Source organism: Strix aluco, chromosome 12 (genome assembly GCF_031877795.1).
Source record: "Strix aluco isolate bStrAlu1 chromosome 12, bStrAlu1.hap1, whole genome shotgun sequence".
NCBI lineage: Eukaryota > Metazoa > Chordata > Aves > Strigiformes > Strigidae > Strix > Strix aluco.
This window is the reverse complement of record NC_133942.1, coordinates 2794288-2864094: the sequence shown is the minus strand read 5'-3', so window position 1 is coordinate 2864094 and position 69807 is coordinate 2794288. Positions and strand designations below refer to the sequence as shown.

Sequence of the window (69807 nt, the reverse complement as noted above, 5' to 3'; positions counted from 1 at the left end):
TGGTAGTTCTTGGGTCTCACTAGAGCGGGGAGGTCCTTCACCCGGGCCCCAGGCAGGCAGCAACTTCCCTGCAAAGCAGGTCCGGTCTGTGTATGGGGCCCTTGACACCCCTCAGAATGGAGTCACCCACTACAATGACCTTTCTGGGGTTCTTTTGAGAACTGGTTTTAACACCTGGTCTAGGGCGACCCGGCCTTGGTGGACCTTCATCTTCCTCCTACTTTGACTCATTTTCTTCATCCTTCTCTGCTTCATTCACAAGTTCCAGGAAGGGTCCCCCCGCAGCACCTTTGCAGTGTATGCTCGTTTCTGCATCACCCCGAGAGGAAGGGAAGCCCTCCCGAGTGTCCTGAGGCCATCGCAAGAGGAAACCACCACCCCCCACAGAGCTCGTGTATAAAGCCACAGTCTCTCTTTATCAACCGGATTAAAACCCTTCCTGTGTGTTCAGTGGTGTGGTGACCGTTGTCTAACAGACATGTCCTGAAGCTGCTGCTTCTAAGCCAATTCAGACAAACATCGACGCTCCACAGTTCTGCTGTACCAGAGCCGGCAAAGGCAAACACCAGAGTTGGTGCCGGCTCCTGAAACCTCGTTGTTTTGGCAGCAGCCGTAGAGAGCCTTGAGAGAGAGAAGGGGTGGATGGCTTGGACAAAAGCCCCTGGACGGGCAGATTTTCCACAGTTTCTGGTCAATCCCTGCAAGGGTGTTGCCCCGAGGTGCCAGGGGGGCAGCAAGAGCCTGGAGGGCACCGATCTCCCCATCAGCCTGGAGGCCCTGCACACCACCAGCAGAGATGGCAGGTCAGCAGGAAGGGGGGTGCTGGGCAGGTGTTTTGTTTCTTAACGACACCTCTTTGAGCACAACCTGCCCAGCGCGGCCTGGCTGAGGTTCTTCAAACCCTGGGTGTGCTGAGCGTGGGCAGTGTCAGAGTGGCCCGGCACCACCCACCCCCGCTGTCTGCTTTGCCCCCCGGTTTGCAGAGTATGTTCAGGTTTCTACTGCCATGGCTGGGCAGCTCCTGGCAGCAGAGGACTCCCTGAGCCACAGCCTGGCTGTGGTGGGCACGTGAGAAAGGGGACAGGGCTGGGAGGTGGGTGGGTGTAATTCTGGGGTGCTCTTTAATTACAGAAGAGCCCGCCTAGACGGCTGTTGAATTGGGGAAGCTCCGTTGGATGCGTTCACTGGCACGTGATGCTTTTTCTGGAGCTTCCTTTAAAACACACAAGTTGTTCTGTATTTGGGCACTGTCATCCCCGCACCTGCAGTCACACAAAACCCACCACAAACATTTGGGGTGACCTGCCAGTCTGCCAAGAGGCTTGACAGAAAGAGCTGTTCCTTGCCCCTGTGGTGATGTCCCAAGCGATGTCAGCACGAAGCACAGGGACCAAGTCGGAAGGGCAGGGAAAGCTCGCTCTGATGCTGATGGCCCCTGCGGAGCTGGAGGAGGTGCCACTCTCCAGGGTCTCCAGCTGGGACCACAGGTCCCTGGCAGCAGCCCTCAGCGTTGGCTGCACTTGGGAACCAGCAGCGTCCCCGGTTCTCTGCCTTTGCAGGGGAGACGCCGCGGCCTCCACGGTTGGGTGTCTGTGAGCCATCGACAGGGCTGGGGATCCCATCCTGGAGCCAAAGGCTTGCTGCAGGGCACTGCTGGCCTGGGGCACCTTGGGTCAGCCCTTCCCTCCAGGCACCTCCCTGCAGCCCAGAGGTTGTCCCCGACGCTCGCTCCGAGTTCAGGGGGACGGGTCGCACAATGTGCGTGCAGGGAGCAGGGGAGGGAAGAGGCATGAAGGGTCCACGCCAGGTCAGACAGCCCAGGCAAGGGGCTTCACCTCCGCTTTGGCTCTCCCTTTCCAAGGCAGGCTCTGCCCTTCCACTCCCGCGCACGCACACGAAGACGCCCCCCCTGAGATCTGGTACCTGTCCAGGCCTCAGCCCCTGCCCCACGTTTCCCCAGAGCTGCCTCGGGCAGACACCAGCCCACGGGGCTCCCAGAGCTGTCTGGGGGGGCAGAGGTCCCAGGAAGCACCAAGGGGGAGAAAGCCAGCCTGCCCCCAGCTCTGCTCTGTCTGGGAAAGCTGAGCCCAGCCCAGCCCATCCCCAGCTCTGCGGGGAGAGCAGCTGGGCGAGGGGCAGGGGGGTGGGGCTGCCTCCAAACCCAGCTCAGCTCCCCTCAGGGGTTGACCCTGCTGTGTTCTGGCTGACAGAAGTGACCGAGGAGCTCCCGGTCCAGCTCTACTGTAGGCTTGGGAGAAATGACAAAGACCTGCTGTATTAAGCCTAAGAACACTTGCTGTATTAAGAAAAAGGGTACAATGGGTGGTCGGGGGCATCCAAAGCAGAAGGGGTAGTTGGGGGCATCCAGAGCAGAAGGAGTGGTCAGAGGCATCCAAAGCTCTCGTGCGTGGAGCAACCGCTACTTCTTGCCACGTTTCTTGTTGCTTTTGATCAGGAGCAGCCCCTGCTTCTTGATGTCTTCCCGGGTGAGGACAAGGTCATGGTCTTCATCCTCAAAAGCAGGGGGGTCTGGAGGAGAGAGCAGAGAGGAGCGGGCTGGGGAGGGTCTGCGGGGCCACCTCCGCTGTGCCCGTGTCCCCAGAGAGAGCTGGCCCCGTTTGGAGGGCTGGTGGCATCCCAGAGAGCCCCGTGCCAGGCCCTTGGGCACAGGCACTGCTGACGGGCTCTTCCAGCCCAGCATCCCAGGGTGACCTGCAGGACCTGGGGATGCCACCGCTGGGGTCCATCCCCAACACTGCTGGGGCTTCCCATGAAGGTCTGGAGCTGCGGGGCGGTGGGTTCACCTCCGCTTTGGTAAAAAAGGGCGGTGAGCTGCCAAAAGCTCCTTGTCTGCTCCAAGAGCATCTAATCAGAGGAGGCCACAGGCAGAGCCAAGCACTAGTTCTTCTTCACAGCCAGCGAAGGGGACTTTGAAGACGAGGGCCCCCTCCTTGCCCCGCAGCATCTCTCCTTGTTTCTGCTGGGGCTCAGCGCTTACCACCCCACCGGTTGCCATCATTCTCCCACATTCCCACCTAAAGCCACCCCCCCTGCTCAAAGCCAAGGTCAGCCCCAAGGTCTGGAGGCAACTCCTGGGTTGGGGTCTGCTGGGAGAGTGGGGGAGACAGGCGAGGACGCTCCCCGTGGGCAGGGGCTGGGACAGTCGCTGGGGGACGTGTCCCCGCTGTGCTCTCCTACTCTCTGTCTCCTCCAAGGAAATCTTCAGGCTCTGGGGAGCCTCCGCCATCGTCTCCTCTAGGAGGTTTCTGACCTTCACAAAAGCCTGTGAAAGACACTCTGGGTTAACTGCTGAAGGGGAGGGGGGTGTTCCAAGCCCAGGGGTGCTCCACCTCCATGTCCCCCAGTGGGGGACACCCCACAGCACCCAGTGCCACTTGGGGCTGAGCTGCTCCACAGCTCTTCCCTGGGGCCACCTCCATCCTCCCAGCTGGGAGAACAGCTTGGGATGGGCCACCTGGGAGAGCCCTGTGTGGGTCCCCAAAGACGACCGCAGGGATGGAGCCCCCATGCACGCACCTCGTCGTCCTCGTCGAGGCTGTGGCTGTTGGCGGGCAGGCTGGCTACGTGCCGCACCAGGTACTGCAGCCTCTGCCTACAGTGCTGGAGTTTCTCCTGCACCCCCCGGGCCTTGGCAGAAGCGTCCTGGAATCAGAGAGAGAACAACCACCTTGGTGGGGAAGAAGAGCCTCTTGGGGTGACAGTGGCCGCACCAAGCGTCACCGCGCTGTGCCGCTGCCCCCCCAAGCACCGGCTGGAGCCGTGTTCACCCCCGCACCGCATGGGTACCTGGCTGGGCACGGTGATGCCACGCAGAAGGACGATGAGGTTGTCGATGGCGTTTTCAAACTGGAGCAGCAGATCCTCGTCCCTCAGCATCTGGGCTCACATCTGCTCCCGCCGAGCCTCCTCCCGCTGCACCTTCCTCCTCAGTTCCTCCTCCAGCTTCCTGCAGCCAAACACATTCACATCCATACATTGCACCCCACATTTGTTGCCAAACTGCTCGTCTCATCCCCCGCACCACCTGCAGAGCAGAGCTGTTGCCTGCAACCCAACCCCACGCTGCTGGTCCCACTCCCCACACCAGGCAAGGAGCAAGGGTCCTCCCGCTGCCACCCACAGTGGGAGCTTTGGGTGCTCTGCCAGGACCAGCGCTGGGGGAGCACTCTGCTCAGAAAACCTCCCAGAGCAGGAGGGGTTGGTGGCTGCAGTGGGACGGAGGAAGGGGTGCCCTGTTGGGACACCCAGGATGCCCATGTCCCTCCTCCAAGGGTGGTGGCCCAGTTGGCACGGCTGTCCCAAGGCCAGCAGCACCTGAGGGTGTTGGGAGGCTGGTGAAACTTCAGCTCAGCGTGCTCCAGCTCCAGCTTCCTCAGCGTCTCCTTCAGCGCCTGCTGCTTCTCCCTGCACTGCTGGAGATACTGCTCCAGGTCCGCCGAGGACTTCTGCTGCTCCAGGAACCCGCCAGCCTTGTCCTGGCTAGGGGAGAGCACGAGGACTCAGCCCATGGCACTCCTGGAGGGTACAGGAGCTGGGCCGTGGCCTCGGGGAGGTTTCTGCACCACGGACTGCTGCAGGTTCATGGCATGGAGAAAAGCAGCTCCATCCCTGCCTGCACAAGAGGGGGTCTGGGGGGACTGCAGGGGCAGAGGAGAGCAGAGAACCCCGCAAGGACACAAAGCAAGCAGAGAGGTCTCGGCTCCCCAGGGCTGGCGCAGCCCTGCGTTTTAACGGAGATGGGTTTTTACGTTACCCAGAGGTGGGAGCACGGCACCGCAGCCTTGGCCTTCTCCATCTTTGTGGCGACCCAGGCCTTGTGCTCTATCTGGGACTTGGTGGCCTCCAGTTGGGGGCCTGGGGTGGGAGGAAAGCGTCAGGGAACGCTGCGTGCAGCTGTGCCCACGTCCCACCCCCCTGCACCCCGCCAGGCACTCACCCGCAAGAAGGTCCTGCAGGTGCAGGTTCGAGAAGTCCACGGCGAGCTCGTGCCCGGCTTGCTGCAAGAACGTTCAGTGTCACCCCTGAGCTGCTGGCACCCTGGGGGAGCTGGCCCGGCAGGCTCCCCACCCACGGGGGGCTCAGCACTGGTGTCTGTCACCTGCCCACAGCCCTGCCTGTGCCGTGTCCCCCCAACTCACCTCTCTCAGATGCCTTTCCCTGCCTTCCTCCACGTGCCCCTCCTGTGCGGCCTGGGAGTGGTGCCTGAACTCTCTGTCTGCCCGCAACTGGGTTTCCACCTTCTCCACATCCTCCTGCAGCATATCAGAGAAGGGAGAAGTGTCTGCCAAAGCCGGAATGGACCTTTGGGAGCCAGCTGAGCTTCTGGGGTGACCAGTGTCAAAAAGGACAACTCCCCCACACCACATAACCAGGCTGGGAAGGAGAGTGGGCCAGGAGGGCTGGAGGATGGAGCGTGCCGAGCACGCTGCCTTCACCGTGGCTGGTGCTTTGGGCAGGCTGTCCCCAGCCCCAGGGCAGTCTGGCCCAAGAGTGAGACCCAGGAGGAGCTCTGGAGGCATCTGGGTGCTGTGGGCAAGCCCAGCTCAGTCTCTGTTGCAAGAAGACTCCCCAGCCAGGGGACGTGGTACCGTCTGTGGTCTCTGGAGTGTGGGAAAGGGCCCCAAGGTGCCCCGGACCATCTCACCTTGGTTGCAGCAGCCGCTCTGAGGGCATCTGCAGCCATGAGCTCCACGTCTTCCAGCTCCCCGTCGTACAGCTCGGCTGTCCCACACAGGAGGTCCAGGTGCAGAGGCAGGCGGGCCAGCTCCTGGGACACAGGGAGTCACAGCACCTCACCCCACTGAGCCCCAGGGGTCCCCTGCACTGTGACAGCGGGTGGAGGGGAGCAGGAAGACCTGGCCAATGCGGGAGGGCATCCCATCAGAGCAGCCCCTTGGACACCTCGTTGCCTTGGCAGGGGGAGCGGGTGGGACGATGGCACAGTGAGGAGGAGCTCACCTTCTTCAGGACATCCCGCACCGCCAGGTACAGGGCGGTCACCTTCTGTCCAGCGTGGACTTTCATGAGCATCTTCTCAATGCCGTTCTCCAGCTGGCGAACTGCCTGGGGCAGAGATGGGAGGGGGGACACCGGGTGACCCCGCGTGCCGAGCCTGGAACCCTCTCAGGGGGTGCAGGGCTGGGATGAAGGCCCCCCACGGGTGCTGCCACCCCAGGAAGGGGCCCTGGGTACCTGCAGCTGCTCCTGGTGCTGCTTGTCCTGCTTCTCGACAGCCTGCAGCCGCTGCAGCCACCTCTGCAGCTCGTCCTGGGCTTGGCTCCGCTGCCTTACCTGGTCCAGCAGCATGTTGCAGGTGTTAACTCGGGCATAGATTTCGGCCTGGAGCTTCTCCTGGGCCACCTGGATGGACATGGGAGCGTTGGCCAGGCTGGAGGCAGGGCTCGCTGGGCATCTTCTCGCAGGACAAGGGTCCTGTCTGGAAAACTGTCCCGGGACGTTGCTCCGGGACATCATCGCTCCCTTGGCAGGACGGGCTCTGGGAGAGCTTTGCTCTGGGGGGCTGGCTGGGCTAAGGCAGAGGTGGGCATCTGCTGAGGGCAGTGCTGGGTTGGGCTTAGGGACTCTGCATAGAGCAGACCCGGGGCTGGGCACCAATAAAATCCATCGATCGGTGCCCCAGATGTGGCTGCTGGCAGAGAGCGGCGGCACCGCCCTGTTCCTGCAAGAGGGCCCCGGGGAAAGGCAGCTCCATGGGGCCAGCGCCCCTTGTCCCCACGGCCTTACACCCAGGTCATAACCTGGGGACAGGCAGGGAAGGTGAGAGACAGCTTCTCTCTCCCAGGGACGCAGCTGGAGCCTGCAGGAACCGGGTCAGCCCTGGGGACACGCAGGCTGGGACGGCCAGGAGCTGTGCTGGGGCCAAGGATCTGCTCAGGGAGCTCCCCACCTGGGGATGGTCACATCCTCTGGCTGCCCGGTGCTGCCTGCTCCTGGAGAGGAGCGGTGGGGAAGCTGGCTCTGCAGGGCCAGCACAGGCAGGGGCACAGCAGACGGGACCTGCCGGTACCTTCTGGACGCCACTCGGGGCACGGACGTCCTGCACCGCCTCACGCAGGCGGGGGAGAACCTCTCTCTTCTGGTGCAGCTCTTCCTCGCAGGACCGCGTGAAAGCCTTCCTCTCTTGCTCTGGAGGACACGTAGGTGCTGTTGGTACCACGCAGGACGATGGGGGGACCGAGAGCCCCCCGCCCGCCCTGGGCCGTCCCCGCAAAGCCCAAGGGGCAGCACCTTGCGAGGCGATGATGGTGCACAGCTCCTGGGCGTGCTGGCTGAGCTTTGCCTTCCGGCCCTGCATGGAGCTGGTGCTCCTGCCTCGGCCCTTCAGCCCCACTGCGCACGTGGCAGCCATCGCAGCTCCTCGGCGCACTGGAGACAGCCCGGGCTGTGACCACGGGTGGAGCCGAGCTCCCCGTGCCCGGTAACTGTCGCCGGGGCACGGAACAGGTGAACTCATAATCAGTTACCCAGCTCTCCAGAGCAGCTGAAGGCAGGGCGGGCAGGGGAGATCCCCACTCTCCTTCCCATCACCATGGCTACGGCAGCTGCAACCCACCCAGCCAGGGGAACCCCCCAAGCCCCACCCAAAAACAGGGAGAGGAGGATTTCAGGGAAAACAGCTGCACACCTGTATCCTAACACAGCAGCAGCGCTCTCCTGGGAGCTGCCAGCTTGTTTCAAATGCCCAGAGGCATCTCCCTAGATACGCACCTTTGGAAATGTCAGCGCATCAGTCAGGAAACGGTGGTGCAGGGAGTCACGCTCCGATTGAAACAGGCAGGAGCAAACCAGCTGCCAGCACTGATGTTTATTTTGATGCGCGCCGTACACTCTTGTGAACTACAAATAGGACAGGAAATGCAAGCGTGTACATGTGTTTGTCCATCAATCAAACCAAGCTCCCTCTGCCGGAGAAAATCCCAAACGTTTGACTTGCAGAAAAAGACTTTAGAAGGAAACTGCCTTCCTAGCACCACGCTCGCAAACCAGCTTAGATTAAGTTTCTGAAACTCAAGATCTTCAACCTGCAGCCACCCTGCTGTGCTCCAGGTGCTGAACACAGAAACCAAGGAAACAACTCCCCACCTGGGTTAGTCTTCCCAGGAAGACCATTTTGCCAAAGACGACGTGCAAGCTCATAGCCAGCAGAAGTCAGTGCTAACTGCAGAGCTGCGTGGGAAAGTGCCTGTTTGCCCCTTCCCCACCTGCCTTCTGCCAGAGTGGGAGCTACACACAAGTCTTCCAAGCACCCAATTAACAGTTTTGGTCTGTAGCCCATTCAGTGACAGACATCAACCAGCTTTTCAGAACTGTTAGATGAGAGGCCACAGGATTCTCATAAGAATATATTATTAAAGTCAAAAGGAAATTGCCTGGTTTCTACCATAATCAATCTTCGTTGGCTGTAAGATAATGTAAACCAGTCCCTTAGGGAAACAGACCGAGACAGATATGCAAGAGTCCTGCAGAACACCCCTCTAGACCCAAAGAGTTTGTGGGAGCGTGATATAATCAATCTGCCAGGTCTCCCCATATTTATATTTTGACCATCGTCCTCCATACCAAAGGGGCTTTAACCGTTTGGTTGCTTGATCGCAGCACGTCTCACATTCATGGATCACCTGTGCAATAACATCCATGGTTAAGTCCAGCCCTCGGTCACGAGCCCATCTGTATGTTGCATCTCTTCCCTGATGGCCTGAGGAGTCATGGGCCCAGCGAGCCATAAATTGTTCACCCTTATGCTGCCAGTCCAGATCTACTTGAGACACCTTGATCTTGGCAGCCTGATCCGCCTGTTGGTTGTTCTGATGTTCTTCAGTGGCCCGACTCTTGGCTACATGAGCATCTACACGACATACTTTCACAGCCAGGTTCTCTACCCCAGCAGCAATATCTCGCCATCATTCAGCAGCCCAGACGGGTTTGCCTCTGCACTGCCAGTGGCTCCGTTTCCACTGCTGTAACCACCCCCACAGCACATTTGCCACCACCCATGAGTCAGTGCAGAGACAGAGCACTGGCCACTTTTCTCGCTCAGCGATAGCCAAGGCCAGCTGGACGGCTTTCACCTCTGCACACTGACTCGGCAGGCACGGGCCAGGCACCAGCACGTTGCAGTGAGCTGTGTCTCTCTGGAATTACCTGGCTGACAGCGTACCTTTTCCAAATAGTTTACTAGTTTTTTGGGATTCTGCACCTGCTCAGGAGTGAAGTTCCAATACACCGGAGGTGCCTACTGTCCTGGGCACTTGCCCATGCTGTCCCATACCCCCAGCCACTCATAATTCTCCAACCTTGGGGTAGATCTCTGGGTGATACTCTTAAATAGTTGCTTAACCCTGAACAAAGCCTGAACCCATGCAGGAGCACACCGGCTCCCAGCAGTAAGACGACAATGTTAGTCTCAGTATTCCGAGGGTATTCAAAATTCCCCAAATTCTCAAACACAGTTGTAAGTAGCCTCAGGGCCGACAACTTCATCATGCCATAAATCAGTGTTACATAGTACAGCAAAACAAAAATCTTAATCCAACTCCCATGGGTGGTGAGCAGCAGCAGGGGGACTATGTACAGCAAATGAGGTGATGAAATTTTGAGGAGACAAGCGACCGACATTATGCCCAGCAATTGATAAGCCAATATAAGGAATGCTTCTAACAAACTGTTATGACACACTGACCAGATCTGGTCCAGGATCTCAACCCTTCGAGCCCCATGCTGGGCGCCAAAAAGGACTCTTGTGGTCTGAACTCAGTCGGCAGCCAAACACCATGCAGCCAGTCACTCACCCTCCCTCCGTCAGGGGAATGGAGGAAGAGAGTGGAGGGACACATGGAAAACTCATAAGTTGAGATAAAAAAAACACCAGTTTAGTGATTGTAACAAAATAAAACAATCATAAGAAAGTACAAATGGGTAATGCACAAGGCGATTGCTCACCACCCACCGACCAATACCCTGCCCGCTCCCGGCCAGCGATCCCGACAGAACGAAGATCCCACCATTGCAAAACTGGAAGCAAGAGAGAACACACCTGCTTTATATCCTGAGCATAACGTCACGGGATATGGAACACTCCAATGGCCAGTCTGGGCCTGGCACTCCGGCTGTACCCCTCCCAGCTCAAGAAAATTAATTCTATCCCAGCTGAAACCAGGATACTGTTGTAGCAGATTAAAGACACTCTGTGAGTGTGGGAGAGAACTGGACATAGGCGAGCAAACGCTTCAGGTGAGCGCAAAGGAGAGATGGGGCAGTCTGGAGTGTTTCTGTCGGGATCAAAGCAGAAGGTCCGGGGTGTGTGAACCCTCCTGGACGAGCCTGAGGGTACAGGAAGGTCCTGAGGGGACATGATGGGGGCCTGGGGGCAGCCCGAGAGGAGCCATGGCCCAATGGCGATCTGGGTCCCTACCCCCCCGCAGCGGAACCCCTGCCCCACCCAGCCTGTGTGACATCACAATGTGAGCCCCCTTTGTGACACCCCTTTGTGACACCCCTCCGTGTCACCCCACGGCACCCTATATAAGCAGTGTCTGACAAGACGGGGAAGGGACAGGGCAGGAGCACAGTGAGGAGACTCCTGAGCACAGCCCACGTCTTTCCCCACTGCCCCCGGTGTTTACCTTAAGCTGAACCCCTCCACTGTCCCTCAACCTCTTCATTTCTGAGGATGGCAGAGAGACCCCCCAGCAGCCCCAGGATGGTTTGGGAGGAGGTGGGTGCTCCCCAGGAGAGCAGCTCTCCGCCGGAGCCCCACGAGGTGTCCATGGTCCAGCCGCTGCAGATCGGTGAGTAGAGGGCTCCCCGGGGCTGGCTCGATGCCGGGACCCCGTTTCCTCGGCATGGTGCCATTTAAAGCTCTTTTCGCTGTCTGGGAGGCTTGTTGGCGAAGATGGCGTGTCCTACTGACTCTTCCTTGTTTTCGTGTAGGTGAGACACTGCTGGAGGAGAATCCAGAGCACCCAGAGCTCCAACAAAGACGGGATTCTGAGAGCACCTGGTTGCTTTCTTCGCTTGACAGCAGCCTCATGACAATGGTAATGAGCTCCCCCCTCACCGGGACCCTTGTCCATGGCATCGGCTTGTGCAAGCGAATGGACCCAGGGATGGTTGAGCTGCTCAGCTGTGCAACACTGTCGGCATGCTCGAAGTGACACATCTTCCCCCCACCATCCCTCCTCCCGTAGGCGCTTGGCGAATACCTCCGGCCTTCTCAGAGGATGGACGTTCTTCTCGTGGCCATCGAGGCCATGACAGCAGACTATGCCCACAACAGGCAGATGGGCAGCAGAATCGTGGACATGGCCGTGAGAGACCCTGCGTCCTGGATGAGCGATGTAAGTGCCCTGTGGCTGGACTGTCCTTCCGTGTCAAGATGTGTCAAGTCTTGTTCTTCCCTCCTGCCCTAACCCGGCTGGCTCGGGCACCCAAAACCATGTAAAGGCAGCAGGCAGGGATGGGAAGGGCAGCACCATCCTCACCTGTGTCCACTCCAGGTGCCAAAAACCCTGAGATGCATCCACAAAAACGTGGAGCATGTCTGCGGAGAGCCGGCCCGGTGCAGCCTGGACTCGCTGCTGCTACTGCTGATCAGGTGGAGCCCCAGGGAGGTGGTCAGGACCCTGCTGGACATCTCTCCAGCGTGTGACAGGTACCGACCCTGACAGCCTTGAGGGCTCCATCCCCATGGGGAGAGTGGCCCAGAGACTCTGGCTGCCAGACCCATGGAAAATTGTGGGATATCTATCCCTGAGGAGCAGGGCTCTCCATCCCACCACGCTTCCCCCTTCAGCCAGAGCTGGCCAAAGCAGAGCCCCTGCCCCATGGGGAAGAGCTGCTCAAGCTCCTCCTGCCTCCCCACGCACCCCGAAATGAGGGGGTGGGCAGGGCCGGGGTCCGGAGGAGTCGAGGCAGCCCGACTGACCGAGTTTGCTCTGGCTCCGCAGCGCTGCCATGGCCATGTGGGAGGTGATGATCTCCGCGCGCTGGGCTTTGCGGAGAGTCTTGTCGGAGCTGCTCAGCGTGCTGCAGGACTGCCGGCTGCGCAAGGTGTTCAGCTCTGCCACGGAGGACTCCTGCATCTACCCCTTGGCTGTGAGTGACCCACACTCAGCCCCAGCGCTCTGCCTTCCTCCTCCTCCTCCTCCTCCTCCTCCCAGACCCCCGTGCCACACGCTCAGGCCCACCCGATGCTGGTTTGGCCCCACCAAGCCTGTCCCAGCACAGGTAGCCCTCTGCCTTCTGCCCTGCCTGCATCCCCCTGCCTGGCTCTGGTCCTGGGACAGAGACGTGGGGACTCTGAGGTGGCTTCAAAGGGAGAGGAGACACTTGCCACAGGCTGTGCTGGGACAGCGGAGGGAGCCCTGCAGCTCTGCTGGTCTCTCACCGCTGTCTCCATTTTAGCTGCTGGTCTGCTCTGAGATTGACAACAAGGAGTTTGCTGACCTGTACAAGGCCCAGAGGTACCTGAGGCGTCCCAGCCAGGTGATGCTCTCGCTGGTGCTCACAGGCCTCGTCACACTCTCCAAAACACCCAAAATGGTGAGCAGGGGGTCGGCAAGGGGAGCCATGGTGGTAGCCGGGGCCTGGGGGATGCGGTGGCTTGGCCCCGGCTGGGAGGATGTGGGGTGACGGCTCCAAGCACCCTCCCTGCTCTGGAGGGGGCTGAGGGGTGCCTGGGGGGGTCTTTCACCACTTCACAAAAAGGCGACCGGTGTGTTTTGTACAGGCCAGGAAAATGCTGGTGCTGCTGCCGGACATCATGGAGACCCTGCCGGCCGCCAACACCAATGTCACAGTGAAGGCTCTGGTGGTCATCACCAATGTGATTTGTCACATGAAGTGGGAAGAGGCCAACCGCATTGCTCTGAGGCTGGTGGAGAAGCTCCTGCCGCTCTTTGATGATGTAAGGCTGCCGTGGTTGCCTGAGCTGAGGTGATGGGTGAAGGACCTTCAGCCCCAGCCCTGCGGGCAGCATTTGGGCAGGGGTGTCCCCTGGCTCGCCTTGCGTGGTCTTGCGGGGCTCTTCCCACTCCTCTTCCGGGGCCTTTCAGGGCTCTGGGGCCGTTGAGCCGCAGTTGCAGGTCTGGCCGACAGCTCCTGCGTTCAGGACCTGACCCCGGAGCATCTCCTCTCCCATCAGCCTCGCTAACGCCCCTGCTCCCTATGGGCAAGGAGAGGCTGGTGCTGAGCTCCCTCTGTCCTCCTCCCTGCCAGGAGTCCAGCCAGGTGCGGGAGCTCTCCATCCGCCTCTTCAAAGACGTGATGAAGACCGTGGTGGGGAGAAACACAAGAAGAATGGTGAAGAAAGTGCAGAGTGTCCTGCTCCCACTGTTCTTCCGTATGAATGACCAGAACGAGAGCGTGGCCAAGGTGCAGTGACCAGCGATTGGTGTCGCGGGGAAGGGCGTGCTGACACTACAGGGGTGGCCTGGGAGTGAGGGCGAGTGGGATTGTGTGTCACCGCAGGGTCCCACTGCACTGGTCCCACTGCCACTGCCCCCCTTCCCCCCGAAGGGTCCCTGCAGCCCCAGCACGAGCAGGGATGGAGAACCTGGCACAGACATTTCCCTGCTCAGCAGCAGCCCGTGGCCACCGAGCACACGAGTCCCCATGGGCTTTGTGTGCTTTGAGCCCCAATCCCTGTCCCCGCCTAGAGCGCGGGATGGCCCCAGGAATGAAGGGGGACCAAATCCCAGGATGACCCCGTCCCCCTAGCTCGGAGCCTGGCCCAAAGCAGGAGGATGCCAGGTCTCCTTCCCTGGGCTCTGGTGCCATCTCCCAGCTTCTGCTTTTCTCCACAGGCTTCCTGGGGCACCTTCTGTGCCTGCACAGACTTCCTGGGGTGGAGGAGGCTCAGCACCCTGGCCGTGACCGGGCAGACACACCTGATGAGAGAGTGCTTGGTGAGGACAAGCCCCAAACGCCCCGGCCGGGCTGGACGAGGGCTGCCCGCCATGCCCCTGGGGAGGGCTGTGCGGCTCTGCATCTCTGCCCTGCTCCAGCCCTGCTGCTCCAGCTGCATCCTCTTCCCTGCCCTCAAGCACGCAGCCCCCAAGGGATCTTCTCCAGGAGACCCCTGCCCATCTGGGCCCTGGCAGTGGGACGCAGGGGTCTCAGCACCCCCAGCTCCCTCTGCCTGTGGCTCTCTCTGGCCCTCAGCCCCACGGGGCTCCTGGCTGGGAGATGGGAATCACTGGGAGGGAGCAGGGGTGCTGGCAGGAGGGACTGGTCCGGACGGCTGTGGAGGGTCCGTACCAGCCCCGTGCCCTTGTGCTCCCTCAGATAACGCACAACAGGAGCAGGGTGGATGAGTATCTGCACCAGAGCCTGCCCTACCTGAAGGACCCTCAGGCCACCGTGCGAGAGGAGGCCGTCAGGTTCATCGGTGAGTCCCCGGGGACCCATTTCTAGCTGCCCGGCCCTAGTCCCCACTGGTGGGCTCTCTGGGGGTCTTGCTGGGTCCCACCGCCTTCGGGTGCTGTCCTTGCCGGAGGACAGCCCTGCCGAGGGGGAGCAGAGCTCTGACATTAGCTCTGTGCCCCAGGTCTTGCTGCGCGGCACATGAGGAACCTCAGCCAGGAGAGGCTGTGGGAGATCTGCAACGGTGAGTAGGGGCAGTGTTGTGCTGGCTGGGGCTGGTGGGGCAGGGGACAGAGCCTGGGCTCCTGGGGGGCTCTGAGGGCAGTGGGGGTTCACGTCTGCTCTGTTTCCTTCTCTTGAAGCCCTCCAGCCCTTGGAGAACGATGCTGAACCCTCCGTCAGCTCCCTGGCAGCTCAGACCATCCTCATCCTGACATCTCTACAGCAGAAGCCAAGGTCACGATGGAGCCTGCGGTCACTGTGTTGCTGGCCCTGCTGAGCCTCGGAGAGATGAAATTCTTCTCAGGAAAATGGCCATATTTGAATACATATTTCCTTTTCATGACAATTTATTGTTATTATTGTTCAGTTATTAAACTGTTCTTACCTCAACCCACCACTTTTCTCACTTTTACCCTTCCAATTCTCTTCCCCCATCCTGCTGGGGGGGGGATGGTGCTTAGTTGCTGACTGGGGTTAAACCACAAGACCAAGGGGCAATTTTGCCTTCTCAAAAAAAAAAAAAAATCACTTTAGGTACCAGCAGTCGCGTTCCCTTACTGGGTACAAGACAGCAATGGAGAATTAATAGAATCAGAGAATCAGAATAATTCCAGTTGGAAAAAATGTTTTAAGGTCGGGCTGTTAACCCAACACTGGTGAGCCCACCACTAAACCACGTCCCTAAGCGCCACATCTACATGTCTTTTAAATACCCCCAGGGCTGGTGACTCCACCACTTCCCTGGGCAGCCTGTTCCAGTGCTTGACAACCTTTACAGTGAAGAAATTTTTCCTGGTTTTAGCTCTGGTGTCCAGAGAACACAATACCAGGGGAGTGAAGGAAGTATCTGACTAGGGACAGAAAGAGGGTGAAAGAGACAGGGGGAAGGACCGACAGCAGAAGGACCCTGCCCTGTCTGGGGTCTCTCCTTCCCCCCACAGCTTCTCCCCCCAGCGCCGTGGGCAGCTCCCTGGGCAGGCTGAGTGCTGACCCTGGCCGGCGGCAGAGTCCCTGCCCCAGCACACAGCCGCTGGGTGCAGGGGCCCTGCTCTGAAGGACAGCCCCGGGCACCCCCGGCTGCACCCCCGGCTGCACCCCCTGCAGCCATCCCTGGGAGAAGGCAGCCGCCATGGCCTGTCCCTCTGACAGCACAGCAGGGAAGCCCTGCTCGGGAGCACGTCCTCCTCCTCTCGACAGGAGGGAGATTCCTGGGGCTGTGCCGGCTTCACCAGATCCCTCCACCACCTGCAGCTGCACTGCCCTGCACCCAGAGACTGACTGGTTCAAGAGCTGCAACAATTTCTCCTCCAGTGAGCTCTCAGTGTTCTCCCACTCCCGTCTGCCTTTCCCCTCTCTCTGCCCAGCTCCTCTGCCCTCGGTGCCTGCAGGCAGTGCCCTCAGCCCTGCTGCCCTTTGCAGAGGAGCTGCTCCCAGGCAGAGCTGGCTCTCTGCCGTGCTGACCACTTGCCCTCAGCTCCCTCTGGCCCAGGAGCCTGGCCCAGCTCCGCAGCAGAGAACCAGCCCAAGGCATTTTAATGACCCCTCGGGTGGGTTTGGTGCCAATTCCGTGAAACTCAGACAGCGATAGGAAGGTGAAGACACCTCCCAAGAAATCAAAGTCAGAGGCAAACTCCAGAGTTTCTTGGAGTGTTAATGGGTCCCGCTAGAGACAGCACTGACAAAGCCTCCCTAGGGGCTGGGCAGAGCAGAAGACTCCTTGAAGAGGTGACAGGTAAACAGAGGCCATTCAAAGGTGGAACAGATTTTGAGTAAACATGGATGTGTTATATTACGCCAAAGGGCCAGGTTGTGACCCCCAGCCCCTGGAAAGGGAGATAATGTCCCTCACACATCCCTCAGGGCTCTTCCTGGGACAGTGTGATGTGGGGATGGGCAATGCCAAGGCCAGGACTATGGTCCTACACCTCCCAGGCTCTCGGGTGGGGAGAAGGAGGCCATGAGAGCCAGTGCTGTAAGGGGAAGGGCTTCATCATAGGCATTTGCGGCAGAGGCAGCAGCCAGAGCCGATGGAAGAAGGATCTGAGCTCTGTTGGGGGCTTTTCAGACTTTCCTCATACCTCCATCATCTCCACCATAGTCCTACAGTGTCCCCCACCTGCACCTTTTTCTCTATAGGCTGTAGACACAGAATCATAGAATTACTGAGGTTGGACAAAGTGCTGCCACCGAGCTCTCTTCTGGACCCTCTCTACCTCCTTTCCTTCCTCGTTGCCTCTTCGCTGGCAGAAAAGTCCCTCAGGTCTCCCCCGTTCCCCTGCCTGGCTCTGAGAGGACAGCTGCTCCCTCCTGGAAGGAGTCAACTTTCATGCTGCATTGAGGCCTCTCGGGAAGGCCCTTAACGCACACACCGTAAGACCACCAGTAGTTTGCCTGAAGAGCAGAGGGTTGTTCAGATCTGTACAGCCACCCCATGGGATTTCCTTCTCGCTTTGGTCACCATCATTCTCTGATTCAGCCTTCTAGCTCGCCGCCAACTTCCACAGAGCTGTTCAGCAGTGACTCTGCAACCAAATCCTTTCCCCTCCCTGCACTAGAAGGGTACTTGCAGGTCTCCAACAGGAGGGAAATCCTTCCGGACAATGGACATTGCCCAGGCCCCTTGTTACCCTCCCATAGAGCACGTGTGATATTTTTTCTCTCAGAGGCGTATGAGGGGACTCCGGCCCTCAGTCACAGGTACTGCCCTGGGTCCCTGAGCTCTGTGGTGTAAATTCCCTACCAGGAGTTTGCAGTCTCTGAGTGAAAGGATTTCTTGGCTTATACTGCAAGGAGGAAGCTTCAGTTGGTACAGCAGCAATCATGGTGGGCAACAGGACCCGGAATTGGGCAACGGGAGTGCCCTGTGGCTACTGTCACAAGACAACCTACAGCAATCTCCATGTCACATCTCCAGAGGTGACACTGAGCGGAACTTGTAAAGAAAAGTAGTTTTGCCACTGGTGTGAACCTTCCCTGGGGAGACTGAGCAGGCTGCGGGCCAGCGAGGCCCGAAGCACATGGCCATGGCGCTGGGCAGCCGGCCAAGGCCAGCCCACAAGGAGGGAGGGCTGGGCAAGGGTCTGCCAGGCCCCGGGGGAAGAAAACCCTTTGGGGCCAGCCCCTAATACTGCCCCTCGAGAAAGGGAGAGGGGGAGGAAGCTGACAAATGAGCGTGGAGTCTCCCAGGGCAGAGATTAACGGCTCACTTTATTGCGCCGGTGGAGGGGGATCAGGGCCAGTGCACGGGGACAGCACACGGCTGGTGCTGTGCTGCCCTCCCCGGGACCGGACCCGGACGGTGCTGCCCGCCCCGGGACAGGCCCCCAGTGCCTCCCTGCACGCTCCAGGACCAAACCCCGGTGCTGCGCTGCCCACCCCGGGACTGGACCCTGACGGCGCTGCCTGTCCCAAGACCCAACCCCCGTGCCACGCTGCCCGCCCCGGGACCGAAACCCGACGGTTCTGCCCGCCCCGGGGGCAGCCTGCCGGGACGGCGCCGGCCAAGGCTCTCGGAGCCGGGCTCAGCGGGCTCAGGGAAGCTTGTTCACCGCTCCCCAGCACAGCCCCCCCGCCCCGCCGTCGCTCGGGCAGCCGGTGCCGGTGCCGCCACACGCCCCGTCCGTGCCCTCGGTGCCGGCTGCGAGTGGAGGTGCCGCGGGGGGGCGGGTACAAGTACAAAGTTCGTTGCAGGCGTGTCTGTGAGTTCGGGGCCGGGGGGAACTGAACTGCTGCTCCCGCTCCGGGCAGCGCTTTCCCGGCGCTGGGGTTGGGTTTTCTTGCCCCGCTGCAGGAGAGAGCGGGGAGGGCAGCGGATGGTTGGAGCAGGGATCGCTGCCCGGCCCTGCCCGCCCCCCCGGGTACGCGGGGCGGGGTGACCCCTTTGTTATCAGCTACAATGAGTCTCTAGGGTGATGCCGTGAGCCTCAAGAGCAAAAATGCTTCTCAAGAACCATGGCAATCAGTTATTGCTGTGAAAGGTGCTCTGGTGCTGTGTGAGGGGAAAAAGCTGTGGGGTGCAGAGGGGTTTTGCTGGCCTGAGCGTTCAGACCTGAGTAGGATAATTAAAAAAACCCCAAACCCATGTGACTTTAAATATGAAGTGTTAATGTGGTTCGAAGGGGGCTATTTTCCATCTGTGTTACACCACTAGAATTACCCTGGATCAGCCTCTTGCCCTCTGTCCTTCCAAAAGCCAGGCAGAGCCCCACACCAGGAGTCCCTCGGTGCCATCAGCCGCGGCTCACCCAAGGCCACGGCCCGTCCTGCAGAGGGACGGCGGTGACGCTGCTGGAACCATCGCAGTGCTGTTCCTGGGGCACTGGCTGGGCTCTGCGCTGGGTGAGGAGCTCAGAGGAGCGGGTGTGCTGGGGCGGTGTTCATTGGGAGCAGGGAAGGGGCAGGGGTGGGGAGCTGCTCGATCCCGTTGGTCCGAGGGAATCCTCTGCAGCGGGGGGCTGGCGCAGGGACAGGGCACGGGGCTGGCAGAGAGCGCACTTGGACTTGGTGCCAGTGCCATGAGCTCCTGTGACGCTCCGGCACCTCGTTTGTGACTGATTGTTGCTGTCTCCTGTCTCAACACCTGGGATAACTGGATGTGGGGGTGCAATTATCACCCTTCCCTGCCCCTCCTGGTCGGGTGCTTGGTGCTGGGTGTGATTCCCCCCACCTCCCCCAGCTGTGCCCCGTCTGTGGAGACAAGGACTGAGAATGTCACCGAGCCTGGCTCCTGCCCTCCCGCCTGCTGGGGATCGGCTCTAACGGCCCCTCATCTCCTCAGGGCCGGGCACACCTGGGCTGGGGTGGGGCCAGATGGGAACAAGAACAGAGCTGCACATTCAAGTTCTTGTGCAGCTGCTGGGCGGCACCAGAAGGGACCTGACAAAAGTCAATGATCTTAGACCCTCTAAACTGCGCCCCCCAGGGAGACCCTTGGAGCTCCCCTGGATCCCAGCGGCCTGTGACCAGCATCTGCCCTGAGCTGGAGTCTCGCAGGGACCAAACCCTGGAGGTGTCGTCTGCTGCCAGAGCTGAGGGCAGGCCGGGGCGAGGTCCCCCTGCTCGGGGCTCAGGGATGGCCCGCGGGGGAATGCCGAGGCCTCGGGAGGATTGGCTCTGCCCTCGAGAGGAGGGAAATGTTCTCTGAGCTCGCTGCTCTGTCACCCGCTCGGTCTCTGCTCACGGGGGGGATGGACCCTCGTTTCCGGGTGTCTGTCCGTTGGTGGATGCGCAGGGATCGATGGGTCAGGGAAGGCACCGGTGAGGGAGGGAGTGTGAATCTGGGCAGTTCAGAGTCTGTGAATCAGTCGCTTTTCTTTCTTTCAGCATTTCTGAATTATTTTATAATGATAAATTGCTGTTAGTGATTAATAAATCCAGATTTCCTGCTAAACCATCACCATGTCAATACTTTCATCCGTGACACCCAGAGCCCCCCAGTATGTCCCAGTGACTCGCCTAGCGCTCCCAAACATATCCCAGTATGTCCCAGTACCCTACAATATGTCCCAGTAACACTCCCAGTGCCCCCAGTATGTCCAGTGCCCCTCAGTATGTCCCAATAACTCTCCTAGCACTCCCCAATTATCCCACTATGCCCCAGTGCCCTGCAATACATCCCAGTAACCCCCCCCCAGTGCGCCCCAGTATGTCCCAGTGCCCCCTAGTACATAGCAGCGACCCTCCAGAGCCCTCCACTATGTGCCAGTGACTCTCCTAGCGCTCCCCAGTATGTCCCACTGCCCTGCAGTAAGTACCAGTAACCATCCCAGTGACCCTCACTGGGTACCAGTGACCTTCCTAGTGCTCCCCAACATATCCCAGTGCCCCCCAGTATGTCCCAATGACCCCTTTAGTGCTCCCTAATATATCCCAGTATGTCCCAGTGAAGTGCTAAGGTTTGGACAATAAGCCCAAGCCAGAGTTGACCTATAGATGAATCCTGTACATTTTATAACTGATAACCATTGTGCTAATAGGTATTATACTAAGTTATAGCAAACCAGCTGTTCTGATGTAAGAGGTGGGAGTACTGAAGCCTGAGCAACAGGCCCTGAGCCGAAACTGCTAACTCCGTGTGTAGTCATTAGTGAAATCTGCATAGAAGATGTAGCTTAAACATCATAAAACACGTCTATGTTGAATGTATCCTTCCTTGTGTGTGTGAGCAAGGTAACAGGGCCACAGAGACAGTTGTCTGGCCCTGTGACCTGGTGTGTGACCTTGCTCATAAATCAACTCGATAAACAGGGAAACTCCCTGAGCTTCTCCCTTGAGCCCTGGCCAGGCTCTGGGGGAACCTGACGTGAGATGGAAACCAGATAGTTCAGCTTAAAACAAAGGTGCCAGCTATTCTGGCTTACTGATTTTTGGGTCCATAAGTCGCTCACAGCGACTCTGGGTGCCTCAGCTACGGGTGGACGCCCCGCGTAGGATTTCCCACTCGCCGGGACAGGCTCAACAAATCCTCACTGCACCTGGGGCTGCCCAGCGCCTGCGGGTCTGGATGGTGGGACAGGTGTGAGTGGGGATGGATCTTCCTTAATCACGGTTCTCTCTCTCAGGTAGCAATGATGTGATGCGTTACCCTGTATTTTCCTGTTTGTTTGAGTGCCCTATTCTGTCTTTTCTCAGTGTATGTTTTCTGTATTATTCTGTTGTATTATTTAATTATTTCTAGTAAAATACACCTGCTCTTTTCACTCTGGTGTCTGAATTTAATTGATATCCTCAATTACCAAAACACCCAGTGCCCTACAATACGTCCCAGTAAACCTTCTAATGTCCCCAGTATGTCCCAATGACACTCCTAGCACTCCCCAATATATCCCAGCATGTCCCAGTGCCCTGCAGTATGTCCCAGTAAGCCTCCCAGTGCCCCCAGTATGTCCCCATGCCTCCCAGTATATGCCAATAACTCTTCTAGCACACCCCAATATATTCAAGTATGTCCCAGAGCCCTGCAGTACATCCCAGTAACCACCCCAGTATCTCCCAGTGCTCCCCAGTACATCCCAGCGACCCTCCCAGTGCCCCCCACTATGTGCCAGTGACTCTCCTAGCGCTCCCCAATATATCCCAGTATGTCCCAGTGCCCTGCAGTATGTACCAGTAACCCTCCTAATGCCCCCAGTAGGTCCCAGTGACCCTGCTAGCAGTCCCTAATATATCCCAGTATGTCCCAGTGCCCCCACTATGTGCCAGTGACCTTCCTAGTGCTCCCCAATATATCCCAGTATGTCCCAATGACCTTCTTAGCGCTCCCCAATATATCCCAGTATGTCCCAGTGCTCTACAATATGTCCCAGTAACCATCCTAATGCCCCCAGTTTGTCCCAGTGACACTCCCAGCCCTCCGCAATATATCCCAGTATGTCCCATGCCCTGCAGTACATCCCAGTAACCCTCCCAGTGCCCCCCAACTATGTCCCAGTGACCTTTCTAGTGCTCCCTAATATATTCCAGTATGTCCCAGTGCCCCCCACTATATCCCAGTAACTCTTCTAGCACTCCCCAATATATCCCAGTATGTTCTATGTGAGCACTGCCAGGGCTCACACAGAACGTGCTGCCGGGGCTGAGCCCAGAGGACACCTGAGGAGCACCCAGGGCTGCTCCATCACTCCCCCTCGGGTTGGGCAGGAGAAAACAAGACAGGCTGATGAGCTGGAAGGAGTTTTCCCCGCTGGCAGCCGGCTCTGGGCTTGGGGCACTGACTGGTTTCACAATCACCACAGACTTCTCAAGCCAGTTGAAGGGTTGTGGCCCAGCCCAGCTGACCACTGCTGTGATGGGATGTCTCTGCTGGACCTCTCCTGCAGCCACAGGCCGCTGTCACGGCCACTGGAGCTGTGGCCTGGCTGGTTCTGTTCACTCTGCCATCCCGAGATCCCATCGAGCGTCCTCCACCCAGGCAGCCCCCTCATCGCTGCCCTCGTGGCTTCGCCACCCACCCAGGCAGCCTCATCTGGTCGCTGCCCTCGTCTTCACCACACAGGTTGTCATTTACCACAGCTCCACCCCTGTGCGATCTCGACTGAGTTACAGAGAACTCCACACTGCGCAGCTGCAGCTGGGCTGCATCTCACACACACACAACAATCACACAGCCACACAGAGACCCCTCACACTTACTACCCACACAACACAAAATGACAAATACTGCAATCTGCATTATTTTTAACTTCTTTAAGCTTCAAGACTTTTAAACATCAAAACACCCTTAAGAATATATAAAGCCATTGCTGGTTGATTATGAGATGTATCCAGAGAATTCCCCCTTTGTTTTTAAATCAAGACCTTAGGGATGCCGCATCCCAGTGTCAGCACCTTCTGTAAAAACTGCCGCGTTTGGTGTTGGGGGGGGCGGGACGGACGGACACACGCCGGGGGCACGGTGCCAGATGGCCACAGGCAGTCACTCCGCGGTGGAGGGGGCTCGGGGAGGCCCGGGGCCACCACCATCAGCTCCGCACTTGCAGGTGGGGGGGTGCGAATGCTGAGTACAGCCGTGAGCGATTCCTCCAGTAGAGCTGTTGTGAGTTTTTAAGTCCGTCCTCATTGATGCTTGAGAATCGAGGTAAGGACAGGGAGGGACGACTCACCCATGATGGTCACAGGCAAAAGACTCATTAAGGGAAGAAGAAGAACATCAATTTAAGTTAAACACCACCACCAGTTAATTTTCCAGAGTAGGACAGTAAGAAATACAACCACATCTTAAAAACACCTTCCCCCCACCCCTCCATTCTTCCCGGGCTCAGCTTTGCTCCCGATTTCGCTCCCTCTTCCCCCCCAGTGGCACAGGGGATGAGGACTGAGGTCAGTTTGTCACCTGCTGTCCCTGCTGCTCCCTCCTCAGGGGAGGACTCCTCGCACTCTTCCCCTGCTCCAGTGTGGGCTCCCTCCCGCGGCAGACAGTCCTCCATGAACCTTCTCCCGCAGGAGCCCTGCCCAGGGGCTGCAGCTCCTCCCGAGCTGACCCAGCCTGTGTCCCTCCGGTGTGTCACAGCCCCCCGGGGTGGGCTGCCCTCAGAGTCACAGCGTTCGCTGGGCACAGCCCCTGCTCCGGCCTGGGGTCCTCCCCGGGCTGCAGGTGGCATCTGCTCCCCCGGTGACCTCCACAGGCACAGGGCACAGCCTGCCCTCTCCCCACGGGCTGCAGGGGGGTGTCTGCTCCAGTGTGCCTTGCCCCCCTCCTCCTCCTTTCTGCCACTGACCTCAGTGTTTGCAGAGGTGTCTCACAGCTCCTCCTCACCACTCCCACTCTTCCTCCCAGGTTTCTCTTCTTAAGTGCATTATCACAGAGGTGCAGCCACCATCACCAATTGGCTCGGCCTTGGCCAGAGGTGGGTCTGACTTGCAGCCAGGGGAGCCTCAAGAAGCTTCTCACAGGGGGCCACAACTGTAGCCCTCTCCCCCGCTACCAACCCCCCTGTCACACACACACAAACCCAACACACATGACCACAGCCAGCCATGTCCCTTTTCTCCTCTACAGCTGGCAAGGACTGAAGGTTACTGGTGAAAGCACAGATGCCCTGAGTTCCAACACAGCTCTTCCGTCCAGCTGATAACCCTGCCCTGTACCCTCAGCCCTCCGGCTCGCTCCTACACACCAGCTGGTCCAGTTCCTGCGCACACGCACCCAACGGACGCTCCACACCCACACATCTCCCCAGACACCAGCGTGAGCCTGTGCCCGATACCCTGCCTGGACCCCAGGCGTCCTGCTCACCAGCCACCCCCCCTTGCAGTTTGTTAAGACGTGACATCCCCAGCACTTCTCCCTGCTGTCTGTGGGAGATACAATCGCTTTGGCTCCCCAGAGGCAGCACCAGGCCCACGGGCTGTGACCTGCAGTCCTGCTTCGTGTGCTGCTGCCACAACTTGCTCGCTTTACTCATCCCAGTTCCTCCCGTAGCTGCACCCGGGGCACACCTACTGGTCCTGGTCCCAGCGGCTGGAGCTGAGACCCTCACTGTCACCTGTGCCCTTTGCTGGCACCCAGACCCTAACCCACTCCCATCACTGGCACAATAGACGGGATCTGATCCAGACCCGTCCCAACTTGGTCAACTTCCCAAATGCTGTGTGCGTGTGTTGGCTCTAATTAGGCGAGGTGGGATCCACCTGGAGAGTCCATCTCTGGAACTTCCAGCACCGCCCCCCCGCCCCGCCGGCAGCGCGGCCTGGAGACGGCCGAGGGCTATGGCAGGCCGGGCTGGGGCTCCCTTCCCGGGGCAGGATGGGCCTCCCCGCCCCCAGCCCCAGGCCCCTGCAGGACCCCTCCGAGCCCCCCCCCGACCCTGCGGCACAGCCGCTTCTGCAGAGCAGTTCCGCACGGGCTGACATCGCCCCCCCCAGCTGCCGCCTCCCGCTTTGGCCGGTCGGGGCTGGGTTCCCGGTGCCCTCTCGAGACCCCCCGGGCTGCCCTCAGGCTGCTCTCGGCTGCTCTCGCAGCAGCTCGTTGACAGCAGATCAGCCGCCTCGGGAAGCGAACCAGCGCTTTCTGTGCTGAGGCTGGAAGGAGGAAAAACCCCCCCTCCTGCCCCCCCATCCCCACCCTGTGCTCCCCCCTTCGCTGGGGTAGCGCCCCCACTGCCCTCTCTGCCCCGCCAGCGGCTGCGGACAGAGCTCGAGAGGAGCTCGGAACAGCTTCCTTGGGCCAGCGAAAACTGGGGTCACCTTCTCCCTAAACCACATATTTACCTACCACTTGCTTTTTCCTACTGAATCCCAGAATCCTTCAGGTTGGAAAAGACGCTCGGGGTCATCGAGTCCAACCCTCAGCCCGACTCTACAAAGTTCTCCCCTACCCCACATCCCCCCACAGCTCATCCAAACGGCCCTTAAACACACCCAGGGATGGGGACAAAAAATGGTGAAAAAGTGCAGTCCTGCAAAATTTCTTTTATAAAAATGATTTTTAAAATCTCTGTCACTAGGAGATGCTTCCAAATCAAACAGAACTAATGCACCCCCCTTCCCCACAGCAAAACATGGCACATTTCTGGGCAGACAAGAAAGGAACCCCGAGATGCTGCAGCTGTCCCTCTGCAGGACACGGCAGCTCAGGGAGGGGACCTGGGTTCCCAGTCTCTGCTCCCAGCACAGCAGCTTCAGGCTCCCTGAGCCCAGCTGCTACGGAGCAAGACAGCTCTGGGGGAAGGTCCGACAGCTCCCGGCTGCTCTTCGCACAGCACCCAACAGAGTCCTGCTCGGCTGTTGGGTCTCGTGCCGGCTGTGCCTGCAGGAGGGACGCCTGGAAGAGGCAAAAGGCCGAGCTCAGACAAGCCCCCAGCGCCAGGCCCAGCCGCAGCTCCACGGCTCCGGCTGCACCTTCTACCTCCAGCCCTGACCGACGCTGTGTCCTTGTGCCGCAGGGAGCAGCGGGTTCCCAGAGTCCCCTGAGCCGAGCTCAGATGAGCAACAATTCAAGTTTCTACTGGTTACACCAGGCAGTGAAGAACTGCTCTGCAGGGTCTGGCTTAAAAACCTGACAGCTAGCACACAGAAAGGGAGCAAACCCTCATTTTTCCTAACTTTAGAGCGTTTCACAAGTGAGCAGAGCGTAACTCGATGAGGACTGCCGAGGCCTTGACAATCTTCAAACTCTACCATCTCCTGGCAACACGGGGTGGTGCCTGCTGGGCTTTTGGTGGGACAGACCCCGCTGCTCCCACCCCCCGGTAGGTTTGCAGTGCGGTGCAGCCACAGCAGCTCTGGCATGTTGCCCTCTGCCTGCTCTGGAGAGTGGGAGACGCCAGCACTGGGAGCAGCACTCCGGGCTTTGCTGTTTTGGGGGAAACGGCTCAGGTCAGAGGCTTTCCTCTGTTCTCAAAGTGACACGTGCTTTGCCAAGGGCCGTGTTCCCCACAACCTCAAGCTGGGATTATGAAAATATTCTCTTGGCATGTGAACTCAAACAACAGAAGCAATTCCTAAAGGAGTTCTGTGGCTTATGGAACCTGCTACATTTGAATTACAGTACCAAGGTCTGTCAACATAAAGCCAAACCAGATGAAGAGGGGGACCCTAATCTGCTAAGCATCGAGAGCAGACTAGATGTGAAACCCAGACAGCCAGCTCTGCAAAGGGAATTTCTTCCAATCTCTTTCCCACCATGCCTGACCTTCAGGCAAGTCAGAGACTAGACCCAGGTGAATGATGTTGTTTGGCCATGGCCAACAGATGTGTCTGACAGGGCCCTCCCAGCACTGCTGCACTTGCCTCCTGACAGCCAGACAGATCTTGGGCTGTAGCATCGTGCAAAGTTGTGCCCATCAGCACGGGCACAGCAGCTTTTGATGAGAGCTTTCCTACTCCTCACCTGGTTCTGCAACTCAGCTCATCAGTGACTGCGGCAAGCCTGAGACTCCTCCTGTGAAGAAAACACAAGGATTTCTTTTTAGTCTCCAGTCTGGCCAGGGCCATGGTCTGTACTCAACTTCTATTGGGTCTATACTGGGGGGCTGCTGCCACTGGGATTGGCCATCGTTCCTCTGTATGGCCAGACCCTCCTCCCACCAAGTAAGACTCTGTTCTCACCTCTCTAGAAGCAGGGATCTTGTGCTGGTCAGAGAGGGAAAATCCTCGTGCACCTGGCAGCGACCGACAACATCTCTTCAGTCTCCTCCGTTCACGTTCCACCTGCACGTCGGACAGGAGAAAGGGTCACAGAAAGCTGCCACCAAACAAGGAGCGAAAGGACCTCTGGGCATCACAGCAAGGAGATTTCTGCTCAGAGACTGTAACTGCACCAGAGAACTGTGAGGGCAAAAAGCACTCGCAGTAGACTATGGAAGAGAAAGAGCAAGAGGAAACAGTTCCTGACACGAGAGTGACACATGTGCATATGGGGACACTGGGGCAAGAAGGGTGGTACTGGAGTGAATGTGCATTTGTGAAGGCAATGGGGTGGGAGAAGAGAGAGAAAACACCAAAGTGTGTGTCCACAGAGGAAAGTGGGAGAGGGAAGGAAACAAGCAGAGGACTCCAAAGTGCTGTCTGTGGAGTTGTGTTGTGTTCCAGAGGACCGTGAGGCTTTGCAGAGGCAGTGAAAGCCGGTTTTACCTGCTCAAGAGTCCTCCTGAGCTCAGCACTGAGTTGCTCCAGCTCCGTCTTCTCAAGTTCCAGCCTTGCAACTACTTGCTGCAGACGTTCCAGCCGCTGTGGCAGGAGTCTCTTCTCCGAGAGCCATGAGAGCTGCTCCCCTTCTGCAGCAGCCTGCTGGGTACAGAGAGGGGATTACGTGAGCTGCTGCCACATCAGGGTTGGAAGGGCCAGAATCAACAAGTCGGAGAGAGTGACCGGCCCAAGGCATGGACAGTGCTAAGTCCCTTCTCCTCCTGGTCCACAGGCCAAGACAACACACTCTCTTCCTAGGGGCCCTCCTCCAGGTCACCTTGGAGAAATCCACACAAATTTGCCTTCGTGCTTTTTGAACCACAGCACAAGGACGTCCTGAATGCACAAGGAAGCCGTTAACCAGATCGGGCAATGGGACCAATTCAATTCCTTTCAACACACCGGAAAAGCTGGACCTCAGAAGTCTAAATCTCCGAAAGCATCCTCTAAGCACCATCAGTGCAGCTGCTGTTCAGCCATCGTGATACAATTCTACTGAGTTTAGTACATTACTCTGGTCAGTTGTGCCCTTTCCTTTCCATGCCAAATCCTAACCACAACATGTTGGCTAGGTTTGCCCAGGTAAGAGAGAACCAATTACCCATCCCCAGCTTTTGCACCCGAGGTAATTTTAACAGCAAGCTCCGTAGTTCCTTCAGTAGCTCTGGGCTTGACAGAAAACATTCCAGCAGGTGAATGGTCTCCGGCCGGAGCTATACAGACAGGCAAACCTGCTGGCTGCAAGCATGGCTTCTCTGGCCAAGCAGGTCATGTATTTGTAGGAATATATATTCCCATATCTTTATGGGAAACACCTTTAGAATCCTTCAGAGATGATGAAACCGGCCCGTGTCCCTCTCTGAAACCACTCTCTGCAGGATGGCTGTTTCTTCCCTCAGAGTCCCACTGGCCTATCTGCCTTTTTGCCCTTCTCTGAACTTCTGGGACGTTCTTCTGGGGAGGAGCCACCAGACCTGCAGCCAGGATTTAAAGTCCAGACTAAACATGATCTAGGCAGTGGCACGATGATGTTCTCTCTATTAGGGAGGAAGGGAAGAGAGAACAACCCTGACATTTGATTTCCCATTTTGGGGTTGGGGGTTTTTTTTGGACCTCTACTGTGTAGTGTTTTCATGGTACCATCCTCCAGAACCGCACTGTGCCCTCTCGAAGGAGTGATGGTCAGAGCACAGACTGTCACTCTGTGTTTCAAATCAGGACTGGCTGTCCCCTTGCAGGCAGACATATTTATCTGAATCAGCACTTTTGTTTCTCAAATGTCTCTATTTTCTTCCCACTGTCTGCTCTCACTGGTAATGTTGAACAGCTTTCTATTATTAGCAAACTTTTGTATTCTCACCCCTTTTTTCTGATCCAGATATTAAGAAATCTAAATACGGATTTGGACACAAATAATAGCCCAAACCATGCAATGTAAAGAGAGACAAGTTTGAAAATTACTTTGACTTAAGTTTCAAGGGGAGAAATCATCAAAATAGAGGAAAATAAACACCCTGAATCTTAACTGAATTTTATATGACTACAGCATCTTTCCCTACTTATTCAGAGGGACGTAACTGGAAAAGTTAAACTAAAAAACAGCCAGTGATATAAAAAATATTCTTCTGCTCTTATGGTGGTCTGTGGTCTCTCCACAAAGTCTGTGATACTGGTCATTTCAATGATCTCTCCTTTCTGGACTGTCTTCTCTTACCCAAGGTGATGACCCTGCTAATTCAGCTTACCTGGCCTGGCAGGAGAGCAAGTCTGGGAAACAGGAATGATGAATGGAAGGGGAAAATGAGGGAAGCTTCGTGAGCATTTGCATATTCTCTGCCTTCTCAGATCTGGACTGCACTTGTACAAGACCACCTAAAATCAGATCTCCACTGGAAAAAGTTGCTCCTTAAAATGATTAACAGAAGGCCAAAAAATACATAAGAAATGGCTCTTCATGGCATCTGCCAGCCTCACCAGGACATCCTTTCTGTGCTTCTCAGTGGTCTCCAGTTTCCTTTCCAAAGATGCCACCTCTTGATGTAGAGTCACAGTCTCCTTTTTAGAGCAGCAGCCTCCTCCTGCAAGGCACTGTGTAGAGAGTTCTTCTTGTGTTCTGCCATCTGTGTCTCTGCAGCAGGAAAGGTGAAGGAGAAGATGACAAGCAAAGCAAAACTAAACTGATTTGCATCCTACAGAGAAAGCACCATTTTCTTACCTGCCTGTCTGTGTTTTCCAGGCCCTAAGCCCACAAGGACTTTCAAAGCACACATAAATAAAGGAAACTTCCAGGCAGAGAATAAAAGAAGAATGAGAGTGGCAAGGTTCAGGAGAATATGAAAATGTGCTTGCTCTTCTGTGAGTTGAAAGGGCAGGGCTAAGGGCATGGCAGCACATCACCCACAGTGTGAGAAGCAGGTAGCACTGACATCAGTGAAACACGGGCAGAGACAGGAGGCGAGAGTCAGATCCAGTGTCCTAAAGGAAAAGGAAGAAGAAGCAAAAGTGAAGACTGACTATGACACAGTTCATTGACCAGGAAGACTTAAGAGACTTTACAGAAAAAAACAGATCTGTCAACGTTGTGCTTGAAGATGTGCTTTGGTATTTGTTCAAAAGAATGAAGCTAGGGGAATATGTTGTGCACTGGCAGAAAAAAAGAAGAAAGGAAATATTCAGTGGTACTAGGACAACGGCAAGAAAAAACCCACTGAGCATCACACCAGTACCGAGAGCTGAAGCAAGGATGACTACAGATAGACAGGAACTAAAACTAAACTAATACACTAAACTAATAGACAGGAACTAAGGATGGAAAGAACCGACTAGTGGGACAAGCAGGATCCATCCACTGGCAGAATTTCAATTATATAAGCTTTATCATATGTAACATATGTAGTAAAAACTATGAATGTTCCAGAAAAAAGCGATGATCTAAGGCCTGGAAAACTCTCTGAAAAATGATCAGCAGTTCCATCTCAGAGAGGGAACATGAAGAAATATTGAACAGGTAAAGGCTCTACATGAGCAGGCGACAGCCTGTGGGGGAGGCAACAAGCAACGCCCACACCTCCCTGTTCCTGCAGTCTGGGACAAGGAAAACACGACAATGAGATAAAAACCCAATTCTGATGTGGGGAGTGGGAAAGCAATGACAGAGAAAGGAGAAGGAATGTCTGTCCAGCTATAATAGAGAGAGGCCAATAGCCCTGGAGGCTCTGGGATGGCCTGGAGATTAGAGGAAAAGGCAACTACCTACATGTGAAAAGCAGTTTATAGATAAACACAACATGAACATGTTACCAAAGGCTACGGAAGTAAAAAATTGTGTTTTCTATGGCTGTGAGCTCAGATACCAAATCATATCGGCAAGAAAACAGGTGAGAAGGATGCAGAAGCACGAGGTACCAGAGAACGAGGAAAAGCAGCAGAAGGAAGGATGCAATACACAGGAACTTAACACTGAACTCATGCTCTGTGAATCTGCCATGTAAGAGGAAAAGGAAGTCGATAAAGACAAGGCTTTTTGAGGCTGGTGCTTTCAAAGACCACACAGAGAAGGATACTGTGAGGCATCACGCTACACCTACTTAGCAGTGACATGGGACATGAAAGGCACCACCTCTGCACATTATCACCAGTCACACAGCCAGATGCACTGCCAGACACTGGATCTTTCTCTACAAAAATCCTTCCCTGGTAGTTCTATCGATAAGTCTCAGGCTTGTTGTTTTTCTCCTCTTCCCATCCCTGGGCACTGCATTTTCCCTCTGCGTGGTATCAGAGACCCCCACTGGTGAGACAGGATGGGGTCAGTGGGTTGGAAAAGGGAAGTTGTACCTTCCTGGCTTTGAGCCAACTGTTTCTGCAGCTCTTGATGGCAGGCACTGAAATACTCCTTCTCAGCTTGCCTCTTGCTCAGCTCCAGCTCCGAGTCCTGTATCTTCTTCCTTGCATCCTTCTGGAAGAGGTAACAAGAGAAGCATCACCTCACAGAGCCACTGCTGGCGGGAGACAAAAAGGTACAAACACACAGGCAGAAACAGCCAAGGTGGGAGGGGGCAGCTGGGCAGTAATGGTACATGGGATGGGGATTCTCCTTTCCCCCGTGGCAGCAAGCCAACCTGGCCCACAAGAATTTACATCCATTCTGGCTTTGGCACTCTGCTTGTCAGTTCAGTGCAGCAGCAGGACGGGATTTCTGGGTGCACTAGACACAAGTTACCAGATCTCACTGAGTCTGCTGCAGGTGCTGGCGCAGGTCTTGTAGGGCTGCGGCCACTCTGTCCACTGTGAGCTCCGCAGGGAGGTCCCTGGCCTGGGAAACAGCTGGGCCCCAGGCATGACCCTGTTCTGGAGAGAGAAGCCATTCTGTTGCAAGCTTTAACCGAAAGGGTCTCCAACAAACAAGGCCTCTTTATGCACAGGAGGAGGTGGCAGTGCCTTTGACGCCGTCCTAGAGCTCGTGTTACAGCAAGACGTGTGTCCCGGGCTGACATTATTTTGATGACCACTAATGTCAGCACTGCCTCAAGGAAGGACGCACGTGCCCTGTGACTTGGGCCCTATTTCATTCTGATGCTGGTCATTTCCCCACATACAAACACGGACTTGTCTCTGCAGGGATGTCAGGCTTCCAAGACTTCCCAAGGCTTGAATCAGCCTAAACTGACAGGACAGGTCTGTCACATCAGGATTACAAAGAACCACACCCCCAGCACCTGCTCCCCTATACCCGCCTACAGACCTGTGAACCCAGCCCCACACTTGCCTGAACTCCAAGGGACTAAGTCTCTGCTGTCACAGACCATGCGCTGGAGAACCAAGTGCAGTTTGTCCAGCTGGGATCGGGCTTCGCGGGGGGCACTGTTGGCTGCTGACACCCCGTGGTCAATGCCTGTGCTCTGCTCTCTGTGCTACAGAGCCTCAAACGCAGTTCAGACACCTCAGCCTCCAGCACGCACAGAGAGTTCCTCGAGCACCGTTCGCCTGCTTGGGACTCCTCCAGATCCCGCAGCAGCTGCTCCTCCCCAGCTGCCAGGCCAGCCTCCTCCTCCAGCGCTGCCTCCTGCAGCGACTGCACCTGTAACACAGACGCACAGCGCTCAGGGACAGCGCTGCTGCTGAGGCACCAGAGCGGGACTAGAGGAAAGGGCCAAGGAAGAATTACTTCAAGCCAAAAACCACACTGGAAACAGAACACACGAGGCCAAGGATTCAAACTGAGCAAAACAAGCTACAAACAGGTACCTGGAGGCTAAGGGGCCTGAAGGAAGTTTCCCCATCCCCAAAGGAACGGTCAAACTGTCAGGTTTTTGTGCTTTCCAACCTCAGAAATGAAGGTTCCTGTGTGTGTGAGGGTGTGAGGGGCTGGCTGGCAGGGTGAGGGGGCAGATGAAGCATTCCTGCATGGAGAGTGGGGCTGCCAGGGACGCCTGGGATTAGAAGCAAAGGGGAGACAATCGGCATCCTTCATGGGGCACCTCCCCAATGCCAGCTGAACGGCCGAGCCGGGAGTGCTCCCACAGACTGCCAGAACCAATGCTGTCTCACCAGACTGCTCAGGGCCTGGCAGGGGCAGAAACACCATCTGGGGACAACATCTGGAACAGAGATACTGAGAAGCTCCAGAGGAGTCTTCTGTTTCTCCTCAGACATTGAATGCCATGAACCATGAGAGAACCGGGGAAAGCCCAGGCAGAACACAGCAGATCCAGCCTCAGTGTGCAGTCTATGGGCACAACACAGAAGGAGTGTATGTTGTTGGGAGGGAAAACAAGTTGAGGCCTACAAGCTGAAGGTGGTATTCTATGTCCCTGGAGAAGAGGATGCTAGTGCACAGGTCACCTGGTTGTTGAGCTCTTGTATTTCTCTTCTGCGGTCTGAATGGAGCTGCTCGGCCTGGCGAAGAGCAGAAGGAAGCTGAGACACCTTGTTGTGCTGGGCAAGGTTGTTTTCTTCCAGGGTTTTGAGGCTCAGTTCCTTCTCTTCCAGAGACACAGTCAGCCTGAAAGTCAGAGCATGCAACTCATTACTACATGGTATGTAACATTTAATAAACTCTTAGGACTTCCACCAAGGGGAAAATTGATTTGTCTGCTGAGGTTTGTCTGAACAACTAGGCTGCTTGTTCAGTCCTCAGCCAGGTTGGCAACCACACCCAAGCACGTGCCCACTACGCTTTTTTCCACAGAAGAAAGGTGAATTATTGGCTAAATACTCTATTTTTTTTTTTTGAGATGGGAATGTGAATAGAAACACCACAAAGTCTTGAAATGAAGACATTAGGGCAGAGGAAAATTTTTCTTTTGACTAATGAGACTCCAAGGGAGAGGTTTTGTCAATAATGAAGAGACATTTTCTTCCCCTAACTTGTCCTGGTAGGAACAGCAGCAACTGACAGCCAGGTGATCTTTGGGGAGTTTTGTAAAACTTGCAGCACCCATATTACTTTCAGCTAGAGAAATGAAGGCTGATACCAGAAGCAGTAATGGAGGTTTGGAGGAAATACTCAGATCCTTACATAAGATGCCAGATCCCTCACGGGGGAAGCAAGAGGGCACGGCCTTTTATTTCTCTTCTTCAATGAAGGTGTGTGTTGAAGGCTGGCAAGACTTTACCAGGTGAAGTACCCTACCTACCCTTTCTCTTCTTTCTTGCGTTCCTTGGACAGTCAGTAACACCTGTAACTGGTGAGGCTGGCAGGGACCCTGCTCAAGCCCTTCCAGACACCCATTGGGAGTTTTTGAGGAATGAGGAAACAGATGGCAATAAGAAACATGCTTATTTCTTGGGTGCCTCAGAGGGGAATCTGGCTTAGTTCAAAATCATGGTTTTAACCAAAGGCATCAGGATGGAAGACTGATACACATCCCAAATGTTTAAAATTTACTAGACCCAAGACAGAGCTGATGGATGTATCCAGCTCACTACACTGCAGCTCGTTCTGCCTCCTTTGGTGTGTTTCAGGTTTGAAACCCCTGAAAATTTCATTTAACAGCATTAACATGCCGACCTAAGAAAACAACACCTCATTTTAAGTAAAGGACTACTCCAAAAGCCACTGTCTTCAGAAAAACTGTAACTGAAGGATTAAAAGGAAAGAAAATGAAACACCACATCAAGAGAATGAAACATATCTGCATGGAGAGTTCAGAACTCTGCTTTTTATGAAATGCTGCCAGAGCCACTTGGATACGTGAAGATCTGAAAGAGGGAATCCATTAAACAGAACAGAGTTTCACAGACTTTCATTTACCTGGCTTTTTCATTCTCTAGAAGCTTCAACGAAGCCTGAAATTCTGTGTTGTGATGCTCCACTTCTCCCCATCGACTCCTTTCCCCTCCAAAGACTGCAAACACGCTTGCAGCTCCTTGTTCTGATGTTCTACCTTCTCCCATTGACTCCTCTTCTCCTCCAGGATCTTCTGGATGTGCACAACCTCCAGCACCTTCTGCCTTGACAGTTCCTGTGCCTCACTCGGATCTTGCTGAGCTTTGTGGCCAGTCACTTGCTGGGACTCTTTGGAGGCTGCTAGTTGAGATGTCAACTCTTCCACCTCAAGGAAAACACAACAAAGCAGTCAAAGACTACAGCTTGCCACTGTCAGCCATATCAGCCATATCATATACTGTGAGGAAAGGGAAAGAACAACTTTAAATTCCACCCTTTCATGAAAGTACCAGATCCACAATGGATACAGCTGGCTTGTTTAAAAATCTAAGTGGGTCACCATGTTCATCTGAAAAAGCACCTTAAAAAACAAGGCTAGCAGTACCAGGCCAGCAGAAATCCATTCTGATGAGTGCTGGCAAACAGGCACAAAGAGCAGCCCATCTGTCCAGGGCAGCAGCTGGCCGGTCAGTCTCCTTCAGCCCAGCTGAGATGGAGACCACAGTGTGATGGCAGCCAGAGGGACTCACCCCATCCCCTGCTGCTCTGCCATGGGGAGAGACCACCTGGCTGATGACTGCAGTGGCTATTGCTGTTTCACTCACCTGGTTTTGTAGAACATCCCTCTGCTGAAGGAGGACATTAATTTCTTCTTTCATGGTTTTGATTTCTTCCTTGTGCCTCTTCTCCACTGCCTTGATCTTACTCTGAGTTTCCTGCAGCTCTGCTTGCAGTTTTTCTGTGATGTTCTGCCAACACAAATGGAGAGCAAGCTGCTGGGACCGCCATCAGGTTCAGCTTTCTCTTCTTTCTGTCTCAAAATCACATTCATTCAGCCACTTCTGCTCTTCTACCCAGCTCTGCTTCCACTGTAACACTTCCTTCCTGTTGCTGATCTCGGAGCTCATCAGGCTCTGGGCTTTCAGTGCCTGCAGCAGTCCCTGCCTCCTCAGTCACAGCACTTAGGCTTTATTTCCTTGTCACTGCCCTTCACTCTGTTACCTGGGTCTCTCAGCCTCTCTCAGCTTACGTCCAGTTGCCAACGGCCTGTTCCTTCAACCCACCCTACTAGTCAGACTTACCTGCCCATCCTCGCGCTGCTCTTTCACCTCCTGCCTGAGCTGCTCCAGCTGCTGCTTGGCTGCTCTTAGCTCTCCCTGAGGCTGAAGTAGTGTCTCTAACAAAGCACTCTTCTCACGCTCCTTTTCTCGCAGGACCTGCACAGAAACAAAGAGAAGACAGGTTTAAACTTCCCACACAGAATTTGTGTGGCAAGGCTCCAACACCGACGGGCTGACGCGTTCTCAAAGCGCTGTGTTGCTGCTCTCCCAGGCCCTTCTCTGCCCACCTGCAGACACAGCTTCCTAAGTGAGACTGGCCGTATGAACATGGTCCAGCCACAGTCCCCCTGTGATTGAACCTCCAACAAACATCTAACGCCTAACAGGAAAGTGTGTGGCACTTCTCAAATGTCTCGCCTTGCTGGTGAGGGTGTCCCTCATCTTCTGCTGTGTCCTGTTTGTCTTTCAACAGCAACTTTCACACCTAGTTAGCAGCAGAGAAAATGCAGGGCTGCCAGAGGGCTGAAGAGAGCAGCTCCTTCAGAAAACTCATGTATTCCAAGTGGGGTTTGGTGAAAATTACTTCATTTTTAAGGTATTCATTAGACTTTGGTAAAGTACTGACATGACAGGGACACACTGACATCTCTGAGCACTGCCCTGGCATTTCAATACCTGCAGACACAGCTGGGGGTACTGCTGTCCCCAGGCAGACTCCGTGAAGAGGACTTTGGGTGGGACACAAGGAGGATCTCACTGTGTGACAGGGTTGCACAGGAGATCTGGGCACAAAAGAGCTTACCAGCAAGTGACTTAAAACAGCCCAGAAGACACCCCTGTTTCACTGCTCAGAAATATTTCAGAGGAGTCTTTAAAATTGTTTTTATTTGTCAACAATCCTGCCATGCCCCCCTGTCCCCCCCAAACAGAAACCCCATCCTCATGGGGATTCAGTCCTACAAATTCCGTTTGGTCTTTAATGGAGTTAAGGTTATAAGCATGTATCAGTAAAGATCAAAAGAGGACTGTGAAAATACTCTGAGGTAAGTCTTAAAAAACAATAGCAGCACAAAAATCTCAACTGAAAGGGGATGCTTCTGCCCGGCTTCCTCTGACAGGTCTCACTCCTAGTCCCAAAGAGAACCCTGCTTGCCTTTCACCTCACCAAATTCAATGTAGAAAGCATGCAGGGCATGCTCCACACAGCCCGACATCCAGACATCTCCCACGGCTCTAGCCTTGCAACAAAGCTACACAAATTCTCCTTTTACAGTCTTTACCTCTGGCTTGGCATTTTCGACTCTGGTTCGTTCCTCCTCTTGTTGAGCTCGCATGGTAGCAACTTTCTGCTTCATATCAAACAGCTGCTTCTCGTGCCCCCCTTCTGTCTCCACCTTCTCTTTTTCCCGTTGCTCCAGTATCTTCTGCAGCTCTGAATGATGCCCTTCCCGCTCGCTTGCCTGAGGAGTGGAGGGAAAGACTTCAAGGTGAAGTCCCAGCCACGCTCCTCAAAACAAATGTGAAGCTTCATCCCTCTCACAACCCCCCACCTCAACAGTGCACAACAACGGCTTTGTGCTCTCCATAAATCACGTCCTGTCAAGGAACTTAAAAGGCGGGTCAGCAGGTGGACGAATCATAGAATCATTTAGGTTGGAAAGACCTTTAAGATCATTGAGTCCAACCATTATGAAAAGGAGATGTTACCTTCCTCTCTCCATGGCTGCCTGTTTCCTAGCACCTGTCTCCTCAGGATTTCTCTCTATTCTTAGAGTCTATTTTCAAAGCTCACACCCCTTTCCATCAGTGAAAAGATGTAGATGGACCGCAGGGTGAGAAAGAGACCTGATGCCCCAGTCACAAGACAGGCCACGAACGGAAGTACCAGGAACAAGGGGCCTGTTCCACATGCGTCACACCCAGAGATAACACCTCTGACGACGGTGACAGGACAGAAAGAAAGGGAGAAAGTTCCTGTGACTGCAGTTGGCAGCAATGTGAGGAGTCTACTTCATGGCAGACAGGAGCCTGGTAAGATCCTACCCCTTTCCTGCCAGGCTTTGGGTGGGGAGCACCCAACCTCCAGCTAAACTCACCTTAGGCCCACGCTGAATCTGTGGCTGCTTTTACTGTCCTGGCAGAGTCCTGGGGGTCTTCACACGCCTTCAGGTACGAGGTTTAGGGTTAGGGGGAACAGGGGATAGGGTTAGGGGTTGGGATAAGGGCTTAGGGGCTAGGGGTTGGGGTAAGGGGTAGCAGTTAGGATTAGGGGTTAGGGGGTAGGGAGGAGGGGGAGGGGGGAGGGGTTAAGGGGTTGGGGGTTAGGGCATAGGGAGGAAGGGGAGGGGTTTGGGGTTGGGGTTAGGGATCAGGGGTCAGGGTTAGGTGTTATCATTGGGCGTAAGGGTTAGGGGTTGGGTGTTGGGGAAGGGGTTAGGGGTAGGGGTGAGGGGTCAGGGGGTTAGTGTTATGGGGTTAGGGGGTGGGGTTTAGGGGTCAGGATTATCTGCCTGGCCCAGCCAGGTGTGACCTATGACAGATGGTTGCTCCCATTTCACACACTCAGGCTATTACTCTTCTAAAGCCAGCCCACAAAGCTTGCTTGAAGAATTCAGAAGCATATTGTTTCCTACCAGGTCTTGTAGGAGCTGGTTTATTTCCACTTCATGATCAGTTTGCCGCAGTTTGAGGGGATTGTTATACTGCTGTTCTGTCTGCAGGAGCTGCTGTGCCATGTTTTCCCGTTCCTGCCTCATTAGAAATCGCTCTGCTTCCAGCTCACACTGAAGGCACTTCACTGCCCCTGGACAGGACAAACGGCAAGATTCAGAGTCTACACAATGGTTCTGACTTCACTGACCTTACGCCATCTGAACTCCAGTGCAGGAGAGATCTGCCTCCATCTCCTCACAAGCACTGCGGACACAGAGCTATTTTTATACCATCTTCCCTAGCAGGGGGATCACCAGAGACAGGAGGCTCTCACCTTGTATCACCTCCTTGGCCTGCGTGACTGCGTGAAGTTGGATTTCCAGCTGACTCCTGGTGATCTCCAGCTGAGAGAAGTGCCGCTGAGCTTCAAACAGGCTGGATTCCAGCGTCTCTTCCACTGACCTGTGAGTTGTGAATACAGAGAGAAATGAGTTTGTTGCTCCTGACACCCACTGAGAGTTATTCCAGTAAGAAGTCATTCAAGATCCCTACCCCTGAAAATGGGCTGCAAGGAAACTTGTACACAGAAAGCATATTTCTGCCATTTAAAATACCAATGCCGGCCCCTCCGGGGGATGCCCAGGCCTTGCTTATGACCCAGCACAACACAGAAAGCCCAGCTGAATTTGATCTCAACGGCCAAATCTGGAATTGCTGTTGGCTGACACACGGGTAGCTGTGCCCAAAGTCTGGGCCAACAAGGAAAAGCCCGATCTCTGCTCACAGCCCTCAGCTCATCAGCGCTTCCAAGCTGCTCTGCAGGGGGACAGAACAAGAGTATTTCCCTGGGTGACTCGAGACTTTTTGAATGCTGTTCACAGTGTAGCTATAGGTAAGTAACTTTCCAGACTCCTTGTATTTAAAAGGGACTCAAGAAACACATCAGATGATATAGTAGGATCTCTCGCTTGGAGCAGCATTCGTAAGAAACCTGAACTAGATTTTATCTGAACAAGGACCACTGAAAGGACAGACGGGCAGCCTTCAGTTTCAACTGTTGAAAGTTCAAGAGAAAAACTTGCTGCTTTTCTCTAAGTGTTGCTATCTAAGTAGGCAGCAGCCCAAGTGACTTGCTGCTCGTTAAAATGGAAGCTGTAGTACTGCAGAGCCAAATTCTTACAGCCACAGACTTCAACCAACCGCTGCGTATGACATGAGGGTTCTGGAACCAGGAGCTGAAGTGACCTCCCTGATCTAACACAGCGCCCTGTGTGCCAGGTTCCCACAACACACAGCACTGCCTCACTAGGATGGGGGTGCCATAAAAACCACAGCAGTAGAATTTCACTGCTTGGATGGACAATGGAGGGTGTATCTTCAAGAAGAACAAGCACATATTTCTGATTGTGCCAATCTCTGACAGTCCAAAGTAAACATGCTCCCTTTTAGGATAAATAGAATCAGTCTCTAAAACAGAGCAGAAAAGATCGAGTCCAAAACTGTGACAACAAAAGGCTCTTGAGAACAACATCTGGCAAGAACAGTTGCTGAATTTTTATCTATTGTCAAAGGTTCTTCATAACTGATTTATCTTCTTAAAAAATAATGTATCCCTTTTAAAAAATTTTTTTAAAAAGGAGCTGAACATGTTTAGTAACAGCCCAATAATTGACCAAACGTAACTCAGCTGGATCAAATGAGAGAAGCTGGAGCTCAGAAGAAGCAGCAGCTCTCAAGAAACACACTGAGTCAAAATGGGTGTTTATCAGCCATCCTAACGACGTACTTTGGAGTAATACAGTGTAAAAGTCAAGAAACATGAGAAACAATGTCTAAAACATCATTTGTACAGCTCTGCAAGTTCAGGAGTCTTCTAAAAAACACCTACAAGGAGGACAAACAACTCTTTTTTTTTTTTTCCTGAGCAGAACTTGTCACATATGACCTTAGAAAGGCAGAAGGACAGAATCTTGCTCCTTCCCTGTGTAACTTCTCCCCGACATCTGTCTCTAAACAGCAGGTGGTGAGGAGTACAGGGCACAGACATCAGTGATGGGCAAGAATCCTCAGAGACGTGAGGATTCAAAAGAGGTTTCCCAGCTGCTGGTGTAACCAGCCCTGGGTCCTGCACCACAGTAACAAGAGTTACCTTCCAGCCAGAAGGCCCTCGAGATCTGCAGCACCAGCCTCTGGCTCCACCCTAGATGGCAGTGTCCTACTCACAACGTCTGCATGGAACAGCCATCGACAGCCAAACTACTTGATAAGGACAGATCTATGTTCAAATGCACAGAACAAGAAACCAAAACCAGAGAGAAACTTCAGTTTCAGCAAACGCCTGCAGGGTTTAATTATTACCCAACTCAGAGCCAAGCTGCCTTGCTTTGGACTTCACACAGGAATGTGCAGGGGGACACAAACCTGAGCCCGAGGCCCAGGAGATGTTTGCTAGTTTGAGCTGTCAGGAAAACAACATTAAAATCATAGTATATTTCTTTTCATTTTGATCAAGATTCTTTCATTTTCTGCCCGTGGAAGGTGAAAACATTTGAAAAGCACACAGGATGCAATAAATCCTCATGGAATGATTACCACCTTTATAATTACAGACATTACCTAATGTCCTGCCTAGGGTTTCCTCCCCGCCCTTACCTGGCCTCTGCCAGCTGCTCTGACAGGCCTTGTCTGTCCCGCTGCAGGGCTGCCAGTCGCACCTCTAGGGCAGCCTCCTCATGCTCCAGGAACTCCTTCTCTTTGGACACCGGGGCCAGTGCACGCCCCTGGCGAGAGGACTCCTGGCGCAGCTGCTCAGACCGCTGCGAGCTGACTCTTGCTGGTGGTAAACCTGACAGCAGGACAAAAGGCAGTTAGAGCCCTTTCTCTGGAGTTCTGTGCAGAGCCAGCCAGTGCCACTTCTGCCTCGGCTGGAGGAGAAAGAGCTCCTGTACTGCGGGCTGGAAGTTTAAGAGCATCTGCTCCATCCACGCTAATACCCTGGGCTGCCAAAAGGCACTGGGACTGTTAACTTGGAAGTGATGAGTAAGGCCACGCTGGGCTGCCTGGGACCACACAGCCCCTTCACAGCAAACATAAATACACCAGACTACGTGTTTGCACGCAAAAATACGGCATCTTCCAGATCTGCCACCTTGCAAACTGGAGTTCTATCAGAATCTATCCCAGTGCTGGAAATTTTCAGAAAAGTTTGAGCAAAAGCAACTTTGCTCACTGAAGAAAGTGAAAATACACGTGGTTTCTCCTTCTGGAAAAAAAGAAAAAGATCCAAGTGCATTGCCTGCAATGAGGTGATGCTGGGCCCTTGGGGTGACTCTATTCCTACAGTAGTTCATGTCAACAACACTGTCTGCTTGTTTCACACAAAGAAGTTGTCTAATATACCTTGCTGGTATTCAAACTTGAAGATTAACCATGATTTTTTAGCTTTTTTCTTCAATATAACACCTCTGCTGGGTATTTGCCAAACATACCGTGGACTCCAAGACTGACTAACAGAGAACAGACCCTCAGAAACAAACAATTCTCTCAAAGTTATCCCATAATATCCAAGATTGTACATCATGAAACTGACATTTAAATGATGACAAACTCCCTGCTCTCCTTCAGTGACATGATTCTCCCAAGCTCTTTTTCCAGGGTATCAAAATCAGTTAGTCCCCAGTGAAGAGTCTTGTGTGATCACCTCTTTCTCATCTTCCTCAGAGCCTGAAGAGGCTCTAACAGCTCACAGAATCAGAACCATTTAGGTTGGAAAAGACCTCTAAGATCAGCAAGTCCAACTGTTAACCCAACACTGCCAAGCCCACCACTAACCATGTCCCTAAGCACCACATCCACACGGCTTTTAAATACCTCCAGGGATGGTGACTCAACCGCTTCCCTGGGCAGCCTGTTCCAAGGCCTGACAACCCTTTCCAGGAAGAAATTTTTCCTAATATCCAACCTAAACCTCCCCTGGTGCAACTTGAGTCCTTTTTCTCTCATCCTATTGCTTGTTACTTGGGAAAAGAGACCGACACCCACCTTGCTACAACCTCTCAGGGAGTTGTAGAGGGCCATGAGGTCTCCCCTCAGCCTCCTCTTCTCCAGACTAAACCCCCCCAGGTCCCTCAGCCGCTCCCCATCAGACCTGTGCTCCAGACCCTGCACCAGCTCCGTTGCCCTTCTCTGGACACGCTCGAGTCATTCAACGGCCTTTTTGGAGTGAGGGGCCCAAAACTGAACACAGTAATCGAGGTGCGGCCTCACCAGTGCCGAGCACAGGGGGACAACCCTGCCCTAGTCCTGCTGGCCACACTAGTTCTGACACAAGCCAGGATGCCATTGGCCTTCTTGGCCACCTGGGCACACTGCCAGCTCATAATCAGCCAGCTGCTGACCAGCACCCCCAGGTCCTTTTCCCCCAGGCATATTTCCAGCCACAAAGTTGCATGTATGTCTTAAAATACAATTTCAACAATTTCAGGATCTCATTCCCGTTCTTAGCAGTACAAGACAGCAGACACTGACCTGCAGCTTTGTCCCGCTCTCCAGGCTCCAACAAATGGAGTTTTGAAAGCTGCAGATTCACAACAAAAAGCATAAATAGAAACATGCAACCCCATGGTTTTTTGACTCAGAAAAAGGGTGAAGAGCTACGCTGTTTGCTTCTTTTGCCACATGGGAGAGCAGCAGCCTCACTCAGATTCATGGGCAAGACAAATCATCTCTGCAGCTTATCAAAAGCCAAAAGAGAGGCCACCACAGGCAGGTGGATTGACGTCATCTGTAGCAGCAGAGGACAACTGAGAGAATTGCAGAACAGCTCTGCCAGCCATCAGCACATTTCCAAAAGGCAGTAAACAAAGCTGCTGACCTCCAGCACTACCAAGTGTCTCCTTGACAAAACCACCACAGAATCCAACAGACTGAGCTTCACCGAGCCGAGCAGCCAAAAGCCCACCCGGAAAGCACCAGGTGTTTGGTCTCACCTGACTGAGCTGCTCTTGGGTTTCTGCCTTCTCCTCTGCCAGTATCCTCAGCTCTTCCTGCAGCCCCTCCCGTTGCTCCTCCACTTTCTTCAGCAGCTGCTCCAGGTGGGCTTTCTCTGCACCAAGCTCTTCATTTGTTCTTTCACACAAGCTCAGCTTCTCCTGGTCAGAGATCCTTACTCTCTCCAGCTCAGCCACTTTACCCGACAGAACTTCATTCTCTTGCTCCAGCTGCAGTCACAGAAGCACAGAGGAAATGAAATACAGTGAGATTTACCATGGAGAAGGTTTGGCTTCGACAGAAAAAGGAACATTTCCATATTCAGGCAGTCATACGTCTGAAGGCAAGAAGTCTGAAAAGCAGCAGCAGCTGCAGACGAACACTTGGCAAGATCTTTGGCAACTGCTCACCTGCGACACAAGTTTGTTCAGTCGCACTTTATCCAGTGCAAGAGCTTCACTGACACTGCTCATCTGCGCTGCTGCAACGTGTAGAACAGCTCCTTCAGCACTCGGCTTATTCTGAGCCCCTCTCAACTCTGCCACTGACTGCTCTCCCTGAAGAGACAAAAGAACAACATGAAAGCAAAGACAAGAAAATCCTTGACTTTAAGCAGCGACTCCAGATCCCCTTTGGTGTCTCTGACACACCCCCAGCCCAGCGCTCCCAATAACCACGTGGGGACTGACTGCACCAAGGAGCCTGTGTGGTCTGATCACCCTTTTCCAAGGAGGAGAACAACACTGTCACTGTCTTCTGCTGACAGAAACGGCACCTGTGCTGGTCTTGCTATCACAACTCCCTCTCCCACAAGTTCTGCTAGGAATAAGGTGACCATACCTTCTCCAGGGCCACGGTAAGCTCATGTTCCTCTTGCTTCAGCAGATCCCTCTGAAGGTGCGATTCCTCCAGTGTCTCCCTTGCAACTACCAGCTCACTCTCTAATAAAGAATGTTTTGCTTCAAGTGCAGCTAAGTCCTTCAGCCTATGAGAAGGGGTTTTAATGTAAAAACATTCTCATTTCCAAAACCAAGATTACATACTATTTCTGAGATATGGCAGTTGGAACGATTTGCAACAGCTTTCTATTTACCCCTAAAGAATGCTGTAACTTCCTGCCTAGCGCTGCATCAGTCTTTGTCACTGACCCAGGTGAAACATTCATCATTGAGAAAGTAAAACAAGCTTCCAGAAATCACAGGTTTCCAAAAAGTTCAGGTGCTCTCAACAGCTTCCTGCCTGTTAGCTCTCTCTCTCCTTTTTGATACATTAGATACCAGACTTTCCAAAGTTCTTCTTTGCATAACACAGACTTTTAAAGTCCAGATTAACATTCTCTCCATTATTCTTGCCTGCGGCAACAAAACGATGAAAGAGCCTGCAATGTATGTGGGGAGATCTGTATGAATTTCCAATCCAATAACCATAAGATGACAGGATGATTCAGGCTGGCAGGGACCCCAGGAGGCCTCTAGCCCAATCTTCAGCTCAAAGCACCTGGGGTCAGCTATGGGATCAGTCCAGGTTGCTCAAGGCTCAATCCACCTGGGGCTTCCAGATTCCCAGGGATGGAATCTGCACAACCTTTCTGAGCAACCTGTTCTGCTGCAGGATTGCCCTCATGGTTCCATTTTTTGTTCTCCTTAAATCCAGCCTGAACCTCTCTTGTTTCACCTTAGGCCTGTCATCAACTACTCTGGTCAGCTTTGGAATGATTTTTTTCAAGGGCCATAAAGATAAAGTACAAACAGGCAGCTCTGCTGTGTGTCAGCAGGGAGCCAGCCCTGCCCACGTGCTCCCTTCACCAGTCTGTGCTACACATGCTGAGCAGACAAAATCCATTCTTTTAGGGGGGCCTCCCACCGTCCGGCAGCGCCCACCCCTGCCCAGAGGAAGCTTTAATGCTCACAGGAGCTCCTGGTCACGACGCGCTCTCTCCATCCTCTGCTGCTGCTCCACCCTCTCCCCCTGGGCTGCATCTTCCCTCAGCTGCAGCTCAGTGTTACTCTGACACAGACACGAGGCTTCTTGCTCCATCTCTCCAAGCTGTTGCTGTAGCTCTGCCCTGGTTTTCTCGAGGTTTGCACAGTCACTGCAGAGACAAGGCTCAGACAGAAGAATGAACAGGCCTGAAGAGTCACGGATCCCATTTCAGTCACTCCAGGCTGGCGCTGTGGGCAGCACGGTAAGGAAGAACTTGCCCTTCCCCTCACAAGGTCACTGGAGAGGGACAGAGGAAGGCAGGCAGGCTTTTGTCTTCGTTCACTGAGAAGCCGTGGCTAGGAAAGGGCCCCAAAGAACAGAATTCAGAGAAGCAGCACATCGAGAGGGAGGCATCTCGTATTCCAACATCACTCTGAGTCTCCAAGACAGCCTTAGGATTCACAGTAGAGCAGGAAAAGCAGTGACAGGAGGATGCTGAAGTGCCAAACAGGGGCATACATGGGGAGGGCAGGCGAGTTCTTTGCCCATAACACCTCTGAACTGCCAGAACTGGAAGCAGATTGCCTCCAGACCGCAGGAGGAGGAGGGAACACTCACCTTCTGAGTGCTTCTACCAGAGACTGCAGGTGCTGCTGGTGGCTGCTGGCCGTCTGGCATTCCTGCTCCAGTTGCTTGAGGCTTTGCTGCAGCTTCCTGCACTTCTCTTCCTGCTGCCTGTGCTGGTGCAGCAGGAAACTGATAGAGTCCTGCCTGGCAGAGAGCTCTTTTAGGGCCTGCAAGGAATGGGCAGGGAAAAGCACAAACAAGCAATAAGGAGCAGGGAAGATGGCTCCTGATAGCTGTGAGAGAAGTAAGCAGCGAGACAGCTCACCTGAAGGCAAAAGTTGTGATGAGGGGGTGGAGATCAAAGAGAGAAAAGCAGCAGAACACAGAGCTGGTGAGACTGGTGAGGCGATATAGTACCAAGAGTGGGATGGCTAGAAAGAAACTGGCTAAGTGAATGGAAAGGTTTCAAGATAAGCAAGGCATCAGCAGCTGAGCCTGCGGCCAGTGGCGAAGACAAGGAGAAATTCTCACCTGTGCTGCTCCTCTCCTCCTTGCCAGCGCTTCCTGAACCAACACAAAGGCACGCTCTGCACCAACGGAGCTCAGACAAGAGAGGATGTTGCCAGACTCTGCCTGCTGGGAGCTGTCAGTGACCGTGCTGGCACATTCATCTAACACCACCTGAAAGCCCACATCAAGCTGTTACTCTCTGCTCATTCTACTGGATTTTCTTTGTCTATTTCTCCTTTTCTCCCACTTCACCCTAGAGGCATTAAAAACTCAATTCTCTCATTTCTTCAGTCAACAAAGAAGTTTTGTCCCTGCGGTCACAAGTGCTCCAGGGGTTTCTGAATACAGCTACTACAAACAAGAAGAAACAAGTGTGAAGTGGCTGGAGGCTGCCTGAACACTCAGTTTCTTGAAGCTCTCATGAATGATTTTAGTCTCCTTCAGCTTCTTAGAGCCACAGAGACGAGGAGCACCAGGTCAACACTGGAAATAGCAATGAAAGGAAATATTAATGCTACCCAGGGAAGAAGGAAGCTGATGAATACTGGAAAACAGCAATGAAAAAGCTAATGTTTATTCTGAGCAGTAGCACAAGAGGATAAAAATGACTACATAAGGGGAAAGAACTGACTTTGTGAGAAGCTGTGTAAAAGATCTGATGATTAAACCCCCCTCCCTAGAGTGAGGTTTAGGACTAAGCTAAAGTTAGCCCTAAACAGTTAAAGCAGTTGCAATTCTGGGGAGATAATAATGGTCAGTGAATGCAGAGTGAAGGAGCAGAGTTGGCAAGTGCATTGATTCAGTCAGTGACCTTTTATAAAAATCTAAAGAACAACAGAGTCATTGCTCAAGGAGGTGGGAGAAGCCTCCAGACAACGCTAGAACACAACTGTCAAGCAGCCAACTCATAAAGCACAGTCAAATAGAGACCTTACGGGAAAGGCAAAGGTACGGAAACTTCTAGTGACTTAGCTCAAGTGTCACAGGACAGCCAACTCAGCAGTTATAGCAGGTTTGATGTCAGAAAAGTGGTATAATAATTAAACAGCCAGTGGCAGTTAACACAGACAGTATAAAACATCTATCTATTCCCTGGGCCAGTCGTTTGCCTTCCTCAAGTACTTTTAAATCAAATTACAGGGATGTGGTCCCAACTCTATACTCACCTCTGTTATATCTTTTATCAGCTTTTGGAGGGAAAGATTCTCTTCTTTGACACTTTCAGTCAATGAAGCTTCATATTCTTTCTCTAGCAGACTTGCTTCCTGAGAATAGAATAAGCAAAGGGTGAGTGGGGAAGAGCTGCTCCCCTCTGCACATTCCCAGCCTCAACAGCATCGTCGTGCTGATAAGCCTCAGCCCTAGTGATTCCAGTGTATCCCTTCCCACATCTATTGAATTCCTTCTTTGCAAAAACTAAGAAGAGAAAGACCAACAGCTAGTTTTCACAGGCTGCTATGAAGCTTCAATTCCAAGGAACTTTGATCCCTGGAGATCTAGTCACAGGCAGAATAGCACTGGTGCAACCCCCGGAACTGTCTGCAGCTCCCCCGCCACTGCCTGCCCCTGGGCTGACTCACACGTGCCTGATGCTCCCACACAGTCAGCGTCCTCACCGCTCTTTCTCTTGAGGAAACCACACCCCTTTGTGCTAAAGCTGGAGAACAACCATTGGGCCATCTCCCAAATAAAGGTAAAACATACTAGAATCTCCACAGTGTCGTTAAGTGTTTTCACGGTCTTCTCCTTCTCCTCGTTCTGCTTCTGAGACTGTACGAGCAAGGCTGAGAGCTCCGTCCCCCTGAGAAGAGAAGGTCCACGTGCCATTCCAAAAGCATCGCACACCAGCACCTGCTGAGGAGCTAAGCAGCTCCCAGAAGCACAGCAGAGAAAGTTCAGCCCAGAAAATACAGCCAAGGCAGCGTTCATCTCTCCAGGTTAATATGCCTGATGTTGCAAAATGGCCCTTCCTGCCCCAAAGGACTTCTGCACTCAGTCTGGTAAGGAACTGTCAGTGCAGAGGGGCTTAGGATGGCCCTGGGCAAATCCCTCCCAACTCCTCTGCACAGCCCTGGGGGTACCAAGGGCTGTACAAGAGACACAGCTCTCTTTATGCTGGTCTCAACTTCTCACCAACAATCAGGTAACAGCAAAAACACTGCAATACACTGTGATCTCTTTTCCAGTCTTGTCTTACAAAAGCTTCTGTGGGTCAGACGTGTTTTTCTACCCGTGCTGTTGAAGGCCATAGCTTGGCTAGGGACAGAAACAAGGCTGTGCAGAACGGGTGGGTTTGAAACATGAACGCAGCCTGTCTATGAATCCAAGAAGCAGCCACAAAAGGTAATGCTGGTAACAGCAAAGTTTAAACCACATTTACCTGTCCTGAAGCTCCTTCTTCTCCAGGTCCCCCTTGACTTGTAAGGGCATCACTTCCCAAGTCTTCTGGCTTGTTTCCTGTCCCGCTTGCTGCTGTGCCTGACCCTTTAGGACAGGTCTGCCCAGACTGACGGGCTCCCAGAGCTGCACGCCAGAGTGCAGGCGGGAGCAGTTACAAGTACAGAGCCAGAACGCCTCATCTGCTCTGCCTTCAGCTCGGACACATCTCTGCAGAAGGATCAAGAAAGAGATCATACTCACACCACCATCTCTATCAGCTGACTCACTTCTGAAGCACGTTAATGGTGCAGCAGTAAAAGCTGGCAGGAAAGATGACATCTTTGCTGGGGACAAATCATTCACCTGACACTTTGGGATCGGGACATATCCTGATAGTTGAGCAATGGGTCCATTTGACGGGTTGAGGAGTGAGGCTGTTTTCTCCTCAGAGATAAGAAGAAATGAATGGAACAGCCAGAAGGCTTCAAGAATTAACTAGTAGGTGAGGGCATACCCTGCACATTGAGGGAAGCTTACAGTCAGGTAAGGTAAATGGCTGACAGCAACTCACAGTTTGAAACTGCATGACAGGAGAAACCTCCTGGGGTGAGTCCCCCAGATTCAGCTCTAGGGGCACTGAAAGGGGAAATCCCCCGTGCTCAGCGGTGCCCTGGCTGCTCCCTGACAGAATGGGGAAGGAAACCCAGAGAAACTCTGCAGCAGAGATCATGATGGGCAGAGGCAGCGCTGGCTGTGAAGGCGATGGCGAGGGCTGGCAGCTGGACTGGCACTGGACAGTAACTGGGCTGCCTGCTGACAGAAGGGCAGCAGCACGCGAGCTCAAAGCTTTACACAAAAAGTTATTTAGTGATTGTTCTCTCCAGTAGGTACCATTAAAGCATCTTGGCAGGACCCTGCCCTGCAGGCCCAAACAGGGCTTCTCTCTCCTGGCCAGCTTTGCCTTGAAGAAACCTGCAGTAACGACATCCCCAGAGCTCTCGGGGCCTGAGAAGATTCACTCTGCCAAGGGCAGCTCTGAGTAGCCCCCGAGATCCAGAGCAGAGGGAAGAACAGTCCCAGGGTGCAGGGCTGAGGCAGACGGGGGCTTCTCTTCAGGGCAGCTCCTCTTCCCCCAACAGACTGTCACCCTCCTCCTGCAGGTCAAAGCTCTGGGAAGGAGCAGGACAAAGAGCTGCCGAGAAGTACGAAAGCAACAGCTGCACTCTGCTGTGGGTCTGTCAGATTGGGTCTGGGGCAGCGTGGGCTCTTCAGAGGGTCCCCACCTCAGCCCTTCCACCCCAGACACCAGCAGCACACAAACCCCGTGGGTCACCAGCACAAGGCCAAGCTTCCCACGCCTGCAGAGTTTTACCCTCTGCCCCAGGCTCTGCTTTCCCCGAGGGAAAAAAGAGCAGAGCTGAGAATGACCCCGGAGCAGCGCAGGAAGTGGAGCCTTTCTTACCTCCAGTTCTCCCGCGACGTCACCCAGGAAATCTGAATTCTGTGGGTGAGCAGCTGCTGGTTCGATGCGTCACTGAAGAGCTGATGGGAAGGAGAACGCTTGTCACTCTAAGCAGGGGGCACTGGGTGTCTGTAACACACGGAAACTGTTCCCACACCACAAGAAAAAACCCCAAACCTCTGCAACTCCCTGCAGCGACTGCCCCTCCCACGCAGCCCAAGAGCTGCCCCAGCCCATCTCCTGCTCTGTGCCTGCAGCAGCCTCCATGTCCCTGGGCTGCACAGGGCTCTCAGGGGTGGTGACCCCAAGAGCTGGGTTCTACCTTCACTGCACTGGTGCCACCTGCATTTCTGTAGGTCCTACCCAAACCCCTCTGTGTGCCCCAACCCCACACATTTCTGTAGGTCCTACCAAAACCCCCATGTCCCCCACCTGTAGGTCCTACACAAACCTCCCATATTCCCCACCCCCCCACATTTGGGTAGATCCTACCCAAACACCCCCGTCCCACCACACCTCGAGGACAAGCCAGGTGGAGACAGTGACGAGGAGGGGCAGGACCTAGTAGGGGTCATTTCCTGGTTTTGTTTTGGTTTTTTTTAAAGTCTATAATGACATCATGGCCGGTGGTGGCGTTATGCTCCTCCGCCACTTCTCCCTTGCGAGTGTTGCCCTCCGTGGTGATGTCACGGCCGTGCTGGGGCTCTGCAGAGGGAGGGCTTTGCCCCTGGGGGTGGGAGGGGTGGGTGCTGATGATGTCATGTGGGGGGCTGTGATTTCATGTGCGCCCCCCTGCCCCTTTGCTTCCCCTGCCCAGACACTGCGGGGGCCCCTCTGGGCCTGGAGATGCCCAGGTGAGGGGGGGACAGAGGGTTTGGGGGACAGATTGGGGGCTCAGGGGGGGCCGCAGGACAGGGATTTTGGGAGGGCACACTGGGGGTCTGGGGGTGCAGATTGGGGGTCTGGAGGGGGCACAGAGCAGGACAGGGGCTCTGGGAGAGCACGTTGGGGGTCTGGGGGGCAGATTGAGGCTCTGGGAGGGCCGCAGGACAGGGGCTCTGGGCGGGCAGATTGAGGGTCTAGGGGGGCAGATTGAGGGTTCTAGGGCAGGGGTAGGGTGGGGGCTCGAGGTGGGGGGACTGTGGGTCAGACCCCCCTATAACCCTCCTTCTCCTCCCCCTCCCAGGCAGCTTCCCCATCCCCCACAGCCACCATGGGGCAAACAGAACCCGCTGTGGGTCTTGAAAGGGCTCAAACCAGTGAATTTCTGGCTAAGTCTAAACTGTGATGCAGGCAAGTTTTGCTTGTGTTTGTTGCCCAGTGACTCCTCAGCTGTGTTCCCTCGGCCTCTTTGTCTGTCTAGACAAAAGTAAAACGCTCCCCATATAACTCACTGATAGCAGCCTTCAGTGGGCACTTGGGCAAGCTGAGATAAGGGGAACTCCAACAAAAGCACCCAGAGATACCATCGAGGGAGGGTGATCTTGCTGATTTAGGAACAAGACACCTGGACCTTACCTCACAGCACGTGCTCCGGAAAGAGCCGACACCGTGATGAAGACCACGACCACCGAAGCCCCTCACTCTATTTTCACTACGCATGCTCAGACTGTGTAAATGAATCCCGGGAACTCATTATCATAAGACACCCCTTTCCAGGAAATTAATGAATATGTATGATTTGTGTGTGCGTAAACTGATGCCCCCCGCTAGTTGGTGGGAGCCCTTATGGTGGAGAATCCCCAGGGCGACCCCAGCGCTGCTGATAAAGAATTCCTGCTGAACGGTTATATCGGATTCTGACTGTTGAGTGAATTTCTTCGTTTCAGTCTGGACCCCCCCTGCTGTGTGTTCGGTTTCCCCCCCCGCAGCTGTGGGGCAGAGCCCCCCCTCCTACCGTGGGTGTGGAGGGAGAGGAGTGGCTGGAGGAATTGGGGCTGGGGGCCTACACCCCCGTGGGGCTGGTGCAAAACTTCCTCCAGTTCCTGTACCTCCACGTGGGGCTGCCCTGGTGGGGGCCATGGCCGTCGGGGGGGGGGGGGGGGGGGTGTGGGGCTCTGTGGGTCTGAGAGGGGGTCGCTGTGGGGCTGGGGTGTTCTCTGGGGGGCTGAGGGGGGATCTGTGGGGTTGGGGGGGGGTGTCTCTGTATGGCTGGGGAGGGTCTCTGGGGGGCTACAGGGGATCTGTGGGGCCAGGGGTATCTCTACTGGGCTGGGAGGGGGGATCTGTGGGGCTGGGGGGGGGAATCTATGGGGTCGGGGGGTTGTCTCTGTGGGGTCGGGGGTGTCTCTGGTGGGTCCGTGAAACGCCCCTGTGGGGGTTTGTGTGTGGGGATTTGTGGGGGCTGCCTCGGGGCAGGTGTGGGGGGGCTCCCTGGGGGCTACCCCTGACCGCCCCATTGCCCCCCAGGGACGCTGCGCCCCGCCTGGCCCCGCTGCCGCTGCCGGTGCGTGGGCAGCGCGAGGCCGCCCGCCTGCCCGCACCCCCCCGCCTCCAGCGGCTCCGCCAGCGCCGGGCCGAGGCCCGCGGGGGCAGCGACCAGCTGCGGGGGGGCTGAATCCGCGCAACCTGCAGTCGGGGCGCTCGCCGGGACGTCCCGGCCCCTGGTGCCCCCCGAGAAGGACGGGGAAGGGAACGGCGAGGAGGGGGAAGGGAAGAGGGGAGGGAGGACCCCAACCCCCCCCAGAGCCGCCGGGTTCACACCCCCCGGGCGGAGTGAGGCCGCGACGTGGGCGTGACGCCACCCCCGAGGTCCCCCCCACCCGAGGTCCCCCCACCCCAGGTCCTCCCCTACCCGCCTTCCCGCCTCACCTGAGCCCGCAGGGCCCGGAGGAGCGGCCAGAGCCGCAGGGCCGCCGCCGCCATCATGGTAGCCCTGAGGGGAGTGGGAAGAAGGGGCGAGACTAAAAGGAGGCGGCTCCGCGCAGGCACGAAGGGGCGGGTCTGGCGACGCCGCGTCCTCCATGGGGAGTGTGGGCATTGCCAGGGCAGGGGCGGGGCCATTGGAACGCATGCGCAGGACGCGGAGGAGGGGTGCGGGGCGATGCCGCGGCCGCCATGGGGAGAGTGGGCATTGCCAGGGCGGGGGCGGGGCCAGCGAGGCTCATGCGCAGGACGCGGAGGGGGGTGCGGAGTGACGCCACGGCCGCCATGTCGGGTGAGGGCAGCTTGTTCGGGTGCGGGGTTGCCGCGGCGTGAGGGCCGCAGGGTGGGAAGGCGCTTTCCTCCCCTCATCCACCACCGCCCTCGTTGTTGAGGCGGCGCCGGTTGGGACGGGCGCTGTCGCCGCTGCCTCTTCCTCTTCCTCTTCCTCCTTCTCTCCCCGCCCTCCTCTCCACCGGCCCCTGAGGTAGGCAGAGGCTCCCCGCTGGGCGCCCCCTCCCCGCGGCACCCCCCGCGCTGGGGACGGGGCTCCCCGAGTTCTCCCTGGTACCCCCGGACCCTCACGCACCCCCATTCCCACCCCCGGGGACCCCCCTGACAGGGCACTTGGTAGCGGGGGATGGGACCCCCTGACAGTGTGGGGAGAGGGACACCCCCCGCCAGGGGGGTTTTGGGGGGCAGAACCCCTCGGGGACCCCAGGTGAGGGGTGCGCCCCCATAAGTGCCACCACTGCCCCGTTAACTCGTTATTTTCGCTATCACACCCTCCCCCCAATTTCCCTTTTTCTCCCCGTTTCTCACCCCTCAGGTGATGGCGGAAGAGGCCGAGCCCAGCGCCCCCGACCCGGCAGAGGGGGCTCCCCGCACACCCTGGGGGGTCCCCACCCATCCCGGAGGCCTCTGAGGGCCCCCCCCGAGATCCTGACGTCTCCCCCCACACCACGGGGTCCTCCCAGGGGTGCCCCCCCATCGCGGACCGCTCCGAGGGGCCACCCCCCGACCCAGGGAGGTCCCCCCAAACCCCAGGGGGCAGCGAGGGGCCCCCCTGCCCGATCTCGGGGCGCTGCGTGCGGCACTGGAGGTGGCTCTGACCCAGGACCCTGGGGAGGCGATGCCAGCTGAGCTGAGCCCGATTTTGGGGGCCCCCTGCCCCCCCGAGACAAGTGTCAGCACCTGGATGGGGCCCCGCTGCTGCCTGACAACCTGTGCCTGGTACGGCGGGGGCACCCCAAAATGCAGGAGGGGGGCACCCAAAATATGGGGAAATGGGGTATGGGGGGTGGTGGGAGGGGGAGTGGGGGGATGTGGGGGTGCGGTGGAGGTTTGGGGGCTCCCCCTGACCCTCCCTGTCCCCCCCAGGCACCGGGGGGGCAGCCCCAGGGTTTGGGGGGGCTGCAGATGGCGCTCAGCATCCTGGAGAAGTACGGCCAGAACCTGCTGTGGCCCAGCCCCCCCGGCACTGCCGCGCCGTCCGCTTCGGGAACCCCGTCTGCCGTGGCACTGTCGATGCCGTGCAGGTACCCCAAAACCTCAAGGGCCCCAATCCCCCCGTATCACCCCAATATCCCCTGTAGAACTCCAATATCACACCAATGTTCTTCTTTAGCACCCCAATATTTTATTATAGGACGCCAACCCCCCCTTATCACCCCAATATTCCCCATAGAACCCCAATAGCACCCCAATATCCCTCTCAAGCACCCCAATATTTTGCTATAGGACCCAAATATCTCCTGTATCACCCCAGTATCCCCCACAGAACCCCAATATCCCTCTCTAGCATCCCAGTATTTTGCTATAGGACCCCAATCCCCCATATCACCCCAATATCCCCTATAGCACCCCAGTATTCCCCCATACAACCGCAGAACTCCCAGTATCACCCCGGTATCCCTCATATCACCCCAGTATCCCATTACAGCACCCCAGTATTCTGCTGTAGGACCCCAATTCCCCCCCTGGGATACCCCAATTGCCCCCCCTCCCCATAGCCCAAGTCCCTCCCCGAGTGACAGTGCCCCTCCCCCGCAGGGGGGCCGGGGGGTGCTGCAGCTGTTGGGGTACACGGAGGAGACGGGGAAGGAGCTGAATTTCTCCCCTGGGGTGGGGGGTCCCCAAATCCCCCGTGTGGCCACTGTCACCGCTGATGTCCTGCTGCTGTGCGCCGAGCTGGACCTGTTGCTGGCTGTGAGTGCTGGGGGGCACTGGGAAGGTTGTTAGGACAGACTGGGGGGGGCATTGGGACATACTGGGAGATATTGGTGAGCACTAGGAATGTCACTGCTACATAGTGGGGGGCACTGGGAGTGTTACTGGTATGTACTGCAGGGCACTGGGACATACTGGGGTATACTGGGGAGTGCTAGGAGAGTCACTGGCACATACTGGGATGTACTGGGAGGCACTGAGATTTACTGGGGGGCACTGGGAGGGCTCTGACTCTTCCCCCGCCGCCCCCCTCCCCCCCCCCCCCCCCCCCCCCCCCCCCGAACCAGCACCCAAACCCCCAGTGCTTCACTGACATCCTGGAGGGGGGCTGAGGTGAGTGGGGACTGGGAGTGACTGGGGGGTAGTGGGAGAGACTGGGGGGAGCACACAGCTATACTGGGAGGGACTGGGGGGAGGTTGGGTGGCACTGGGAGGGGTGGGCGGGGCACTGGGCTATGCTGGGGGTGCCCAGGGATGTACAGAGGGGGTAGAGTGGGGGTGTCACTGGTTTATACTGGTCTGTACTGGTGTGAACTGGGAGCGGCTCCTCTTCCTGCTCCCAGGGGCTGCTGGTGGCCGATTTGCTGCCAATAATGGATGGGGATGGCCCCACACGTATGGGGCTGGGGGGGGCTCTATAGGGGCTGGGGGGGCTATAGGGAGCACTATAGGGGCTGGGGGGGCTCTATGGGGGCTCTACAGGGGCTGGGGGGGCTGTAGAGGGGCTCTGTAGGGGCTGTGGGTGCTCTATGGGGCATCTATAGGGCGGCGCTGTGGGGGCTGGAGGGGCTGTAGAGGGGCTGGAGGGCCTGGGGGGTGCTCCTGGGGTCTCGTGTGGGTCTGTAGGGCCCCTATAGAGCCCCTATAGATCCTGAGAGTGTCCCCCCACCCCCTTCCTCCTCCAGGTGGACCCCCCCCAGCCAGCCTCCATGGGGGGACCCCAGGGTACAGCCCCCCCAACCCCCCCGATCCCCTATGGGGCATTACGGGGATCTGTAGGGTCCCTCACCCTCTTTTTTTCCTCTCCAGCGCTACAGGGACCCCCCCCCGACTCTGGGGCCGCCCCCCAACACCAGCAGCGAGGTGGGGGCTGCGCCTGCGCCTCCTGCACCTTCCTGAAGAGCTTCTGCAGCGGGGGCAGATCTCGTCCCTGCAGCCGGTCAGGTGCACACGCGTGCCGGGGTGTCCCTGCAGTGCGGCTGCTTCAGTGAGAAACAGGAGCAGCATGTTTGGGTTGCTTAACCCCCTCCCAGCTGTGATAAACACAGTGATCAGGGACACAGAAATATTACCCTGGAGAGAGGGGACCAACAGCTTGGGAAAGGATGAAAGAATCACACTGGTTTCCCCTTTAAAAAATATGTTTCCTTGGCTGAAGCTGCGAAATTTGACTCAACTTTACACACTGGAAGGTTTTGCGGTTGTTGTTTATTTGTTTGTTTTACAGTGAATAAAGTGGTTTTTTCCTCATCAAAACCCCCACCAACTCTCCGGCCGAGTGATGCAGTTTCGACGTGTCACGCAGGCAGGGTTAGCGCAGATCCCACTCTCAGGAAGGTCGGTGTAAACCCCAACACATGAGACTCTGGTCTGGAGCGGGGCTACAGGTGCCTGACACCAGCACCTGGCCGCCCCCACTGTCACAGCACGGGGTTTGTTTTTCAGAGGAGGGCTGGGAAGGGACAGGCTTCACCCCGGGTTCATGCTGAGGGGGGTGCAGGGCTTTAGTCTCGACTCCTGGCGGACTAAATCCCCTGCCTGGGGGATGTGGGGCCATCAGGGGTTTAAAGCTGGGAGCTCCTCTGCGGCTGGTCCCAGCCTAAGGAGGGGTAGGGCAGGGAAAGGCAGGTGAGCCCAAGCTCCACCGCAAAAGATCTCCAGCAGGTTGGGGCTCCGTGCCTCAGTTTCCCCACCTGCCCTGTGGAGGTGGTGCTGTTGCCACACAGGCCATCGGCAAAAAGCCTTTGGAGACCGACTTCCACTGGGATTCATTACTGGGGGTGGAGCCGTGGGACACCTGGTTTGCTGCTAATTCACCCCATCCTAAGGCAGGTGTTTAAAATAGCTCCTGTGCCTCACTGGGCTGAGAAGGGCCAAAGGGTTTCAGACGCCGCCTCGGGGGCAGCTGGATGTTTTCCTTGCGGCAGGACGTGGGGTGATATGCCACCTCCGAGTCTCCAGCTCTGGGGGTCCCTGCGGCAAGCCCGGCCCCCGCTCCCCAGGGGGTTTTTCTCCTCGGTGCTCATCTGCGTTGTTCCAGCCGTGGCAGGGGTTTGGCTGTTGCTCATCTCTCAGTCCCAGACAGGGACGTGCAAAACACAACCCTCGCTGTTGCTGTGGCTGCAGGCTGCCCTGGCCAGTCCTTTCTGCATCACCAAGCAACTTTGCTGGGGATGAGTGGGTACAGGAAGCCACAGGTGTGATGAGTGCTGGCCCTTTGCAAGTCCTCAGACATCCACGGGACTCTGGTACTCCCAGAGCGGGAGGTCCAACAGTCTGAAATCTCATCCTGCTCCTGCTTCATCGTTTTTTTCTGCTTTCCGAAATGTGGGTCCTTCCCCCGCTGACAGCGGGGAGCAATAAAAAGTTGTGAAACCCCAGCCCCGCGCCCGACCTGCTCAGCCTTTCTGCGGTGAGTTTTCTAAGGAACACCGCAGCAGTCAGCCAGCATTTACGGGCAGGGGGGGCCGAGCTCAGCCCGCAGCCAGGGCAGCCGCCAGAGCGTTTCGGTGGTGCCGAGGGGGACGGCGGCCACCCGAGGGGCTCAGGCTCCTCGCGGTAGCAGGCAGCATGGCGGGGAGGTTTGCTTTGTGTAAGAGCAGCTTCCCGGATGGTCTGGGGAAAAAGCGAGCGAGAGAGGAGGTTAAATACAAACCACATCTCAAAACAGGCCTAAACTTTGAAGGCGTGTGGAGCTGCGCTTCCTGCTTGGAGCAGCCCTGAGGAGATGAAAGATGCAGCTGAGTTTAAAAAAAAAAAAAAAAGGGCAAAACAAACAAACTGAGTTAAGGCTTTCTGCTGAAGGCGGAGGCACAGCAGTGACACAGCACACCAGGTCACCCCACGAGGCTGGGACGTGGCTCCAGGACCCCCCATTCCCTCGCACAGCAGCCCCCCGGCTCGGACAGCGGTGCTGGCAAGCCCGGGGTGAGCCTGGGAGAGGGACTGCTGCCTGGGCACGGGGGGTTTAAGCAAGAAAGCCCGGGGGCAAGAAAAGGAAAGGACGGTTTTGTTGTCTGAGATCTGGGGGACTTGCAAAGTAACCTGCAGAAGGGGAAACGTGCCCCTTCCTTGGGGCAGACACAGCCCTGTGTGCGCAGCGCAGCAGGTGCGCCATGAGGTCAAGCAGGAACAGGGCTTCAAAATTCAGCACGTTAATTTAAAAAAAAAAAATCCAAAGTGGAAACAAAACCCAAAACCACCACCCCCAAAGCCGAAGCACCGCAGAGCTGGGAAGTGGGGTTTGACAGGGTGGAGGGTAAAAGCTCGAGCGAAGCGTTACCGCCGCTGACTGACAGCGACCGACTTCTCGTAATCCCAAGATCAACTTCCTCTCGCTCCGCGTTCGCCGCAGCCGAGCTGGAGGTGGGCACAGCCCGCCGGCGGCTTTCTTCACCCCCGGCACCCGGCACCCAACACCCGCTCTGTGCCAACAGAGCCGGAGCAACAGGATCTGCCTGACTGAAATTTACTGTGGCTGACAACACCCGGCCTTTCACAAGGTCACTTTGATGGTTGTTCCCTCGCCGTCCCCAGCACACGCTCCGCACCAGCCTGCGGGTGAACGGAAACGCAAAGGGCTCCACAGCCCGTCGATCCCTCCCAGACCTGCCAGGAGCTGTCGGCCCTGGAAACACCCCGCCGAGGGATGGGTCCAGCCTTCCCCGTGGGGCTGTCAGCTGGCTGGTCCTGGCTGACGTGGCTCAGCGAGCCTTTGGGGTTAGTCTCAGCTGGAGACACACGGGCGGTCCCGCAGTAGCCCCGCAGTAGCCACGCCACGGTGTGGCCACCGGGACCCAGCACGCTTGCAGCATCCTTCATCCCGCCCCGCAGTAAAGGGATGTCTCCGTCACGTCAAGTGGTTTGTTTTTATTTAAAACCGCACTAACAAAATACAAAATTTCTGAATTTCCCTGTACAATATGAACTACTAAGAAAAAACCCGCCAGCTAAAACATATAAAGACTTGACAGCGCGGACAGCCCGGAGCAGCTCCCCCCTCCCCAGCCCCAAACAAGACACCCGCGGGGAAAACCAAAACACCTGGCAAGGGAACAAGAGCAACCAGAACTCTGTACAGAGAGAGCTGGGGAGCAGGCAGCCGCTCCGCACCCCGCCAGCCAGAAACACTGCGGGTGGGGATGGGCACGGGGCAGACACGGAGGGAAGGCCCGAACAGAAAACCGGGGGGGCAGCAGCTGTGGGAGCAAGCGTGGGTTGGAAACCCACGGGAATTATAAATAAATAAATAAGTTATCCTGCTGGCTAGAACTCTCTCTGTAATAAACAAATCCATGGAAATAAATTAAAAACAAAAACTGGAAAAAAGAATAAAAGGTAAAACGTTATCACTATTAACAACTGTACATCAAACTTCGCCCCTATATAACTGAACACGTTTACAGCTCTGTTGGTTTGCATTGTTTGTGCATTCGTGAGGGCACCGGGAAGCAAAGAAACCCAGAAAATCCAGGCGAGGTGGAGGCACGGGAGGTGAGGGATCGCCTGCTTGGCTCCCAGGTGTCTTCTGACCTGTTTTCTTTTTGAAGGGGGAAAAGGAAGTACATGCCCAGGCGACTCTTGGAAAAGCAGCAGTGTAGGGAAATTCAAGTATTTCCTCCAGCACAGCCCAGATCTCAGCTGAAGGCACTCGAGCACGGTGACAGCGGAGGCGGCAGCCATTCGGCCACTGTTTTTCCCCCGTTGAAGCTTCTCTTGCAATAAGGTCTCTGATCCTCTCGCCATCCCGAATTCAGGTGGTCAGGGAGATGTTTGGGAGCCACCAAAACCAGATGGTTTGCAAAAAGGTCTCCTCTCTCCACCAATAACAGAACCAAAACCAAAAAATAAAAAAAAAATTACTGGCAAGACCAGCAAACAAGACAGGGTCATTCAGATGGAGCCCAGGACAGCTGGGTGGGGTGGTGGCCACCAGCACTTGGAAGATCAGGTCTCCAGCCCAGCTTCGGGACAGGTTGTGCGTGTTCCCGACGATCCCTGCTCAGTGCTGCGGTGGTGAGGAAGCCTGGTCTTCTTTGCTTCTTATGGCCAGGAGAAGCCTGGAGCTGTTATGTGCCAGGGTCCCGGGCCAAACCGTGCAGGTGGGGTCTCTGCCATCTCCTAGGGCAGGTGAGTGCCTCGCAGCCAGGAGTGGTTGAAAATGTCCTCCAGAGATGGTCTGTCTGAAGGCCGCGAGGACAACCACCACCTGATGAGATGCTGGCACTCTGGGGAGAGAAACCAGACACCACTGGTCAGAGAAGGCTCCTGTCCACCTTCCACCCCCGTCTGCAGTGCCCAGGCCATGCTGGGTGTGCTCAGAGCTACCCCCCAACCTCCCGATCCAGGAGCTGTTTTGGAGGAGAGCAGGATGGCAGGACACGTGGCAGCCCGAGGGGCGTGAAGCTGCTTTTCTGTTTTGTTTTTCCCCTTTTCCCCCCCAAAACCTGCTGCCGTTCCAGGGTCCCGCTGTACTCACCCAGAGTGGCTGCTCCCTTGCAGGGGCCGGGCGAGGCTCCCTCCTCCCGGGGGTCCCCACGGGGGGGGCAGAGACGGCGGGGGCTGGTGGGGGGGCAGGACAGAGCGTCGCTTCACTCCCTCGGAGGGCGCCGGGCGTGGAGGGGGCACTTTCCCCGCTACCCCCTCCCGGGACCAGGGCTGTGGGGGTGGCAGGGCAGGGTGTCTCGGCGCTTCAGGTGAGCGCAAAGGAGAGATGGGGCAGTCTGGAGTGTTTCTGTCGGGATCAAGGCAGAAGGTCCGGGGTCTGTGCTGGGGTGTGTGAACCCTCCGGGAGGAGCCGGTGGATACAGGAAGGTCCTGAGGGGACATGATGGGGGCCTGGGGGCAGCCCGAGAGGAGCCATGGCCCAGTGGCGAGCTGGGTCCCTACCCCCCGCAGCGGAACCCCGGCCCCACCCAGCCTGTGTGACATCACAATGTGAGCCCCCTTTGTGACACCCCTTTGTGACACCCCTCCGTGTCACCCCACGGCACCCTATATAAGCAGTGTCTGACAAGACGGGGAAGGGACAGGGCAGGAGCACAGTGAGGAGACTCCTGAGCACAGCCCACGTCTTTCCCCACCGCCCCCGGTGTTTACCTTAAGCTGAACCCCCCCACTGTCCCTCATACACTTTCCTCCACTTTTGAGGATGGCGCAGAGACCCCCCAGGCACCCCAGGGTGGCTTGGGAGGATACAGGGGGTTGCAGGGAGAGCAGCTCTCTGCCGGAGCCCCACGAGGTGTCCACGGTCCAGCCGCTGCGGATCGGTGAGTGAGGGGGCTGACGCCAGGACCCCGTTTCCCCTGTTTCAAGCTCTTGTCACCCTTTGAGAGGCTTGTTGGCCGAGATGGCTGTTGTCTTACCAACTCTTCCATGTTTCCATGCAGATGAGGTGCTGCTGGAGGAGAATCCAGAGGAATTGGGATGGGATGCTGAGAGTACCTGGTCGCTTCCTTCGCTCCGCAGCAGAATCATGACAATGGTAACGAGCTCCCCCCTCATTGGGACCCTTGTCTGTGGCATCTGCTTGTGCAAGTAAAGGGAGCCAGAGGTGGTTGAGCTGCTCAGCCAAGCTCAGTGTGACATATCATCTCCTCGTCCTTCCTCCCATAGGCGTTTGGGGAAGATCTTCAGCCTTCTCAGAAGACGGACATTCTCCTTGTGGCCATTGAGGCCTTGACAGCGGACGACGCCCATGACAGGCAGATGGGCAGTGGAATCGTGGACATGGCCATGAGAGCCCCTGCGTCCTGGATGAGCGATGTAAGTGCCCCGTGGCTGGACTGTCCAGTGTCAAGACGTGTCAAGTCTTGTTCTTCCCTCCTGCCCTAACCCGGCTGGCTCGGGCACCCAAAACCATGTAAAGGCAGCAAGCAGGGATGGGAAGGGCAGCACCATCCTCATCTGTGTCCACTCCAGGTGCCAAAAATCCTGAGATGCATCCACAAAAATGTGGAGCACATCCGCACGGAGCCGGCCCGGCACAGCCTGGACTCGCTGCTGCTACTGCTGATCAGGTGGAGCCCCAGGGAGGTGGTCAGGACCCTGCTGGACATCTCTCCAGCATGTGACAGGTACCGACCCTGACAGCCTTGAGGGCTCCATCCCCATGGGGAGAGTGACCCAGAGACTCTGGCTGCCAGACCCATGGAAAACTGCAGGATATCCCCGAGGAGCAGGGCTCTCCATCCCACCACGTTTCCAATGCTTCAGCCAGAGCTGGCCAAAGCAGAGCCCCTGCCCCATGGGGAACAGCTCCTCAAGCTCCTCCTGCCTCCCCGCGCACCCCGAAATGAGGGGGTGGGCAGGGCCGGGGTCCGGAGGAGCCAAGGCAGCCCGACTGACCGAGTTTGCTCTGGCTCCGCAGCGCTGCCATGGCCATGTGGGAGGTGATGATCTCCGCGCGCTGGGCTTTGTGGAGAGTCTTGTCGGAGCTGCTCAGCGTGCTGCAGGACTGCCGGCTGCGCAAGGTGTTCAGCTCTGCCACGGAGGACTCCTGCATCTACCCCTTGGCTGTGAGTGACCCACACTCAGCCCCAGCGCTCTGCCTTCCTCCTCCTCCTCCTCTTCCTCCCAGACCCCTGTGCCACACGCTCAGGCCCACCCAATGCTGGTTTGGCCCCACCAAGCCTGTCCCGGCACAGGCAGCACTCTGTCTTCCACCCTGCCTGCATCCCCCTGCCTGGCTCTGGCCCTGGGACAGAGATGTGGGGACTCTGAGGTGGCTTCAAAGGGAGAGGAGACACTTGCCACGGGCTGTGTTGGGACAGCGGAGGGAGCCCTGCAGCTCTGCTGGTCTCTCACCGCTGTCTCCATTTTAGCTGCTGGTCTGCTCTGAGATTGACAACAAGGAGTTTGCTGACCTGTACAAGGCCCAGAGGTACCTGAGGCGTCCCAGCCAGGTGATGCTGTCGCTGGTGCTCACGGGCCTCGTCACACTCTCCAAAACACCCAAAATGGTGAGCAGAGGGTCGGCAAGGGGAGACATGGTGGTAGCCGGGGCCTGGGGGATGCGGTGGCTTGGCCCAGGCTGGGAGGATGTGGGGTGACGGCTCCAAGCACCCTCCCTGCTCTGGAGGGGGCTGAGGGGTGCCTGGGGGGGTCTTTCACCACTTCACAAAAAGGTGACCGGTGTGTTTTGTACAGGCCAGGAAAATGCTGGTGCTGCTGCCGGACATCATGGAGACCCTGCCGGCCGCCAACACCAATGTCACGGTGAAGGCTCTGGTGGTCATCACCAATGTGATTTGTCACATGAAGTGGGAAGAGGCCAACCGCATTGCTCTGAGGCTGGTGGAGAAGCTCCTGCCGCTCTTTGATGATGTAAGGCTGCCGTGGTTGCCTGAGCTGAGGTGATGGGTGAAGGACCTTCAGCCCCAGCCCTGTGGGCAGCATTTGGGCAGGGGTGTCCCCCAGCTCGCCTTGCGTGGTCTTTCGGGGCTCTTCCCACTCCTCTTCCGGGGCCTTTCAGGGCTCTGGGGCCGTTGAGCCGCAGTTGCAGGTCTGGCCGACGGCTCCTACGTTCAGGATCTGACCCCGGAGCATCTCCTCTCCCCCCAGCCACGCTAACGCCCCTGCTCCCTATGGGCAAGGAGCGGCTGGTGCTGAGCTCCCTCTGTCCTCCTCCCTGCCAGGAGTCCAGCCAGGTGCGGGAGCTCTCCATCCGCCTCTTCAAAGACGTGATGAAGACCGTGGTGGGGAGAAACACAAGAAGAATGGTGAAGAAAGTGCAGAGTGTCCTGCTCCCACTGTTCTTCCGTATGAATGACCAGAACGAGAGTGTGGCCAAGGTGCAGTGACCAGCGATTGGTGTCGCGGGGAAGGACGTGCTGACACTACAGGGGTGGCCTGGGAGTGAGGGCGAGTGGGATTGTGTGTCACCGCAGGGTCCCACTGCACTGGTCCCACTGCCACTGCCCTCCTTCCCCCCGAAGGGTCCCTGCAGCCCCAGCACGAGCAGGGATGGAGAAACTGGCACAGACATTTCCCTGCTCAGCAGCAGCCCGTGGCCACCGAGCACACGAGTCCCCATGGGCTTTGTGTGCTTTGAGCCCCAATCCCTGTCCCCGCCTAGAGCGCGGGATGGCCCCAGGAATGAAGGGGGACCAAATCCCAGGATGACCCCGTCCCCCTAGCTCGGAGCCTGGCCCAAAGCAGGAGGATGCCAGGTCTCCTTCCCTGGGCTCTGGTGCCATCTCCCAGCTTCTGCTTTTCTCCACAGGCTTCCTGGGGCACCTTCTGTGCCTGCACAGACTTCCTGGGGTGGAGGAGGCTCAGCACCCTGGCCGTGACCGGGCAGACACACCTGATGAGAGAGTGCTTGGTGAGGACAAGCCCCAAACGCCCCGGCCGGGCTGGACGAGGGCTGCCCGCCATGCCCCTGGGGAGGGCTGTGCGGCTCTGCATCTCTGCCCTGCTCCAGCCCTGCTGCTCCAGCTGCATCCTCCTCCCCTGCCCTCAAGCACGCAGCCCCCAAGGGATCTTCTCCAGGAGACCCCCTCCCATCTGGGCCCTGGCAGTGGGACGCAGGGGGTCTCAGCACCCCCAGCTCCCTCTGCCTGTGGCTCTCTCTGGCCCTCAGCCCCACGGGGCTCCTGGCTGGGAGACGGGAATCACTGGGAGGGAGCAGGGGTGCTGGCAGGAGGGACTGGTCCGGACGGCTGTGGAGGGTCCGTACCAGCCCCGTGCCCTTGTGCTCCCTCAGATAACGCACAACAGGAGCAGGGTGGTTGAGTATCTGCACCAGAGCCTGCCCTACCTGAAGGACCCTCAGGCCACCGTGCGAGAGGAGGCCGTCAGGTTCATCGGTGAGTCCCCGGGGACCCATTTCTGGCTGCCCGGTCCCAGTCCCCACTGGTGGGCTCGCTGGGGGTCTTGCTGGGTCCCACCGCCTTCGGGTGCTGTCCTTGCCGGAGGACAGCCCTGCCGAGGGGGAGCAGAGCTCTGACATTAGCTCTGTGTCCCAGGTCTTGCTGCGCGGCACATGAGGAACCTCAGCCAGGAGAGGCTGTGGGAGATCTGCAATGGTGAGTAGGGGCAGTGCTGTGCTGGCTGGGGCTGGTGGGGCAGGGGACAGAGCCTGGGCTCCTGGGGGGCTCTGCGGGCAGTGGGGGTTCACGTCTGCTCTGTTTCCTTCTCTTGAAGCCCTCCAGCCCTTGGAGAACGATGCTGAACCCTCCGTCAGCTCCCTGGCAGCTCAGACCATCCTCATCCTGACATCTCTACAGCAGAAGCCAAGGTCACGATGGAGCCTGCGGTCACTGTGTTGCTGGCCCTGCTGAGCCTCGGAGAGATGAAATTCTTCTCAGGAAAATGGCCATATTTGAATACATATTTCCTTTTCATGACAATTTATTGTTATTGTTGTTATTATTGTTCAGTTATTAAACTGTTCTTACCTCAACCCACCACTTTTCCAATTCTCTTCCCCCATCCTGCTGGGGAGTGATGGTGCTTAGTTGCTGACTGGGGTTAAACCACAAGACCAAGGGGCAATTTTGCCTTCTCAAAAAAAAAATAAATCACTTTAGGTACCAGCAGTCGCGTTCCCTTACTGGGTACAAGACAGCAATAGAGAATTAATAGAATCAGAGAATCAGAGTAATTCCAGTTGGAAAAAATGTTTTAAGGTCGGGCTGTTAACCCAACACTGGTGAGCCCACCACTAAACCACGTCCCTAAGGGCCACATCTACACGGTCTGTGGCCACCGAGCACACGAGTGCCCACGGGCTTTGTTTGCTTTGAGCCCCAATCCCTGTCCCCCCCTAGAGCACCTCAGCCTTGTCCTCATCCTTAGTTACCTTAGTTCCCTCTGCATCCAGTAAAGGAGGGAGATTTTCCCTAATCCTCCTTTTGCTGTTAATGAATTTATAGAAACATTTTTTATTATCCTTAACAGCTGTGGCTAAGTTGAGCTCTAGCTGTGCTTTGGCTCCCCTAATGCTCTCCCTGCATAGCTTCACTACATCTTTATAGTCTTCATGAGAGACCTGGCCCCTCTTCCACAGGTCATAGATTCTCCTTTTGTTCTTGAGATCCAGCCACAGGTCCCTGTTTAGCCAGGCCGGTCTCCTTCCCCGCCTGCTTGTTTTCCGGCACACGGGAACAGCCCGCTCCTGTGCCTTTAAGACTTCTCTCTTGAAGTACATCCAGCCTTCCTGGACTCCCATATCCTTCAGGGCAACCTCCCAAGGGATTTTGTTAATCAGTCTTTTGAACAGGTTGAAGTTTGCCCTCTGGAAGTCTAAGGTGGCAGTTCTACTAACCCCTCTCTTTGATTGTCCAAGGATCGAAAACTCAATCATCTCCTGATCACTGCACCCCACACAGTCTCCAACCTTTACCTCCCCCACAAGCTCTTCCCTGTTCACAAGCAGCAGGTCCAGGAGGGCACCTCCCCTGGTCGGCTCACTCACCAGCTGTGTGAGGAAGTTATCCTCCACACATTCCAGGAACCTCCTGGATTGTTCCCTCTCTGCTGTGCTCTGATCCCAGCAGATACCCGGGAGGTTAAAGTCCCCCACAAGAACAACAGCAAGTGACCGTGAGATTTCTCCCAGCTTTTTATAGAAAGCATCATCCACCTCACTGCTTTGGTTGGGGGGTCTATAGCAGACTCCCACAGCAAGATCTGCTTTATTGGCCCTTAACCTAATCCAAACACTCTCAACCCCGTTATCACTATACTTGATTTCTGAGCTCTCATAGCATTCTCTTACATACAGGGCCACTCCACTGCCTGTCCTTCCCTGTCTGTCCCTCCTGAAGAGCTTGTAGCCATCAACTGGGGCACTCCAGTTGTGTGAGGCATCCCACCACATGTCTGTTATAGCTGCTATATCATAGTTCTCATGGCCTCAAGCTCCCCCTGGTTGTTGCTCATACTGGTGCATTGGTATAGATGCACTTGAGATGAGCTCATGAATCCCACACCTTTTTGTGAGCGTGGGCCCCATTCCCTACCAGACCCTTCTCAGGTCCTTTCGGCAGAGACCTCCTTCCTCCTGCCCTCGCTGAGCTCCCGCAGTTCTCTGCCGTAGCCTGTGGCGGATTTCCTTGCAGGGACGTCGCCATGCTCATCACATCACAGGCTGTCCCAGCTGATGTGTGGCTGGCACATCCCACCCGTGAGCTCTATCCACATCCCAACATGCTGTAGGGATGAAATGCTCTTTAGAGTGATCGAACCGCAGAGCTCTGACAAAACTTCCCAGCGGTGTCAGTGCCACGAGTTCCCTTTCCTTTCCCGAGTCCCCGACGGGCCCTGCACAGGCTCTTCTGCTGGGCCTTGCCTGGCTCCTCACAGGCAGAGCCCGGCTGGTGCCTGGCCTGGGGCTGCTCCAGCTCCCGCCATCCCTCTGCTCTCCAGCTCCCCGGGCCCCGCACACAGGCCCTGCTGGCGCCGGCACCCACAGCCCTTCCTGCAGGGCCGCTCGCCCGCCTCTGCCCCCGCTCAGGCCTGTGCCAGGCGTCGGGGTTGGCAGAGCGTGCGCTGGGGCTGCGTTGGCCCTTTTCTTGGCCAAAAACGCTTCGTGTGACTGAAATCCGGCCAGCACAGAGCATTTCTCGGCTGGAGGCGGCTGCACTGGAACCGCCCTCTGGGGCCTGAGGGAGAGGGTCGGTTGGGGGCGGGAACGGTGCTAAAGGGGCTGCTGGCCCCGCCCCCTCCCCTCCAGCTGCCAATGGGCTCCTTTCCCGCCCCTCCCCTCAGGCCGATCCCAGCGGCGGTGGCGGCGGCAGCAGCCGCGGAGGTTGCCGCCGGGCCCGGCGCTGGCAGGGGGGGCTCGGCCGGCAGCGGCGGCGGGGCCGGGGGAGCGGCGGGGCCGGCGGGGTGGGCGGGGGGTGCCCCGGGGCGGGCGGGGGGGGGGGGGGGGCGGGACGCTGAGCCCCGGGCGCCGGCGGGGGAAGCGGAGCGGGCGGAGCAGAGCAGCTCTCTCCGTGCGGGCGGCAGCGAACCGGCCGCCTTTGCCGGGCAGAAGCTGCGTCCCAGCCCCGCGCCGAGACACCCTGCCCTGCCGCCCCCACAGCCCCGGCCCCGGGAGGGGGCAGCGGGGAAACTGCCCCCTCCACGCCTGGCACCCTCCAAGGGAGCGGAGCGCTGCTCCGTCCTGCCCCCCCCCAGCCCCCGCCGTCTCCGGACCCCCCGTGGGGACCCCCGGGAGGAGGGAGCCTCGCCCGGCCCCTGCGAGGGAGCAGCCGCTCTGGGTGAGTACAGCGGGACCCTGGAACGGCGGCAGATTTGGGGGGGGGAAAAGGGGAAAAACAAAACAGAAAAGCGGCTTCATGCCCCTCGGGCTGTCCGGTGGCTCTTGGTGCTGAATTCCTGGGGAAAGCTGAAATGGCGGGGGGGGGGGGGGAGCAGCGGTTTGGGGCTGGAAAGGCAACGTCCTTCAGCACTGTCCTGGTGGAGGAGCGACCCAGCCTCATCTGGCCGTTTTAATTCCATTTTGCCTCTCTCCCTGTAAATCCCTGAGCCCGGGAGGTATCTCCAGCAGGTACCTTTAATTACAAACTGCTTCCGATGGATTCCGGAATGAGACTGGGATTGCTGGGAAGGGCCTAAAGGAAACTGCTGTGCTGCCAGATGGCCTTGGCTGGGCACTGGGAGCAGCTTCCCATCCCTACTCTGGCACGGAGTGAGATATTGGTGTGGGGGAAGGAGGCATTTTATGGTTGAATCCCATCGCTAATGGCAGACAGAGCCCAAGGGAAAAACTGCCTGGGCTGCTCCTGCCACCTCCTGGGGCTTTTCTGTTCCTGGAAAGTGGTGATGATTTCTTGCTCCACCTGGGAGGAGAGGCAGTCTTCTGC

At 56.3% G+C, this 69807-nt stretch overlaps 1 protein-coding gene, 1 long non-coding RNA gene and 2 pseudogenes across 2 annotated transcripts in view; 1 reads left to right on the top strand and 3 right to left on the bottom strand.

The window, feature by feature from the left end:
- Positions 1 to 2419: 2419 nt before the first annotated feature.
- LOC141928920 (coiled-coil domain-containing protein 183-like) lies at positions 2420 to 6495 on the bottom strand (annotated as a pseudogene).
- A 16293-nt stretch (positions 6496 to 22788) lies between these two features.
- Positions 22789 to 25151, bottom strand: LOC141928518 (uncharacterized). The gene is made up of 2 exons (XR_012624790.1): positions 23456 to 25151; positions 22789 to 23248 (listed from the first exon to the last, which is right to left on the bottom strand). It is a non-coding gene; the product is annotated as an uncharacterized LOC141928518 (long non-coding RNA).
- Positions 25152 to 25518: 367 nt separating this feature from the next.
- On the bottom strand, positions 25519 to 52285 carry LOC141928919 (uncharacterized; annotated as a pseudogene).
- Positions 52286 to 64677: 12392 nt separating this feature from the next.
- LOC141928918 (uncharacterized) overlaps positions 64678 to 69807 on the top strand; it is an 11077-nt gene continuing 5947 nt past the window's right edge. The window contains exons 1-8 of the mRNA XM_074837785.1: positions 64678 to 64785; positions 65217 to 65318; positions 65700 to 65802; positions 65962 to 66021; positions 66140 to 66233; positions 68059 to 68151; positions 68708 to 68747; positions 68905 to 69201. Of these exons, the coding sequence (XP_074693886.1) occupies positions 64678 to 64785; positions 65217 to 65318; positions 65700 to 65802; positions 65962 to 66021; positions 66140 to 66233; positions 68059 to 68151; positions 68708 to 68747; positions 68905 to 69201 (897 nt within the window). The remainder of the gene's footprint in view (positions 64786 to 65216; positions 65319 to 65699; positions 65803 to 65961; positions 66022 to 66139; positions 66234 to 68058; positions 68152 to 68707; positions 68748 to 68904; positions 69202 to 69807) is intronic.